This window comes from Lonchura striata, chromosome 2 (assembly GCF_050655825.1).
Source record: "Lonchura striata isolate lonStrDom1 chromosome 2, ASM5065582v1, whole genome shotgun sequence".
NCBI lineage: Eukaryota > Metazoa > Chordata > Aves > Passeriformes > Estrildidae > Lonchura > Lonchura striata.
The window spans coordinates 120,829,358-120,901,446 of record NC_140704.1 but is presented as its reverse complement, the minus strand read 5'-3'; the positions used below and the strand labels follow the sequence as shown (position 1 = coordinate 120,901,446).

At 38.2% G+C, this 72,089-nt stretch overlaps 1 protein-coding gene across 1 annotated transcript; it reads right to left on the bottom strand.

Annotated features, from left to right (window-relative positions):
• Window positions 1-38,190: 38,190 nt before the first annotated feature.
• On the bottom strand, window positions 38,191-67,799 carry LOC146768401 (uncharacterized). Its single transcript, XM_085561610.1, has 4 exons — window positions 67,737-67,799; window positions 44,878-45,932; window positions 43,929-43,955; window positions 38,191-43,149 (listed from the first exon to the last, which is right to left on the bottom strand). Exons 1-2 carry the CDS (start codon window positions 67,797-67,799, stop codon window positions 44,901-44,903), a joined length of 1,095 nt encoding a protein of 364 aa, XP_085417736.1. The 3' UTR covers window positions 38,191-43,149; window positions 43,929-43,955; window positions 44,878-44,900.
• Between the last annotated feature and the right edge of the window lie 4,290 nt (window positions 67,800-72,089).

Here is a 72,089-nt window from a genome sequence, read left to right as displayed (position 1 = left end):
TGCAATATAGGCAACCTTTCACTGCTTTTTAAACCAGTGAAAGGGAACATGTGCAAGTTTGGAAAAAAATAAGGGAAAGACAAGTAACTGAGAAGTTGTGTTTCCCTGGATTTTTCTTTTGTTGAGGCAGAGGTAAATGAAGTGTCCCCTCTCTGACATTCACACAGTCACTACTTGCACTGAGGGATTTTTATGAGTGTTTCTCTATACTTTACAACACAGGAAGAGAAAGTCAAACATGGGAACACCATGGAAACAGCAGGCACATATGGATGGATGGCTTCACTCCTATGCTCCAACATAAGTGTGTCAGTAGGTGCAGCTTCTCATTTCCCCTGGCGGGCATGTATGATATCTGTCTTCCCCTTCTTGTAAAAATCAGCACATGCAATGCCTAATGATTTTCAAAGCATAACCAGGTAAATCCAGTGGCCCAGTAATAGAGCCAAACTTGATTCTCATTTCTTCCATGTGTGGTCTGGCTAGTTCTGTGACACCAGGTTTGAATCCTGGTTCTGCTACATTGCTTCCAGGAGCCTTGTTAAAATTTATCTTCTGGTTTAAGCAAAATTACAGAAAGCAGCACAGCAGCAGCTATCAGAATTCATCTAAATTAATTCAGTTGTGTGATTGCAATTTTCTCAATCTCTCCTATCTGACTGGAATATTCCTTCTTTAACTATCTACAGTGATCCATTAACCCACTCTTGAAGCATCATCCCCACAATTTAACACATTGCTCCACTTCTCCATTAACAGAAACTTCTCTTTTAGCAGAAAGATGAAAATTTACATCAGAAAAGTCAATCATCATCTGATAAAGCAAGTCTCTTTCTGCTTGGAAATGTCAGCTAAAGCACAGGATGCTACAGAACCCACGAGGGTCGTGCTAGAAATGCGTGTGAGAACATGCACCAAGAGACAACAAGGAATGGCAATAAAATAAGGTGGAATTATATAAGAAAGAGGCTAATTTAGCATAAAGGGAATATTCACAAAGTTTCATAGCTCATCATTGTTAAATTCTGCCAGACTTTTACATTTGTCTTAGGAAATGCACATTTTTTGTACTACTGAAGTCTAACAATGCCTCACAAGTCTTTTTACATAAATCACACAAAACAGACACAGCTTATTTTTTCCTTCAGATACAGCATATAAAATTTGGGTTCCAGGTGCACTTCTCTACCTTAAAATACTAAGACCTAGAAACCTAGGTTTTTAACAGGTCTGAATGTATTTATTTTGTACTTTCTCAAAACAGCCAAATATGTCCACAGTGACCAAAGCTTTTGATAGAGAATTCTGGACAGAAAGATTGGAGTTCACACATCCCTGTAGAAAGTCTATCAGCAACTGTTGTTCTTCAATTTTTTATTTGAAGGAATATAAGTGGAAGACATTTCCTGTTTTAGTGAATACAGCTTTTTGTATCTACGAGATTCCCACTGGTGAGATCTAATTTTTCACCCTTGAGCTGTTAATAATTAATAATCATTCTCATTAAATTTCTGATATACAAGTCCTTGGGCACTCACTTTCCTAAGCATCTAGAAACTCTTGTTTTACAATACTGAATAAACCCACCACAATGCTAGCTAAGTGTCATTTCTGTTTCAATAACAAAACAGCTGAAAAACAGATTTTTTTTCTTAAATTTTCACAAGAAAAGTAAAGTTCCATGTTAAATGAGGATTATTCATTTATAAATCTCCAATTTGACTTCAATAAAGTGACTTGTCAGAGTGTTTTACTATATCACTGACACAATGTAAAAATTTTTGTTCAAAAATCAAAAGTTTACTAATGACCCATTTTACAAAGAAAAGTTCTCATCAGCAAACTGTACAGACATTGGAAGACCTCAGGATACTTCTTTATGTTTCTGCTCTAAGTTTCAAAATAAATACATTCAGTAGACATTTTATCATCCGTTGCAGCCTTTAGTCATGCAAAAAGTTCCTCAGTACTTTCAGATGGAACAGGCAATGCTCAGAAATGTAGTGAAGTTAAGTCAAGGGATGCTCTTAAAACAGTAAAAGTTGTTTAAACTTCTCTGAGTAGTGAAGCAGAACTTGTATTTTTATTCAGCGTGATGGACCAAGGTCAGAGTTTCTTGATCTGCATATGCTTGGTTGCTATTTAAAGTCCATTAAAAGGAAAACAGTGTATGTTTTCTAGGCAAGTTACAAATTACACCACAGGACAGCAAAAAAAGAATATGCTGACGTGCTAGGTGTTTCATGCCAAAAGTGTGTGAAGAAAATCTATTATGAAGATAGAAGTAGAAGTTTCTACTTTATTAAATACCAACAGTTTCAAGAGTGTTGCAAACTGCTTAAAACTGTCAATACAAAGATGACTATTGCATAAATAATTTCACAGATACTAGAGAATATGCTGCTCACTATTTAAAGTGATCTACAACTGCATCATTTAAAGTGCATAATGACAAAATAACCCTTTGATAATGACAAAAATACTTCATCTTCAAAGTAGAACACAATATACTGAAAAGAAAACTTGTCAAAAGTATCATTGCTTTACTACATTACATTAAAAAATACTGCTTTTTAGCTGCTTAAGAAAAAAATATTTATCCAATATATATTAAAGACAAAATTATACCAATCACCAAGTTCTTAAAAAGAATCTAACTGCAAATTGTCAGTGAAAGAGAAAATACATCTCTATCAACAGATATCTCTGTGTGAGTTATTCCCAGGTACACACAAAATTCAAAAAGAAATGCCAGCAGCTTAAAGTTGCAATGCCTTTGGAACTGTGTGGGGGTGTTTATTCATCTTCACTAGGTGCATGATAAAAGAAGGCTCCCAAACTGTGTCCCACCTGAACCTGCAGTAAATCCACTTTCCATAGAAGGTCTTATGGTAACACAGGCATAACAGAGTGAGAAGATGACAGAAGTTACAGATGGTGCAAGGAAGGATAGTTGAATTGCATGCTTAGCTAAGGAGAAGCTATGTGGGAAATGGCCAAACTTTGATAAGAAGCACCTCACTTTGAAATAACAGCACCTCTGAAGTGAAGAGTCATACAAGGCCAAGGGCACTGATGTGGCCATAGCAGTGATACCATTTAAGGCTGAGAAGACCTAGGTAACACTGTTGGTAACATCAAATTTGGTTATGGATGTGATAAAACTGAGACCAGCAGGGGAAAATAATTAGGGAAAGGTGTTTTGGTTTTTTTTATTATTATTTGGGAAGGAGACAAGTGTGTGGGGGAAAGGAATAAGCATGGAAAAATTGAGAGGAGATAAAAGGGCCCAGCCAAGTGTAACCAAGGTGCCAAGCCCAGCACTTGATCACCCCTTTTCCTTGTCTCACTAAACTGTTTCCTCTGTAACTGTGCTTAAGTGTGCCTTCCATTCTATGTATGAGATGTTTGCAAACTTCATGTTGGGCTAACCAACAAGTAGGGTAAAAAAGAAAAGTACATACAATAGCCAAAGGTGAGATAGATCTTCTTCAACACATCCCAGCTTGCTACCATCTCTTTTTTCATTTTCTTCCCACCTCTCAACCCCCAGTTCTAAAAACACCAGAAATGTCTTAGCCAAATACATACCTTACTCTGTGAGACAAAATTACTTATCTCCCATTTTTAGACTATCACTGAATCTAAAGGGAAAAGGTTATATTATTTTCAAAACCATATTCCTGTAATGTTGAACTTCTAGCTGACCTTCTCCTCTGAATACTTTGACCTCACACTCACCAACTCCCTCTTCTCATGGTGCCACACTCACCCCTTTTGGTGTCACTCATACTTTCCCAAATGGGAAGGTCATGCTTTTGTTTTCTCCTCCTTCTTTGTCTGTAATTCAATTCTCTTCCCCCTTCTCAGACACAAAAGCAATTTATCGCCTTAAATCACACCTTAAAGCCGTTTTGTCCCTGTTGTTTAAAAATAACTTCCTTCTGAGACATTTTGTGATACTTTGTATGAATGCCACTATATAATATAATTTATCTTGTTTTTGTATTCTGGAGCTCCATAGTAAGTTAAGAGATGCAAATAATCATGCAAACATGTATATCATTAAACATTCCCTTAAAAAATCATTTAATTAGAATATTCTCTTCCTCAAAATTGCAGCATTGAATCCACTGTTGTAACTGAGACAGAATGTAAAATTAAAGCATTTCCATCAATACAAAAAGATAAACACTAAGCTCCAGGCAATAGGGTAGACTATCATATTCTATCTATTATTACAAAGTCAGAGGGTTTTCTTTTTTCCTGTTTTGTGTAACTTTCCCTGAAGCTTAGTGTCTCTCAATTACCAGTTGCAGTCTTCTCCAAGTCAGGCATAAAGCTGCATGCACAATTTGTAGCATGCAAGTACATGAAGGAGAAAAAAATTACTCATTTGAATGTCATCAGCTGACAAAACTCTTTATTCAGAATTACTGATTTAAGCAAGAAGAAATAAAAAATGAACTGTAAGTGTCAATATTCCATCAAGTACTTTATGCTGGTTTATTCAAAATACTGCTTGTAAAAGTACATATACATTGCTGAGACATCAGTTATTGAACAAATGTTGCTGTATTCACCTTTTCTTTACAAACACTAATGCACTTTTGTCAAGCCAGCAATTGAACAGGGACAATGAAAGGAACTTTATGGGTCATGATGTCCAGCCTGTTGCTAGTGCACTTTTTCCCTAATGGCTTATAGACATCTTTTAGCAAATTATAAAATAATGGCTTTTTCTTCCTCAGCTATTTGCAACTAAGTGGCTCTATGTTAAGAGCAGTAAATCCCAATACCAGTCCCTAAATACAAGGTCTTGCACTTTGCACTGTTGACTTTCCGTCCATTTCTCTTCTTTCAGCCACCCTGCCTTTGATTTGACAATGCCTCCGGGCTTCATCAATCACCACATTTCACAAGTGCTACTTCTTATTCAAGGTCATCAACATGGATACTAAAATTGGCTCCAAAACCACCCTTCAAGGCACTAGAGCAGTATCCCTGCTCTAAGCCAACAATTCCACACTCAAAAAAAGCTGCAACCTCCTCTACCACACAATACTTAGACCTTTAAAAAACAAACAAATAAACATTTCCTATGCAGAATCGCTGGGGCTTTAACTGTAGAATTATTTCCAAAATTTTAAAAGAATAACATCTCACCTAAACTCACAGCCTATATTACATGATTTGGTGCTAATTTTTGTTTGTTCTGTCTAGTGAATATCCAAGCCTGAAGCAGCATAATGTACACAGGTAGATTATAGCTACATAGCCCAAAGTAGAATTCAGGTTTGAAAACTGGACATAAAGTCTATGGATTTTTCACTCTACCAAATATTCCAATCAGAACCCAATTAAAATTACACTATCAACACATTTTACAGTATTTTTTTCTTTTTTGTAAATAGTTGTTAAGTTTATATGCCATAAAGTTATTTATTTTAAAGAAGAAGCACCTAAAATAACAGGGGCTCCTGCACTGAAGTTATTACTGAAACAATCAGCAATGACATAATACTCGTTCCTACAACTTTACTAAGATAATGTACAATATCTATATATATACATGTATACATAACTGGTGAGAAAAGGAAGGTGTAAAAAGAAGTACTAAAGTCTTGAACACAGCTACAAGTCAGTGAAAATAATGTAGGTTTCAAATTGCCTGTTTTTACAGTGTATATGGAATATGTGAAACAGCATGGCATTAGTTTAGTTCCCAAGCAGAGTAGAGAGAATTAGTAACACATAAAAGCAAAAGCCATCCATTTGGTTTTACTCAGTTAGAGACTCATCCCTGCTGAACACATTAAACTGCAAATCCTGAAAAAGAGCCAGTTTTGCAGCAATGTTATCTGCAATTTAATTGCAAGATCCCTGCAAAAAGCCCACTTGGGTATTTTGAAATATAGTGACTTCCTTCCAAATACCTAATTTATTTTTTTGTACAAGCCATATTTAAAAAAACATGATGTAGGGGTTGAGTAAGCTGGAAATTAGACCCGCACAAATAGGCTATATTTCAAGACTCTTGTGATAACCTTAGCAAATTAGAAGGGAAAAGATCTACTCACATTGGTAAGCATGATATGGCCAGCTTTATTGTGCTGAGACAGAGATAATTCAGCACTTCTACACACTTCATTTTAATAGTCACAGAATTAGTCATCAAAGATTACAGCTGCTTTCAAAGGAAAAGTTAAATCAACAACTGGAAAAAATCTATTTGAATACATTTTCCCAACAAATGCTAATTCACTTTTATTACCAAGTTTTAGCCTGTGGCATCCTTAATATGCATCAAAACTATGACCACATAGAAATTAATCTAGTTCAAATCCTGATTGCTAGTTTATAACTTTGCTGCGAGGCTTTCCTCGCTTTCTGTGTCCTTCCCTTCCTCTGTCCCTGAAAGACCCATCAGCAACTGACTGAGCATGTCCTTGTACCAAGCACAATGGTGGCAGCACAACCAAGACCACCAGCCTAGGGCTATCAATTGCTTTTCTAGTGACTCTAACTCACTGAAGGTTGAAGGAAGGAAAAAATCAAGAAGAAAATGTCAGACTGCTACAGAACAGCAGGATCTGACTTTGACCATGAGCTGGGTAGGGGAGCATGGTCTGCTGAGGACACTGACAGCCACAAACATGCTGTCAGGAAGCCAAATGAGGAAGATTTTGTGGTAGACACCTATGATTTTTTAGTGTCTCTTGTGCTGTGTGCATGATAGAGTGCACACAGCCTAGACTGCCAGAAGACCCTTCAGGATGAAATAGCAATGCAGTACATCCACAAAGACAGAACTCTGGAAGGGTATTCATACCCTCCACAAAGAGAAACTGCAGCACCCCACGGGGAAGTGCAGTATTCTACAGACGTAAGGACAGGTTCTGAATATTCCTCAGCTTCAGTCATCTTGAGATGCAGCCCCACACACATCCACATATACACTTGTGGATGCCTGGTGAGCATCCACAAGAAGAAAACAAGCAGAGATACGACTGTAGCAAAGATTTTATAGCAGTCGTATGTAAATAACCTTATTTCAAATTCAAAGAGTTCTCTGAGAAAGTAAAATGCAGTGTAAGATTGACAGGTTGCAATGTACTCTTTAAAACTGAAGTACTACATGGCACCAGAGCGGAAACTAAAGTAAGACTATTACAAGCAAGACACATAATAAACACATTGGAAGAACAAAAGCAGCTTGACATATCTATCACCCTCTTTTACTTTATAGGTTTCTGTTCTAACAGACTCTGTGTATGCCATCCCTGTGAATCAAGTCCATAAATACTGCCATAATCTCTGACCTTGTCCATGCACACATGAAAAGCTCCACTAAATTGAAAAAACCCCAAGAAGTAAAGTCAACTCCTCTCTGCTTCCTTGTTGAATGGAACCACCCCTGGACCAGAAAATCATAGAAGACTCCTGTCAAGGAGCAAATTACAAAAACCTTGTCCCCAGATTCTGCTGGCATATGTGCATAAACACTGGGAGATTTCAAGCCCTTGGAGGTAACTGTCTTCTGTACAGCAGTGAAATGCTTCGGTCATGCCATGAGTGCTTGTGTCATTCTCCTGGCACATGCTGTGGGCCACATGACTGGAACTGAAACTGTGATACAGAAAGCAAAAGCACAATCAAAACCTCTTCAGGGATAGCCAGCCAAACAGACAATGATGAGTTCCAAAACATCACACTTAGGCAGGCAAAGGAAATAAATATAGAATGAGCTAAGCATAAACTGTAAAAGAATGATAGTACAGTTTGTCAGTTGACACCTGTATCTTCATTAGAATTATGTTTTTGTTTTTCCTAATTTCTATAATCTCCTATTCTTTTTGAAAAGAATGCATAAGAAAACTTGAAATAATTTTTTTTTTAAAAGCATCTCAGTCTACAGCATTTTTTCTCTCTTTTAGAAGCAAAGGTTCTATCAAAAATGTGACTGTTGTCTTAACTATGTGCTAATAGGTATATTTGTAGGGGTGGAAAAAGAATTTCAACCAAAATTAAAAGAATTACATCAGATTTTATGTAATCTTGGAGGAAAAGAACTGACTTCCTTATTTAACTCACAATGTTACATACATTTCAGGGAAATACCAGTGCTGGAGTACCAAATCACGGTTACTGTCAATTTAAAAAACAATATGCCACAGTGACAGTGTACCAACAAAATAGTCACAGGATAAGCAGCAAATTGCAAAAAGAACCATAGCACTGTACAACCAAGATGCTTGTTAAACGTTCAAACAATCTCTCCTCTGATCCCACCACCAAACAAAATCCTATGTCTTTCCTGCCCTTGCAGACTGTCATGTCTTCTCCACAGACTATACAGACTTCACCTGATAGGAATATAAAGGTAAAAACAGCAATACCCTAATGTGGAGCCACTGCATGTTGTGGTTTTAGAATGACTGGCTGTACTTCAGAAAACAACATTTCATTTTGGTTTTTTTTTTCACACAATCTTTGCCAATACTGGAATCAGGAGTGGATTTGAAGTGTTTACACCTGCTGTGAGTGACTTCTGAGCCTTCTAGACATGCAAGAGAGACAGAAAACTTCCTAATGTTCTTCAGTGATTTGTAGGTAATTTAGACAAAGAATGGCTTATTACAAGGTTGACTAGCTGATGAAAACACTTCTCAGATCTGATGAACTGAATGGATGAATGGACAGAAAGGACTTTCTCCCAAAGGAAAACTGGACACAAAGATTTTAAGACAACATTGGAAGACTAAATCATTAATAAAAGACTTTCAGTTGGAGAAAGTGTAAAAGGTATTCTGTATTCTTACATACACCTTTGTTGTCTACTCTAATTACTCAATGAAAGCCTAGAAGGAAGAGTTTCTGCAACGACATACATGTGATCCATGTGTTTGTGTTCATTCAAGACAACACACAGAGAGAACCTCTGGCTTCTCAGGAGACAGCACAAGACAACGAACAGGCTGCTCAGACTGAGGCTCATGAACACTGTTCTGTTACTTCTTCATTTGAAATATTTTCGAAGTATTAAAAAGGTAATTTTCACTACTTTTTTTTTAACTCCACCATAGGAATTTTGTCTAAGCCAGACTCTTTCTGTGAACAGTGTGCTTGTGGAGGTGCATCTGGCAAACCTACTTTTTCAGGCGAAATATTATACCAGAAAATGCCTCAGGATCCCCAAACATATAACACCACATTAAACTTGAGTAGTCTCATGAAGAAACAGGAAATAGTGATAGTGCCTTACCAGGAACTGTGCCTCAGAGTGCTGCCATCCCTCCTTAGGTTACCTGCTCCATGTATAGGACAACACCCATACAATTTTGGCACAGAGGATGTACTGTGCTTCCTACCTTTCTGTACCAACTAGGTACTGATTCCTTCAGGACATGCTAGAAAGAGTCACAAATGAAAAGTTGCAATGGACAAACAAAAGATGTCTAGATTTCTTTGCCCCCAGTGGACATGCCTGAAGATTGGTTGCAAGCAAATCAGACCGTATGGTATCTCACACTGCACAGCTCGCACAGTAGTAAATTTCCACTTCATTTAACTCAGACAGCACACATGAGCACACTTGTGGTTTATCTAGCTGTGCTTCTGTTAACATTAATATCATTTAGCTCACACAAGACCAGACTTTAGTTACTATATGCATTATAATGATACAGAATTAAAGATACAATTGTAGAACTGAAGTTTAAATATTGCCTCATGAGAAAAGAATACAGGGATTTCTAAAATAAAACCTATAGAAAATCTGTAACAGATTATTCCACATTTCATCAATTATCATCTTCTCATTAATAAACTCACAGAGGAATAATGAACTTATAGCTTATCCCTTGCTAGAGCAGACTGAGGTAACAAAGTAGGCTACTGTAAGGAAAGCTGCTTTAAGCTGACATGATACCAAATTGGTGGCTATGTCAGATAGCAAGTGTGAGCTCAGTTCTGAGTAAACATATCTTCCAAGAAAACAAAACAAAACAAAAACAAAACAAAACAAAACAAAAAAAAAAAAAACACACCAAAAAAACACCAAAAAAACACCTATCCAGCAAAATTATATTTTGGATAGGAGAGGGTTAGGAAGGCACAGTACAACTGGTTAGTTTTGGACATGTAAATCTAATAGAAAGCCATCACTATAATCTTAGTTTTATAATAATTACTGGGATTTCTTGATGGCAGATGAGTGAGAGGGAGAAAGAAAAAAAAAATTAGTGTGTGGCTTTAAAATTCCACTTTGTACACTGGATTTTAACTAAGGAGAACATCAGATCATCAGCCCTGAACTGCATTGCAGTTGTAAAAAATTGATTGACAAAGATAAACTGACTGACTTTCTTTACCATAGAATGGTTTAGGTTGGAAGGGCCTTTAAAGGCCATGTAGCATGTAGTCCAACCCTCCTCCAATGAGCAGGAACATCAACTAAGTCAGGCTGCTCAGAGCCTCATACAACCTGGCCTTGGATTTTTCCAGGGATGGCTCACTTACAATCTCTCTTGGCAACCTGTGTCAGTGTTTCACCACTCTCATTGTAAAAAATTTCTTCCTTATAACTAGTCTGAATTTACCCTATTTTTGTTAAAATCATAACCCTTACCCTACCACAATAGGCCCTTCTAAGAAATCTGTTCACTACTTCCTTACAAGGCTTCCTTTAAGTACTGAAAAGCCACATATCTCCCTGGAGCCTCCCCTTCTCCAGCCTGGGCTTCCTCAGCTCTCTCATTTTTCTCTCATAGGAAAGGGCCTCCATCTCTTGGACCATTTTTGTGACTCTCCTCTGGACCCACTCTAACAGGTTCATGTCTTTTTTGTACTTTCTCCGTGGTTTTGATGTATTATTGTCTAGACTGAAAACCAGAACCTTTAATAACAGGTAAACAAAAATTGCTTAGATCAAAACACATGGCTGTGCCAATTATTGACAAAGCAAACACCAGCATGAAAAATGGTAACCCTTAATTGCAGCCTCAAGTGTAGTGCCAGGCATTCTGCATTTTCTGTTTATCCAAAACAAACAGTAAGTAGCTTGCCACATGTTTCTCATATCTCCAAGGACTAATTAACACTGGCCATCCCTGTTTCCAACCACCTGAATATCGATTAAATCTCCCTGGGTAAACATTGCTTCCAGCCTTCTTTCACTGATGCTCTCTGTGACCCTTTGCTTCTTTTGTGTAGTAGCTCACTATTACATTTTCCCTGCTAATTCGGCAGAACTGTGTTGAACAGCAGCTGTCCCATTTATTTCAGTAAAGCAGTAACTTACTGAGCTACTGGAGTTAAACATAATGAGTCCTGTTGACAATTTCTCCAAACTCTCTGGTAGCAGCCTCAGCATGCTTTCACCTTTGGCTATCATTATCGACTGCACACCCAGTGTCCTGTGCAAAGATCATGGATTCCAAAATGTTTCCCAAAGGGCCATGGCTCAAGCTGGACCTCCCAAGATACCCTGTGATACTTTGTATTAATGTGACTATATAATATAATTTATCTAATTTTTATCTGCTGGATATAAACAAGAAGTTTTCATGCAGCAGGTAAAAACTGCTGGATAAAGTTTCTCCTTAGAAAGAAGCTGGCCCTAGAGAAGCCCCTCATTAGTAAGAAACCACCAGGGTACTGGAACCCATAAAATTACTGCTAAGTACCACAACTCTTCTAGTTGCAAAGACACATAAAATCATAGAGCCTCCCTGAGACTAAAAAATAAATAAATAAAAAAGAACAAGCCAGGTTGTTAGAACTACTCAATAGTGTGGACAGCAAGAATTTATATCCAAGGCATCTCAAATTATCCCTTCCAGTGCACATTGTTTTACATGTATTTATAACAAATCGCTGAGGCTTTCATGACACTGAATTCCATTCACTCTTTCTCAAGCCTGAATTAAAATGCCCAAATTATTTGTTGTCTGCAAATGTGCTGCAGATGACTGCTAGCCTCTCCCTTCTACCAGCCTACTGGCAAATACTTCCAGCAGCACCTCATCCAAAGGAGGAATTATGTTATCATATGGCTGTATCAAAAGGTCTTCAGATGCAACACAGTAACTCTTTCTATCTTAAATCAAGCAAATTAGACAAAAAGTATTACTAGGAACTATTTCCTCCTAACTGATTTTAATGCTATTGAACAAAAAACAGTGCAAAATCAGTACAAGGTATTTTAATAAGCCCAGACGAAGGCAAAAATCCTAAAAAAACCCCCTGTCAATTTAAATATCTTGTAGAAATATATGAATAACATATGACAAGTGGAAAATAAAAAGTTATTTTCACATACATATATACTTAATGTGCAGGATAAGGATGAAGTCCAAATCTTTCAGCATCCTGCAAAGAAGTTGGTTTTTTGAAGGACACTAAATTTGGACCATGATGAAAGTCTAACTAATTCCTTTGTATAACAGAAGACAAGGTATTACAGGTAGCACTGCAAGGCTTTTCTCCCCACCGAGATAGAATGCAGTGTTTCACACAAGTGATATGAGTTCTTCTTTCCAAGACTGTAACCAGTCCATTTAGTTCCTCCCATAGGGTGGCTAGCGCTGGCTTGAAACTCTTCATAAATGCTTTTCCTTCAGACTTTCATTAGCTAAATTTAACCACCATGTTTGAAAACCTGGAGGGTTTGATTGTTGGGGATTCACATAAAGGAAGATCTTCATATCATACCAAAAAACCTGACAGCTGTGAGTAGGCTTCTTCTTGAAAGGGGCTAGCATAGCGCCATGACTAATAAAATAACTTCTGCCCTAAAAGTAGACTCTCTAATTTCAGCAGTGAAACTTATGGAGAATTGTATCTAGACAGCCTAATTTTGGAAGTAGTAAAAATATTTTCTTTTTAGGAGAATAAATGAGTTAATGGAAGGTTGTCTTAGAGAGGAAGCTCCTTCCCCTTCCATATAAAAATGGAATGGGTGATAGGAAAGGGTGAAGCTCAAGAGACTGAAAAACTTCACTGTGAGGCATTGATAAGGAGGCCACAAAAAACAGAGACAGAATAGGAAAGCGTTTCTATATATACATCACAGTAACATCAAACCCAAAGTAATAATTATGTATTAATCTTCATTGAATATCATCCCATATTGAGATGATGTGGGCTTGTTACTTGATTTGTAATATATAACATTTATAATCTATTGTACCACTTATACATATTTAAATACAAACAATGACAAAATAATATGAAAAAAACACGAGATTTGCAATTAAATCACTTCATTACATGGTATTGGGCTCCTGTAAAATGATGTGAGGTTATTGTTCTTCTCACTATCACTACAGAAAAAAAAGTCCACAGTTAATGAACCACAAATTAGCATTACCAAACAGCTTTGCTGAATAAAAATGCACATGTATCAAAAGACAGTGATATCATTGAGATAGTAGAATTTGCCAGCAGTAAGCAAGTTCAGAGGAATATCAGTATCTGTCTACAGAGGAAACAAAGTTCTGAGATTCTGGTAACTTTATTTGCGAGGAGTAACGATAAAGTTCATTTGTGTGGAAATACATTGGAAATGGCATTCCAGTTCTGAATTCATGCCTTGAAGAGCACTGTACATTGATGGCATCCCAATCAATCTCCCTAAGATGCTGGTCTGTTTGCATGGTGGCAGAGAACTTCATGTCATCTGGGCCTGTCGCCTCTGGTAGGAGGCACATGGCTAATCCATCATGAATCCATTTGCTGTGAAACAACAGTCTGACAGCTTCCTCAGTCTCATTGCTCTATCACACTAAAAACCTCTGCTTGGCAGAAATACCCAGTCAATTAAGGGAGACGGCTGCTAGGAACCAAAATGTGATTGTATTTTTCTTCTACAGTTCTTTGCTGGGTCTAAAGAAAGAAATTTAAAATGTTCCAAAGTAGTTGACAGCGCTTGTACAACAGGGCTTCCGAGCAGCCACTTACTGCAGCGATTGCCAACATTTTCACATGTGAAAGATAATTGTCCATATAGATCATTTAGGAAACAATCTCGGTTCTCAGCTTCAAAGCTCCAAACAGTTAGTGTCTAACTTTACCTAGACATGAAATGCCTACTCTTGTATACTGAAGACAGTATATAAGTATACAACAGTAAACAAGCTCTTCTTTATGTTTAGATGGCAATTCATGCATATCAGCTTCTGCCTGTTGCCTCTTGTCCTGTTGGTTGGCACCACCAAGAAGAGCCAGGTCTGTCCTCTTGACACCTTCCTGTTAGATATTTATACACATGAATGAGGCAACCTTGCAGTCACCGCTTCTTGAGGCTGAACAGGCACAGCACCATCAGTTTTTCTTCATAAGAGAAATTTTACACACCTTTGGCCATCTCAGTAGATCTCTGCTGGACCTGCACCAGGAGTTCCATGTCTCTTTTGCCCTGAGGAACCCAGAACTAACACAGCATTCCAGATGTGGCGTCACCAGGGCTGAGGAGAGGGGCAGGATCATTTTCAGCCTGCTGGCAATGTCCTTCCTAATGCAGCCCAGGACACCTCTGGTCTTCTTGGCCACCAGGGCACTGCTGGCTCATGGACAGATGTTGTCCACCAGGACCCCCAGGTCCTCCTCTGCAGAGCTGCTTTCCAGCAGGTCAGTGCCCAGCCTGTGCTGGTGCATGCAGTTGTTCCTCCCCAAGTACAGGACCTTGCATTTGCCCTTGTTAAACTTTGGAAGGTTCTTCTCTCTGCCCACCGCCCCATGAACCTCTTTTCAGAAGACATTGTCCATATTATTTTTCAATGCTTGGAAAATGGCAGCAGGACCAATGTGAACACCAAAGACACTTTTCCTGGTTAGAATGATTTTGTTTTATAAGTATGGCAAAAAATAGATGGCCAGTTATAACCCTGAAAAATATCCTCCATATTATACAAATCATGCCCATTCAGTAATATTGGTTTTGCCTCTGCCCCAGCTCAGCTAAAACTATTAATTGGAGTGCTTAGACAAATATATAAATATGCATTCCATACACTTGAAACAATATATAATTGTTATGTTTATGTTTTTACACACCTAATATAGCTTCAACTTCTGATTTCTTTCAACCAGTGTGTGCAATGGAGAATAAAGGTATAGTTTCTTTGTATTTCAGGAAATTAAACTGCTGTCTTTTCTAACAATTACATGGACATCTGATATATAGAAAGTATTCTTCCAATTCTCTTCATGCATTTTAAACCCAACACATATTATTTAGTGACAATTTAAGATTAAATTTCTATTCGTAGACAAACTTCAGGACATAAAATGCCTGCTGACTTTCTAAAAAGCAAGAAAAATGCAAAGAGCTTATTTAATAGCTTCAAAACTGAAAGAATGAAAACTTGAAAAGTCAAACTATTTTCTTTATGGACTTCTTACATATTCCAAATAATCAATTTATGCTTGTAACAGGAACAAGTAAATTTTTTGCAAACTAAGGAAATCAATAGGACTCTTTTTAACCTAATTGTTTTCTCCCAAAGGGATAAACACATCTTGCGACAGGGTTTGCTCTAACAGTACCACTTAAATTTATTCTTTATGCATTTCAAATCCAAAGATCAAAAGACATAAAGATAGGGAAAAAACCTCTTAATCTGTGCCCCAAAGCTGCAAATGTGTTAATATTCTCACCTTTCATGTTTGCAAGGTAATTACAGTAAAGAGCTCCGTACTGTATATTTCAAGAAGAAACTTCACCTCTGATAATGGTGGACTTTCAAAGGAGACAGTATTCCCCATACTGCAGAAGAACTTGTTATATATTTCCTGGGTTTAAAATTAAAGTCTTTATACCCACTGTGTTTACAAACACTCAAAAATGTTTTATCTTTGGAAAACCAAAAAAGCACCTGCTGTTAATTGATTTTGCTACTTTTAGAGAATGTAGAGATAAATAATACTAAAACCTTATGCAATGTATTCTCTAACTCAATTTAACACAAAATTATTCTCAAACTTCTACAAATTCAAATCTGTAATAAAAATTCCATCCTTAAAAAATTAACTTCTCCCCAAACCCTTTTTCTAATGATAAATAAGAATTATTCCTTTTATACTTCAGAAACAAATTGTGATGATAAATAGGCAAAAACCTTTCTTTAGCTTTCTTCTGCGGATGGTTCCCATAAATACATACATGCATTATTATTGCAGATCAATATAAAAACTATTTTTTCCAATGTTTTATTGAATAAAAAAAAACCCAATAAGTTTCTTGTTCAGCAATTTTTATCTGTATTAACAAAAGCAAAGGCATTTTAAGGGCACAGAGCTGGATTAAGTGGCTTTAGACACCATTCACAGAGGATATTAATTAATAATGTCTCATGTAGTCCGTCTTAATAATTAGGATACTATATAAACCTAAAGAAAACTTGAATAAAAAAGTTTCCTTGGCCAGATATGGAGCTTTCATACATGAAAATTCTTTTCAAAGGGTGCCCTCCTATATAATTTACCATTATGCATGGGCCACTAACACTGAGGTACAGTATTTAAAACACATATATCATGTGCTACATGACCTGCTTCGTTTTTTTTTTCTATATTTTTTCTTATTTCATGTTAAACTATCCTGTGAATTTGACCAAATCTATGCATAGCAATCTGTGCTTAAAAAGAAAATTATCTGATTCATACTGCAAAAATTAATTTGCTAATATTTAGAAACTTCTGTAAAGATTTAAAATTTATCCTAAAATCTAAACAGCATCATTTCTGTAATCCATGTCATTAAGAAATTGACTTCTAAATTGTTTGAGTACACTTGAACATATTTCAGCAGCCACTGTGAATGTTTTGGATTCTTGTTTTGCTGACTTCTATATCTCTCAGTGAAAAAATAAATAGTTACAATTTACAGGGCATGTTTAACTGTACTCTCTTTGTTAGAACTTTCTAACAGCAGACTGTTTCTTCTTCCTACATTCTGGTTTTATATTTTCTTTGAGGGTCATTAATAGCTTCTCCAGATTTCTTTCTTCTCTGTTTTTGCATTTTTAAGTCTATGTTGAATATTAAAAAGCACAGAAACATGCATTTCAGCTCAATGAAAATTTGTTAATCAAAAAAGTGTGATGTCCCCTGTCACCTATAATCCTCTCATGGCTCCTCAGAGATCAAACAGATGACAATTTATCTAAACAGAAGTCAGTTCTCAAAAGGTTACAGCTACCTGTGCTAGAAAGACAGTAATGATTCCCTGAGAGCACCATAATAATCAATAAACCTTTGTCTTGAAAAACATCAGCAGCGTACTTCTGATAAACCACAGGCATGAAGCCAGACAATAACGCACACTTGGGATAGCTCAAGGCCCCCCACTAACTATTTAAAAAGCATGAAAAAATATTTCTTAATTTCTTTCAAATTTTCTTAAATGCTCTGAAATACATGGATATCCACATGTAAACATACTAAATTCTGTAACAATCAAGAAAAAAAAAAACAGCTTATACCCTGATGCACATTCTTACCTGACCCCATGTGTGGACCACATGGCTCTTATGAGTGATATGTTAAGAAATTTTGTGCTGCAGCTCTTGGACTATTTAATTCTTCTTGGATGTAAATCTGCTTTGATTTTTAGGCCTTATTTTCTGCAACCATAATTTTTCTAAGCTTAGAAGAGGAAACACAGCTGGAAAGGAGCAAATAATTGTGGATCCTGCTCTCTGTGTTCACACTGGTAAGCAAGTGACTTGACATGGAATTTACTTTTGTATATAAAGCATATAATTACATACATAAGTATACCACAAACTTCAGAAAAGCAGTTTATGTGGTGTTTGAAGGATTAAGAACTAGGCAGTGAGTGTGTTGTAGAAGTACGGCTAAGAAAGGAAAGGATACACCTTTATATACCTTACGGGTATATACACTACACCCTGGTGGACCGGAAGAAAATTATAGTTTTTGTTGGATTTTCTTAAGGCAAGGTGGGCTTTTGATGGAATGATGTGATGATTTGGGGTGTTATGAAAGAGCACCCCAGGAGAATCACGGGAGGAAAGCACATAGATAATACAGGACAGAAGTTCAGAGTAATGGAGAATCACAGAATCACAGAATGGGTCAGGCTGGAAAGAACCACAGTGTGTCATCTGGTCCAACCATCCTGCTCAAGTGGAGTCATCCCAGAGTACATGTCACAGGATTGTGTCCAGAAGGGTCTTGAATATGTCTAGTGAGGAAGACTCCACAAGTTCCATAGGTGATCTGTGCCAGTGCTTGTTCACATACACAGGAAAGAAGTTCTCCCTCATATCTGTAAAATTTTCTCTTCAAATCTTCTCGTATCATAGTCTTTATTTCTTGTGAGAGAATCCCAAGGTAAATCAGAGAAGCAAAACCACCCACAGTCCTCTCAGATTCTGAACTAGATTTCATTTCAGTCAAGTTTGCACTGCCTTTTCATTGCTGCTACGTCATTTCTATTGATTTCTATTGATTTTGTCCCATGAGCTCTGAGGAAATATTCAAGGGTAAAACTGATTTCACTAAACTAGTTTTATGAACTGCTAATTCTAATATAAGACCTATGATCCCCTGAAGATCCACTGTGTTTAAAGGAAACATCTTAAAAATAGGAAACGTACTAGATCAGCAGTTCTAAGATTATAGACTAAAAGTGCTGTGAACCTGTGTCAAACTCTGAACCTGATAAACTCTGCATTGTTGGGAATAATTAATGACTATTCCCAACTTCAGTTGCAGACACAGTTATGTCCTTAGGTCTTCCTTGGCACTTCAAAATGTAATTTTCTGCTTTATGCCATTTTTTTTTTTTTAAGAGGGAGGAAGTGTTTAATATCTAGATCATGCCTAAATCAATTTGAATCCACAAACCAAGGGGCTCTGAAATAGCCTAATTTGGACACTTCAGAGTTTTCACACTATTTAGCATCACATTTTTAGAGCACCATCCAGCACTAGGTTTTTTTAAAGCATCCTGTGGAGTACTTCCTCTCCAGAGCAGTAAGAGCACTTGCCTAGGTAATGGAAGACAAGTTCAATTCCTCCTTCAGTGTTCCAAAAGTCAAACCCATTACCATAAACACTAAGTTGTCAGCTAGTCTGACTCCAAAGTGAGTGTATGAATTGAGAAGAGAAAAAGGATTTGAAGAGGACAGGGAAGGAGGGGTATCTGTTTCACTGTTTGCTGGGGACAGAGAATAACATAAAACCATATTTCAGAGCTTATCAGACCACCTGGAGTTCGGGCACTGATTGCTGTATTTTGGCAATTACTGAAATATATAAGCAGACCTGAAAGGACATCCAGAACTCTTTTCAGTCTTAACAGACTCATTCATAGCTGACAGGATAATGTATCTATGCAATTCTTGGTATCCCCCCAGCACAGTGAATGCTTCAGTGAAAAGTGACCACTTCAGGAGGTGCAGTAAGATTCTCCCAAAAGAGCTTCTGGCAGTGCTGTCCTAGCCAGGGTCATTCTCTGTCTGAGAAAATCAGTAAGGTCAAACAGTGGTTAATGAGAAAAGGAAAGGTCACTGTAGTTCTCTGTTACATTGCTTTGTCACTCCTGCAGGCACAGTAAGGTTTGGTCATCATTGATAGGACACAAAGATAATCCCATGTGATCTAAGCAACTGATATGTAGTTCTGACACCTAGAACAATCACCAGGAGTGGTTTCCAAACAGACATGAGCCTGAAATACATCCACATAAATTGATTTACCACTTACTCTGACTAATGTATACATGTGTAGAAACTCGAATCTGTATGTGCAGAATTTGCCTCAACCAACTGGAAGAAAATATATCTAATGAGTAATGTTATCAGCTCTACTGCAAACAGCAGGCATCTTCCATGCTGCTTACATTAAACTCTCAGTGAGTAAGGTAAATTACATAACTTCTACTCTAAGTCAGCATTTCCCCATTACAAAAGAAAAAAGATCAAAACCTTGCCATTAATCACATCTTTGCTCGTAAGCAGCACCACACCATTACTCCAAGATAGATTTTCAGTAAGTAATAAAGTACTAACAGGATAATGGCAGTGGAATAGTAAATGAAATCTGTTCTTGCCCACATTTGTTCCACCTCTTTGCACTGATAGTAAAAATACATAAAATGGGATACTGAAGAAACCCATATGCAGTGCATTGAAATGAAGAAGAAAAAACACCCTAGTGGATACCACTCTCTCTCATGCATCATCAACTTCTTTCTGCCAAAGTCACACTAAGCTGCTAAGCAATAAAAAGCTGCAACTGGAGAACTACAGAAGATTCAGGGCATGTAAACATACACCAGCCTAAAAAAATAACAGTTCTCATCCATAAAGATGTTCCTATTATGCATCTTCTTTTATGTATTTTTCACATCCTCTTGAATGAGAATTTGTATTTAGTCAGTGATTGGATGTTCACCCCAAAACATTTCTAACTTCAGCAGCCTGTGAGTTTAGCAATACATTCCAGAGTCAAAACATTGCCCTGCCAGTCTACAACCCGCTCAGCATAAAGTCTTTCCAAAAGTTTTCCAGCAGACCAATGTGAAGGATGTATATGCCCTATGCTCACTTTGCATCCCCATATCCAAATCCATCTGCCTTACTAGGTTATAGGGAAGTGATCAGCTCAAGAGACCAGTTTGCTATTACTACAACAGGATGTGATTAATTGTGGAGACACTCCTCCAGGCAGAAATCTGTGCAGAATAAGAGGTCCATATTCACACTGGTTGTATGAACACTTCTATCCACTGCATCAAATCTTCAAGTACCCAATGCCAAAATTTAACCCCCCCTAAGGAAGTATATCCCACCCACACATGGGATGTGAAAACTACAGCAAGTCAGCAAAGCATGTCATACAGAGAGTAACCATGTGATTATACATTATATACTACAAACTAACAAGAAAAAATGAACACAAAATTATGCACATGCTAGCCAATACCTACATGACAGCAAATAATGGTATGAACCATAAAGTTAATCAGTGTGTATATTTGGCAGAAAAGAATAAGGAACTAAAGCGAAAAGAGCATATTTATCTTATTCACTTGACTAAAATCAATTTTGGTAAGAAATACAACTACATTGCTACTATTCATGAAAATATGTCTTTATGAAGTAATTCATAATACATCAGGACATTTTCATTAGATGCAGTGTTTTTTCTCAAAGAGAATACAGTACAATATCAAAATGATTGCCAGCTGCTAGCTCTGCTATCTTGACTTCAATTAAAAAACATTAAAATCAGCTTTTGATTTAAAGTGTTTTAAATATTTTCAAAAAAACTGACAGCAAAAGCAAGAACGTGAATTCCTTCTTAGCACTACTGGTACTGTATGCACAACTTTCAGTTGCCAAGAAATAGTTTCAAACAACTTGATTGCAACTTGTGGAACAGGAATGAAATAATTAATATGCAAATATTAAGTGCATATTAATGTAATTAGTACAAAGAGATAAAGACTACACATTTGAATTCTTTAGCGAGTGAGCAAATTTTAGCCATGTTTGGATGTCCATGCACAGATGCAGCACTGCTTCCTTGCCACAGCTATAGATCAGATGTAACACCAGCAACGACTGAATTCACACGCTGAAAAATATTACAAGATGAGATTACAGCCTTCAGCTCTTCTCATGTGTTTCACTCTTTATCTATTGCAGAGAATCTCTTCAATTAGATTTAATTATTGTATTTCTGAATCCTTCTGGCTTTATTACTTTGAAGCTGATTATCAAAGTACAATATGCTTCTTTCTCCATTCTTCAACTCAAGTGACTTGTGTGCTTGTCTTCAAGAAGGTACAAAAGAAGCACTATTTATACTAACAGAGTAGTCATGAATAAACCTGCCTTGGCATTTTATACTATCTGAAATGTTTCCTGAAGAATAGTTCCTGAAAAACAGCACTGAGAAAACAGTTTGAGAAATAGTATGCATGTCCTTAACCAAACCAGAAGAGCAGTGTATAAGCCCTCAGGTTTTGTAAGGTGCTTTAAAGACAGCTAGTTACAAAGAAATCGGGTCTCCAGTGCTAACCCATGTATTTTGTCTCTATGCTGTCCTTATGTTTGACCAATCCACACATAGATCACTCTAATTTTGTCTCACTAAAAAGGATATATGGTGCATTTGTACACCTTATCCTTTCACAATTTCCACAAATGATAATTCATGCTGGGAATCTGCTCCACATAGAGCAAGGAGAACACAATTTGTCTGCAATTTTATGAGTAGTTTCAGCTTCATAAATGTACTCAGCATACTATTTCCAGCTTTTGTTTTGACCTTATTCATAGTTCCAAGTTTATGGTCTTCTAATATTACTTTTCTCTCACACCTGGCTGCTCTGGAAACTTCACTAAAATACAATGTATAGCTAAAGTTAACTCTGTTGTGACATTTCTGTTGTTAATAAACCTCGTCATTATTTACAACATGAACACTTTTGCTCTGTTAGAACCATGTTAGCAATTGCACAGCTGGTGGTTCAAAAGGCAAAAGAAAATGGTTTTTAAAATAATTAGGATTATTTTTTTTCTTAATTTTATACACATAATCCTTACACATAAGTACACAAACAAGCAAAACTAGGGAAATGGTTTTCTCTTTTTACAGGGTACTTAGTGTTATTTTAAAACATGAAAATTGTGGTAATACTCTACATTTTCAAGCCTCTTCAGAGAAAAGATACAGTCCTTTGATTTAAAAAAAAAATTTAAAAAGGGAAACACTGGAGTACCTGGCAAGGTGAGGGGAAAAAAGGCCCAGGAAGTTTTGGTCAGGATAGATTTTTATGAGAAGAGGGAAGCTACTGTTATCACATATCTCAAATCTGTACCTTACTAGTAGGTACAGGTATATCCCCAATGATTAAATAATTATTGGTCCTGACCCCAGAAGGCACAAAACTTCAGATAAATCATTTCTATATCAGCACAGACAGCACCTGCAGCCAACCGATCCCTGAAAATATTTTCATGGGTTTCTGCCACATTTAAACATGCTTTCTGAACATCTATTGGGCAAGAGTTAGCACAAATTTTCTATTTAGTGAAAAGCAGTAGAGAGAACAGTCAAGTCAAAGGTTTATGGAAGGAAGACAAGCTATCTGTTTAAGCATGTAGCTGTCAGGAGTTATTTTATAGGATGTATGAAACCCAGCAAATCACATTCACATCAAAAAGAAACTACATCCAACACTGACTCAAATACATCCCATTGCTGTTGCTATAGCCTGAGAGTCTGACCTTCACATTACATTTAATAGGAGACAGAAAGAATAAGAGCCACACATAGGAGACAATAATCTATGAAACCTCTTAAAAAGAAATACTGAAAGTTCTAAGAAAAACAGTAAGAAATAAGAGGTGCATGAAAAATTGTTTATGGGCTCAAACATAAAGAAAGTGTGCTTTTTCATACACTTACAGATTAATTCCTTTGCAGAAAGAAGAGGAAGACTATGTAAGCATATATCAACAACACACAATTACTTATTTTTTATTTCCATCTATAAATATGAAAATGCAGTTGCCAGATATTCTGGTGCCTACTGTAATTTTCCTGCAGTCACTAGTCTCCAGACAATTTATGATAAGATTGATACATTAAGTATGAAGTGGTTTTTCTATTTGCCCTTTATGACACATCCAAAATTTACTTATCAATCCCTTTCAGTTAAAATAGGAGTTTATACTTTAAAAAAAAATAAAATAAAATTGGTAAACCACAATTATTGATAGGCTAGGGCCCAGTCTTAAATATACTCTTGAATACATTTAATGTCAGCTATATGAATCTCTTGAATTTTGTGCCTGTCAATCTAAACAAAACAAAAGAAAACACTAGTTTGTTCTTTAGTATGAGAACCTTTTGCCCATATACCTACATCATATTCTGAATCTACTCATAATTAAAAGTAACCTATCCATTGACAGCTGAAACTCACATTTTTTTCAGAGGAAGACTTTTTATCCAAAAACATTGATTCAACAGTAATAAAACTATTCTATGAAAATCCATTAACTGTTAGAATCATTTAACAACAAAATAGGTGGGTGTTCTACGAGTCCAGATCCTCAAATTCCTCATGCCACTGCTTTTCTGGATTGACTGGACAACTTCTCAAGGATTAATTTCTTCCTGAGAGTCAAATACACATGGAGGTAGGTAGCGGGAAGTAACAAAAACTGTGTTTGCACACAAACACACATGCATACACAGTACACACTAATTTATTTAGTTTTAGTAACATTCTTCTAAAATACTTTTATTCTCCTGTTCCACATGTATATGTGCTCATATTTTGTACAGGGATGGCTCAAGTTTGTCTGTAATAATAGTTGTATCACAGACAGACTTTTGAATAAATTAAAATTTTCACATTATGTGAAAATTCTACTTCTCAGTTTAAAATAGTTGTTTCCTGGGATATTCCCCTTCCCTTGAGTTCTGACAAATATTCTGCATAAAATTCAAACCAAATTAATTTGACAGTGTTGTTTAATGCTTCTTGGAAATTTTTGTGCAGCTTTGTCTTCCTTCTCCTAGGTGCTCTTCACCTGTACTGTATCTGTCTTATGCATTAAGACTAGAGATTCATATCATGTGGTAACAAAGAAAAGTATGTGACCTTAATCTAGACATCCACAGAGAAGACTGAAAGTACATCAACAGGTGTCAACTCTCAAAGAGGTACCACAATAGCATTTCTGAATAATGTTCTCTGTGAAAAATTTCCTGCTGAAGGGGGTTTTGCCTGTGAGAAAACCTCAACATTTTCTTTTGTTTCTTTACTAGTTCTCATTTTTTCAAGTAAGATTACACCATTATGTAGAAGAGGAATATGTAATATTTCACTCTGCATTGCAACAGCATCAATAGTTTTAGCTTACATTAAAAAGAAGATTAAAAAGACAAATATTGAGAGATCTGTTATCAGTAGTTCCCAAAAATCCTGCTGCTTTTCTAGCTGTAAAACATCTGGCTGAACAACGAATTTGTTTTTACTATATTTATACTCAGTGCCAATACTGAGGTCTCTCCCAGAGAACACATTTTATTTTCTAGCTAGGAATAGGTAACAAATAGTGTAGTCTCTTTTTAAACCAATGTATTAATGGTTGCATGCCACAATCAATAAGTTTTGATCTTTACACCATACCTTTCCTGATTTAGAACCTACCATTCTTTTGCATACCTTAGATTCTTATATAGTTCATAGACTCTAATCTACAGGAGGTAGAAAACATAATGAATTTGGTATGGATGTGCCTCAGTGTTCCCTTCTCTTGGTGCCAGATGTTGTTCAAACTAAGAGACTAAAACTGAAGTAGTAAATTGTCAGTTATCTGAAACTGCTCTCTTTGAAATCCACTGACTGAACAGAACGATCTAAATTACTGGGATGATAAAGAGCACATGCAGTCATTTATTTCTTTGACCACCTCATGGTTGTTTTTTCCACAGCCAGGAAAGCAACAGAATCATGTATGAACCTTGGATCCCAAAAAACCCATAGTTCCAAGTATATTTAACCTGGTGCTTGTGACAGTCCTTGAAACAGCATCACTGTTTGTTTTGCAAACCCACAGGGAGTGACATGATGCTGGCTGACAGGCTGACCTGAAAGTCATTAACAAGATGCTGTTCCTTTTCACTTCTTTCTAAAGAACAGAACACACCCTGAAAACAAGGAAATAATTATGATAATTGAAAATACACCCTTACATATTTTGAAACTCCAGTAAGCCTTGAGCATTCAAAGAACACCAAGTAGAAGGCAATATCAAAATGTTTTGATCAACACGCAGAAAAAAAAATCCTAGATCATCCAGCATATTTCCAAGCTTTGGATATATGATTTTCAAACAGAATAAACTGTGTGACTCCATTTCTCAAAATTTAGGACGAGGCATTAGTGGAAAAAATACCTATGAAAATGCTAAGTACCAAGATTTTCCTCTAGGAATTTACAGCAGATCTGTAAGTCTTGGCATGCTTGCCCCTGATGACAATATAGTATATTATCAGCAATATTCCCAGCTAAATTCCAGCCAAGAGGAAGATGTCTCTCCTGAAAATTCCTTTTGAACATAGTTCTATGAGGATTTACTAGTAGATATTCGGAAGCCACCAAAAGAAGACATTAATTATAAATTGTATGGTTTCAAAAATATTCAGCAGTCAAAGGTGAGAACAAAGAACAAGAATACACAATTCTCAAGATAATCAACGTCTAAACTGCCACTCAAACCACTCTTTTTCTCCACACGTGTGGGTTTTTCCAATAGCAATATTCACTTTAACCACTTCATTGGTCACTCACCAATTACAGTCTTGGGCAAAACAGACTTGACTTGGTGAAATTAATTCAATTTACTACAAGTCAAATCACGTAGGAAAAAGAGAAGCAGAACTTTTTCTCTCACATATCCTCCTGGATGCAATTACTTCTGCCCAATAAGTTTTCCCCCTTCTTAACTGTGTTATTACAGAGGCATTACAACTGCTGCTGACTTGGCCAGTGGCAGATCCATCTTGGGGCCAGCTGGAATTGGCTCTGTAAGGCATAGGGGAAGCTTCTGGCAGCTTCTCACTGAAGCCATTCTTGTGGCCTCCCTGCTACCAAAATCCTGCCATACATACCAATTATACACATTAAAAGGGAAAATAGCTAGAAATAATTGTCTTACACTGAAGCAAATGAGAATTAAAATGCACTAGGACTGGATCTAGCAGCAGTGTTAATGAGCAGCATCTCCATGCCATGCATCCAAAAGCTTTTCATCAGAGAAGGGGATACTTATCCCATCATTCCCAGGTAAATCCACATCTGCACATGGCACTGGAACATATTTTCTATTTTAAGAAAACTTAAACAACAGAAAGATAGGTTTCAACAACTAGATGTTTTTTATTAAGAAAGGTACACTGACTGGCACTTCCCAAGGCCTCAGGCTTGATTCAGTTTTGTTGGTTCCTCTAACTTGAGTTCTTACAGAATCATAAAATAGTTTATGTTGGAAAAGTTCTTTAAGATCATCAAGTCCAGCCACCAACCTAAAACTGCCAATGCCACCACTAAACCCTGTCCCTAAGTCCCACATCTCTATGCCTTTTAAATACCTTTGTGTATGGTGACTCAACCACTTCCCTGGGCAGTCTGTTCCAATGCCTGACAACCCCCACTCAGGGAAGACATTTTTCCAAATATCACTTGTTAGGAGAAGAGACTGATTCCCACCTCACTACAACCTTCTTTTGAGTAGTCATAAGAGAGCAATAAGGTTGCCCCTGGGCCTCCTTTTCTCCAGGCTAAACAGCCCCAGCTCCCTCAGCTGCTCCTCATAGGACTCTGTGCACCAGAACCTTCACCAGCTCTGTCTGCCCTTCTCTGGACACACTCCAGCCCCTTAATGTTCTTGTAGTGAGGGGCCCAAAATTGAACACAGGATTTGAGATTTGGCCTCACCAGTGCTGAGTACAGGGGGACAATCACTGCCCTGGTCCTGCTGGACACACAATTTCTGATACAAGCCAGGATGCCATAGGCTTGTTGGCCACCTGGGCACACCCTGGCTCATGTTCCACTGGCTGTTGACCAGCAGCTCCAGGTGCTTCTCTTCAGAGCAGCTTTCCAGCCACTCTGTCCCCAGTCTGTAGTGCTATATGGGATTGTTGTGACCCAAGGGCAGGACTGAGCCTTGCTGCCCTGTTGAATCTCTTAAAATTTGCCTTGGCCCATCAATCCAGCCCATCCAGATCCCTCTGCAGAGCCTTCTTGCTCTCTAGCAGATCAACACTCCTGCCAAACTTGGTGTCATCTGCAAACTGAAGGGGCCCTTGATTGCCTCACCCAGTTGATAAAGATATTTAGCAAGTCAGGCACCAAAACTGAGCCCTGGACAACACCACTTGTGTCCAGCTGCCAGGTGGATTTAAGTCCATTCACCACCACTCCCCAAACGTAGCCATCCAGACAAAAGTTTTTACCCAGCAAAAAGTGCACGTGTCCAAGGCACAAGCAGTCAATCTCTCTAGAAGAATGTGTGGGAAATGGTGTCAAAAGCTTTAATAAACTCCAGGTAAAAATCATCTACAGCCTTTCCCCTAGGTGAGTCACCTTATCATAGCAGAAGATCAAGTTGGTCAGCAGCATCTGCCTTTCACAGGTTCATGTTGACTGGAATGATCCAATATTAAATGTGTTTAAATATGATCCAAGATGAAAAATATCCACTCAGTAAATGGCTTTGGGCAGTCTAAGGCACAGTAACCCTTGTACATCCAATAAATAGCTACCAAAGAACATGTGTAGGGAAGGAAACTATTCCAAGATGGAAAAATTGCATTTCCAAGTCACCAGCTGTTATTCAGGGGACATGGGCATTTTGTCAAGTTTGTGAGAAACTGCAAGAGCTCCAGATCAACAACAAAGAAGCAGAGAAGTTTGGGCTTATGAAGAAGATGAGAAGTAAGCAGGCTTACTGGTTTTATTTAGAATCTGAGCAACAAGGAGTATCCTGGGGATCAATATGTTTATCAGAGGTCAGCTGATACTTGATAAGAGTAAGGCTGGAATGATACAGCAACAGAAACAAGATCCTCACGTGCAAAAACAGACACATATTCCTTTCCTCCTGCCATTTCTCTCCTTCCCATCCTTTCAACTGTGTATTTTCTGTCATTATTAGAACCCTTGACAACTACTTTTTAAAGTAACAAAACACATGCATAAAACAAACACACTTGGCCTAATTCTTAACTGTCAAAAGGTCTTTCTGATAATTAGTGTTCAAATGTTGTACACAATTTTCTGCTTGCCATTAATGAGATTTTCATTCTTCAAAACATACCAGTTAATTCACTATTTTTAAAGGCAAAAGAGCTGCCTCAAAACTCTGCATGTAATAGTAGCACAGGTAGTTTTCCCATTCAGTTGTTAGAATTAATAGCAGTTGAAATTATTCTCACTTTTGCATAAGCAAGTACTATCCACTTTATATCATAAAATTGTGCTATAATTACCCTGTACTTCTCTTAGCTCATATGAAAACTTTAACACCACAGCTATCTGCTCTAGGATGGCAAAGCCCCTGATAGGGACATGGCTACATCACTGGATAGATGCGAGCTGTCTTATTAGCCTAGTTTATACATTTAAAGAGGTGTCATAACAGCCTACAGAAAGAAAGACAACCCTGTTGACATATGTCACATCTAAACCAAAAGGCTCCTGTAATGAAGCTATGCCAATAGTGCTAAGACTACAACCCACAAATTAGAAAAAACAAAACTAAGCATTATGTAACACTACAAAGTTTTTGTTACATGATCTTTAGATCTGACTTCTATTGCAAGTCCTTTGTAGGTTTTAATTCAGCCTGTGCACTTTTCCTTTCAGCCATTTCTGAAATCAGGGTCAAAAGCAGCCACCAGAGATCGTCTGCCTCCAGACAGAATCAACTGTATAAACAATACATTCTTAATCAAACATCCCTGTAAAAGGACCCCTAATCCCTGGGAAATTTGTTGTTTTCATAGAAAAGTAAAGATGGAGAAGTGTTTAACCCACATAGTAGATATACTTTGCATGTGAAAATAATTCCTCAGTGAGAGAGAATGGGGTAAAATATGCACCATTCAAACCAGAATCATAACCCTTTTGCCACAAAATTCAGTGAGAATATTTCTTTTTTTTTCAAAGGGAATAAAACTAAGCCAAGGCTTTCTTCACCTGCATAAATGAAAAAATGCACCTATATCTGAAAACATCTTTAAAACAAGGGTTTGCCTTTCTTGCTGATACAGGCTGCCCAGGGAGGTCACAGTCTCCCCCTCTGGAGGGATTGAAAACCCACCCGAATGTGTTCCTGTGTAATCTGTCCTAGGTGGCCCTGCCTTGGCAGGTGGTTGAACGAGATGCTCTCCAGAGGTCCCCTCCAACTCAAAAAATTATGTGATTTTGTGATATTCCCACTGCCCCACTTCTTAACACTCCTTGAGAGAAGAATTCAAATTATATGTATTTCAAGAATCTTGTCTTCCATTATTAGAAAGGTGACCATTTATTACCATTTATTATATTTTCTTACTTTCTACCATTATTTTAGCATGATGGTGTGGAATGTATTGGTTCCAGCCCTGAGTTACAGCTTTTGCTCACAACTCTTCCTTTCTTCTGAAAGGTGAACAACAGTATTAGTAATGTGTCTCTTCTCATACCTCTGGAAAGGTCTTTAGACAACAATTTCATCCACAATAAAGTTTCTACCCTGTCAAATAAAAGTGCTAAATGTGAAGAATTCTGTTAATGCAATGTTATGATTGAGATTTTCAATAAACCACAGCAGGGTAGCCTAAATTTTGCCTCTTGCAGCAAATCTAATAAACCACAGTTAAGCATCTCAAAAAACAAAACAAACCAAAACAAAAAAACAAAACAAAACAAAACAAAAAAAAATCTAGAGGAAAACGCAAAAAAATTAAAGAAAACTGTGCATGGCTGAACATAAAACCTGAAACCAGTGTGAACACACTTGTCTGATTTCCAATAGGCTTTGCATCCCATCATTTTTGTGGTTTTATTTCATTCAATATTAAAGAAGGTAATATTATTTCCTGACCATACTTGTGTGTATGCTGGCCATTTTTCAACTTCCTTATCATCACCCCTCCATGCTACTTCCAAGGAGATATAAAAATATATTCTGGAAAGGTCAGAAGTTACAGACTGAGTCTTCCCTGTAACAATAGCCTTCTGCTAAAAACTGTGAGGACTTTTACACTTTCCAAAATAGGACAAAGATGAATGAAGACTGTGCGGACAGAGACACAAACCCCCTAAAGACATGGTGATGCCATGAGAAACTACTACTGACACCATTATAATCACAAACTCTACAAGGCATTTTATTGAAACATAGAGGTAAGAAATATTTTTAAATATACATTTAATAACAAAGCAATTCTTTCAAATATGTGAAGAACACTTAAGATCAAATATTCAGCTGTTATCTTTCAAAACTCATATTCAACAAGTAAAAATGACCAAATTTCCACTGATGTTAATAGATTTACAGAGGCTAGAGAGCCACAGACACTGAGTTTTGAGTGATCTAATAATAGAAAAAGCAAGGGATACTGACCTCATTTGTAGTATCACCATAAACCTTGCTGCTGGTAAACACACTAGTATGACACGAACAAAATTTCCAAGGAAAAATCTGTATTTGTGCTATGAAAAAGCATGAACACTTCAATTTCCAGGCAATCTTTTCTGAGAATTTGAAAGCATCCAACAAGAGAAGCTTATAAATGATGAATGGTTATCTTGTGCTTAAGACATGAGTCTGAGTTTTTTTCTCTGGCTTTTTCCCAAATTCTCTATGGCCTCAAGCAAGGTCTTCTAGCTTCAATGGCAGTAAAATGCTACAAACTCACTTGCAAGCATAGCCCTGAGAAATAGTTCAAAGCTCCCTAAAAATTAAAAATAACATGAAAAAAAGACAGAAATAGATTACCTAAGCAGGAGGAGTTATTGGTAAAATTAAATGTCTGTATTAGGATTATTACTGGTAAAGTAAAAATTAATCTGGAAATTAACAGAATAAAAATGATGCACTTAAAATTACATCTACATCAGCTAAATAATTAGGGGAAATTTTATTCTACACTAGGTCTTGTGTACAGTTTTAGGAAACAGAACTCCAGAAATCAAAATAGCAAGATTTGCAGGGGAACTCTAGAAAGTATGATGCAATTCCCACCACAGTTCTGAGAATGTGCTCCTGTGCTGAGCCTCAGTCATGGGGGAACAAAGGCAAAACCATTCCAGATGACCCTGGCCATTAGCAGCAGTTTATTAATGCAGCACTGAGACTTTGTTAGTGCACTTCTCTGCCATGAGAATTCTCTAACTCTCTCTGCTAACTAACTTCACAGTTCCTAGGTGCACACTGGCTTCCCTCTGGCCATCTCCAAGCAGAATAAACATGTCACTGCCTCCATCAACTTGTGTAAGCAAACACAATACTACTTCTCTAACTTAAGAGATCTTTGAATTCTTTATGCATGCCAAGTATAATAACCATTATAAGAGAAAGTCTCACACTGTCATGCAGCCAATATTTCTAATGCAAAATTGGAATTGTGTATGAATAGGCACTCACATTGCAAAAAGGGAAATATTTTATAAAAACAGTGTATGAGGCTTAAAGACATCATTATATGAAGAAAATGGCCTCCAAATCAGATGTATTTTCTTGCTTATTCAGATATCAGCATATATTAACTTCTGATATTTGAAAAGCTTTTGTTCACAACTAATAGAATGAGAGCAGAACAGACCTTAAAAGCATCTTAAAGTAATGGAAAATTTAATAAGAAAATAATATACTTTTAGTCTAGCAAAAAATGTGAGCATATTAATAATAGATGACCAGCACTACTCAGCACGATGTAGGGATCCATGCAATGTTACAAGGCTAAGTCTCATGCTGGTGAAATGCCAGCTGGTAACCCTGATAGAGCCACTATGTGTGAAAGAAATCCTCCCTTGAGGATGTACAGTGGGTATATTCTCAACCACAACACTTTTCAGGTTAGAAGAGGGTACTCATTTTTGCAGGCTTCCTAATGGTTCAGTGACTTCATCTAATGGCACCTTCTAATAGTGCTTGCACTCACCAAGCCCAGCCAGCAGCACAGCTGCCTCAGTTACAGCTCAATCCCTCTGAGCAGTGATGCCACTGAGTGAGGATGCCAGCACCTGTAGCTCCTGCTGCTCTCTGTGGGAGATGAGGTTACTCACTCAGATAGAGGAGGTGCTCAGCATTTAGCACAGTCAGACTGGTGTACCTCTGATACTTTATGTTCTTTAAAGTCACAGAGATTACCCCCTAAACACTAGAATAATTTATTGCTTCACTTTTAGGGGAAGAGAATTGAATGTAGCTGCCTTGGAAATTACTCTTCTGCCTAGACAGTTGGGATTAGATGTGCATTTGTCATTCAGAGAAAATGCAACAATTAAGGTTTGCCACCCAGGAGATTTGGATTTCTTCTTTCTATTGCAGTGAATATCCTGTAATTTTTTAACCAATTCCAGTCATCAAAAACTGGATTGAGTAAGTGAGTTGACAAAGTACCATAATAAGAAAACCATGAACTCACAGTCCTTTCAGTACAAGTTGAACAGTGCTTCTATCAGCAGAAGACTTAAAACTGTCCCTTCCCTGTATAAAGATGGCCAGTTCCAGTATTCTGAGGATACTTGTTTATTTTCCTGTTATCCAGAATGTCATTAAGAGACTGACTCTTTTCTTCCCCAAGTGCCTGTGGCCAGAGGTGACAACACAAGGGGGAATCCACAAAGAAGCATCCCATCAATGCAGACGGAGGTATTTGGAAGTCTCATTCTGCAGGAGAGCTAATTGTGTAGGGATCAACTCAAATCTGTCACCTCCTGAAAATAATCTTTCCAGAAGAGAATCCATGCTCACTATGTTCCTCCTGAAACAGAAAGAGATTTTGTCTTTGCAATATATTTTAGCATTCTAAACCACAGTGCAAAGAGTACAAATAAAAAGAGAAGCGTTCTTCAAATTATGAGCCCACTCAAATACAGCAAACTTGCATATCAAAGTGTTAATATGCTCATAGTCACATGTGGCCAATATAAAAAAAGAAAAAGAAAATCATAACTGTGCATAGAAACATGAAGAACCACCAAGCATAAAATCAGCCTGAACTACAACTCCAGCGACTTTTTGTAGAGCATAAAGAAAAATATTTGCATGACTCTTTTTCTGACTCCATGATTTGTTTTTGTTTGTAAGTACTCGAGGCAGACACACATCCTATTCCAGAACCAACCTCAGCTGGAGCGTGCTTCAAATGATCTCTTAAAGGGCAAACCCAGCCCTGAACTTGGGGCAGTATTTACTTCAGCTTCTCAAGAGATGAATGCACACAGTGAAACCCCAGCAGTACTGGAGCCCTCCAGCATGAGTGGCATGTGTACCAACTACAGTCCAGCCTAGAAATCTCATCAAAACCTAAGAATTTCACACAGCCAAGAATTTCATGGGTCAGATAGGCCAAGAGAACCAAATACATAATAAAGCTAAAAAATAGATCATTAAATTAATACAACTCCAATGAATACACCAGAATCTCAGTTCTGTGAGATCTTGGGCGAACCTGGGTACTCTTTTGGCCACAAGGCATTGCACAAAGAGTTCATCACCTTTCAGTGCAAGTAAGTATCACATACTGACTAAAACACCGAAAACTGGAACCTTTCATGGATACAAAATTGCAATGAAATTATGTGATGGGGTGTCAGTATCATCCTGGTGAGGCTGTTTCACACCCTGCATTACCGCTGTGCAAGGCAGCACACCACGTCTCAGCTGCACAGGCTACTCTTTGAAAGAGTCATCAGTGCATTCAATTGATTACAGTTGTACAGATCAACAAATGTAACTGGTTACAATTAAAATGTAAACACACATCTTCATGATGGCTAACTCACAAAAAAAAATTATGAGAGAAATGAGAGAAAGGAAGGGCTTCATAATTTAATCCAATTTAAATAAACTTTGGCACCTTGTGGTTACTTCTGGCACAACTCAGTCAGCTTTGGTTTTCATCAAACCACTATGACTAAATTATATATTAGTAATATATAACTTAAAGCCATTCATGGAACCTAATATATTTCATTAGATATTATTATTATATATATAACTCTCTTCTAACAGTTGAATCAAGTTTGGATATAGGGTACTGCCATTTTTATGTCTAATTTTTCACTGTAAATGCAGGCTTGGAAGCATTTTTTTAAGTCCCTCCTAACACACCCATTCCAAGTGCTCTAATAACTGCATTACAGTTGATGGCACTACTAGTTCATCTATCTGTTATCACCACATTTTGGTTCATATTCACTTCTTTTCTGAACTAACCAGACCTTTTCATAATGCTGTGCAACCAACATGTGAAGAAACACAAATAACTGTGGCAACTATACAACTAAAGAAAACTTATGTTGTATAGCTGCAAAACACAGATAAGAACACTGTACGGGGCACATTTACAGTCACAAGAGAATTTTAAGTCTTGACTGCTTTGGGAAACAGGGTCTGAATCTTACTATGATAAACAGATGAAGATCAGAATTTGGATGCTGTTCTGAAATAACTGGGAGGAGAATTGGGAGCAAATAATTTGGCTCCAGAAAAAAAAAAAAAGCGATGAATGTGAAAATGGAAATAGTGCATAATTTCACAGCTAGGCATTGGGGACAAGATTTTTTTGTTGATGTGAACAGAAATGGTTATCAGAAAAAGAATGAGGCTGAGCACAAATCTGTAACTAACTGACATAAGTCCTGGAAACAGAGATAGTTGAGAAAAATGTCTCCCAAATTCGGGCAATTTTTAGGCTTCCTGAATGCCCATGTTGGTGGGGACACTAAAAGAGATATTTTACAAATGACAGTAAACTCACTGACCGTAGCTCACTGACTATAGACTGATTAAAGCATCTTCAGCAGCTATAGGGATCTCCATGGGAAGACCATCTAAGGCAAATTATATATTGTTGTGATCTTATTCTTGTACTATAATGCACTACAGTTTCCAGCTTTAGAATTCTTTGGCTTTTTATTTGTTGATGGTGGAGACTAAACTTCCAGAGGAATGTTTTTCTATGCACTGCATTTTAACAGAATTCTGCTTCCAAAATGCATTTAGATATGAGCTTTTTCCAGTCCATCTGAGAAGCTGCACTTAATTGGGAGGTTTTTGGAGGGATTTTGGTTTTATTTGGTTTGTTTTCTAGGCTGATACAGATTTACATGTCTACTCATTTCTACTGTGGCTTGAGCTGAGCTTCACTTGCACACACCTAAGTTCCAGGAGCCCTTTGCTCACAGGAGATTCCAGGAACTGCCAACAGGGCAGTGAAGTTGCAGCATTCCCAGGACAACACAGAGTAGTCAAGGCTCAACCAAAGGCAAAAAACATGGATGAGAAACATGACAGTCATTCCAATCTCCCTGGAAAACATCATCATCATCATAAGATTTTGCTCCCCTGACATTTTTTATTCAAAGGGTTTGACACTAACACAGTAACTTCACAACAGAATAGTGAGAAACTGGCACAGCAGCAGCAGTATGTTGGAACAGATAAATAAAAATCTCCTCCTTAAGATCTTATTTTCAGTGAAACCTTAGGCAGGAATTCCTCCCACACACAGAGAAAACTTTTATCTTACCGATGAAAAGGGCTTCCTCATTCCACTTTTTTTACACTCATCTAAATACACCTTTCTATACTTTTCATCCCATGCTCCCACAATCTCCTTAACTATAAAAGCATTCCAGAATCCTCCTGCTCATGCTTCATCTCCTAAGTATTATTCTACTTTGCTATATCTGTAGTTTCTTTGGCATGTGTCAAAACCCTTCTCAGATAATTTCACTGGGCTCATTGAAAAGCATATACCCTTTATATGTATTTATACTCACTCTCAGCCAAAATGTCTGTACTGATAAAACTGAAAAAAAAAAAAAAATCTTAAAAAAAAAGAGACCTGTGGAAGAACCAAATGTGATTATTCAAGATTAACTCTCAACATAAATAATTATCTTCCTTCTGCATTTCATAAAGTTTTCAATTTTATTTCTTTGCAGCATTCATCTCTGTAAGGGATATTTTCTGGATAAAACTGACTGTTCTATTAAGTAGAAAAGTTTCCTTTTTCCTTTTCCTTTTACTGTACTACTGGCATTCACCAGGTGGAAGGGATTCACTGCCGCCTTTGCTTGAACCTACCATTATGAAGAGCCTATATGTAAAATAATGACTTTCAACAACTTTAATGAGAGATGTAGGGCATTCAGCAACTTGTAAGAACAAGTCCCAAATCACCACAGCATTAAAAAATCCATCTAAGTTGAGATTACATGCAAGATAGGGCTGTGTTTGAAGAAAGACATGGTAAGGAAGTATAGTAAAAAGTAAAAGGTCTAAAATAAAATATTTTACTACCATTTCATTACCAGGGTCTTAAGCACTCTGTCTTTTCCTGAGATCAGAGTACAGTGATAATGCCACCTACCACTGTCCTTTGGCAACCTACCAAAGGCACAGATCCATAGAAAGACTACAAAGATTTCCCTGGTCACACACAGAAACAAAGAAAAAAAAAAAGATAACCCATGGCTCAGTAAAACCTGCCATAATGCTGCTGGCATAGCTGTGTCATGGAATTGCAAGTCTCACTCAGCATAGGAGTGTCTGATCCAAAACCTGCTGGCATACCCTTCAGGAAGGTATGCCTAATTGCTCATGAGAGATGAGAAGAAAACTATTTCATCTTGGACAAAACTGAGCTGCTTCAAGATTTGAAGTGAGACACTTTCCATTTGCTACTGCCCAAATTTTGTTTTCAAGACAAATTGTACTAAATAAAAAGCAGTAAGTGCTTTCTGACCAATAAAAAAAATATTAAATTGACGCAAAAACAATGCAATTAACATTATTTTTCATTTTAATTAGATATCAGTTATAAAGCTTACAAAGATATCATATCTAGTATGAACTAAGGTAGTATGGCAAATTCCATTGCACTACCATGCTAGCACCCCTCATAAGCTGATTTGAAGGAAACTTTGGCAAAACTGTCATTCACATTACCATGCCCAACAACCTTCACCCTTCTTGTACAATGTAAAAGGTGGAAATTAGGACCAATCTCTATATTAAGATGACATTTTTATACTGAGGCTATAGCAAGACCAGTATAATTTAATATAAACATTTCATAATGACATTTGCCCTCATCTAACCTGCAGTGAATTTCAAAATGTGACCTAGAGGTGAAAAACTCTGTATCATGCTATCAGTTTCCTGAACTACACAGTCACTTATTTCTGCTCCTTTACATTAATCATCTAGAACCAAAAATGTGCAGATCATTTCCCTTTACAGACAGAAGTAACAGGCTTTTTGCCCCAAAATGACTGCTTAGCAATTAATTACAAGACTGACTGAATGAAATTTATTTTGCTTCAATATTAAGAAGTTCAAAAGATCTGATATACTACTTCATATCACAGCATTGTTACTTATGAAATAATAAATCTCAAGGCAATCAGAGGTACTTTTTGTTTTATTTAAACAAAGTTTGACATCAAGAGATACAACAGAATACTAGAATTGTTATTGCCATATCAAGCCTATTTACATTGCATTAAAAACACAACAAATTACAAAAGTAATTACTTCAAAATACCTCAAATTACTGTGTATTTTAAACTCTCGTCACAAAGAATTGAAGACCATTATTCCTTATGCTCTGGTAAGATCATATAATCACAGGATAACCTAAGTTACAAGAAGTCTTTAGAGGTCATCTGGTAAAACCTTTATTCATAGCAGGGCCAATCTTGACATCAGATAAATTTCAGTTAGATCAGGTTTTTGAGAGCTGGGATTAGCTCAATTTGAATTTATTCAAGGGTGAAATTTCCAAAACTTCTTTCAAAAATATGATCCAATAAATCCACTATGACTTTTTTCTAGTATTCAAGCAGAATTTCCCCCGTTGCATCCTGAATCCTTTGCCTCTCGTCTTCACCAAGAACATCCAATAAGTGATCATCTTAGCAAGTATGAAAAACATTCATTTACTCCAGTTCTAACAAAGTGAAGTGCAAAACTTCCATTCACTTTTCTTGTACAATATCAGGGCCAATGATTGGTATGACTAGTTTGACTTTTTTTTCTTTGGTCATCTATTCAATTAAATTCATATCAAAGAGGAGCCAAAATGCAACATTTTACCTGAAAAATTAAGGTATTGTGATTTTATTACTTATTTGACAATTTAGCAAATTGGTCCTAAAACTAAAAAGGCCTCTTTGTACCTGTAAGTTCCAAATAAGATACAGATTGAAAAAATGAGCTAAGATTAACTAGTCCTACAAGTTTTTATTTCAGATCTAAACCTCAAAAAATTGGCAATATTTAAATACCATCTAAACAACTGCAAGTGCAATCAATCCCATATGATCTCAAAAAATAAACCTACGAAGTATTCAAGTTCTGCAAGTCCTACCCAAATTCCATTTAGATCCAACAATATTATCCTGAATTCCAATGACTTTCCAAACCACAATATTTGTTTCTTAGTCCCAAGAATGAGGTCTAGGTAGAATGTAGGAGATCCTGAAATAGAAGCAGATCAGCAGCATAACTGAATGTTCTTAAAATAACTATGTACAAAACTTTCTGGTCTTATAGACAAGAAGAACAGCATATAATTCACAATTTTCAGCGTATTAATTGTCATTATTCTCATTGAAATCTTAATTCTTTAACTTCATCACTATAAATATATTCATTAAATATTTATATTACAATTTACCATCCCTCAGCCATAGAGCAGCCAGGAATTGTAGAAAAATAGCCTGCTGTGGTGGATGGAGTCTAAAACTAAGCAAGAGCTCCATGATTCTTTTCACAAATTTAACCAGTTCAGAAATTTCAGAAGGCTCTGAAAGTTCATGTTTCCTCAAGTTTTGAGTTTCTAACTTTGGAACACTGCACAGAGGAAGTCTTACTTGAAGCTTTGACAGGAGGGGATTTCACTTCTGAAGCTGAATTTCTGGTGCATGGAGAGGTCAAATCCTAAAGTGTTGAGTTCAGAGTGTGTGTTTTAGTAACAGATAATTCCCAGCAATTTTGAAAATAAAACAAAACCACAACGTAGAAAACCGTGTTAGTTTTTACTCTCTTGCTCCTGATGAGAGAGAGCCTAAAACATATATAATACCATATACATTTTTTGGATTGTAAATATTTAACTAAAGTAGTTCTACTGGATGCAGCATATTAGTTCCAATGTTAAAGTTAAATGCACCTATGCACCCACATTACAAGTGTATCAGCATCTTAGGTATAGCCACCAGCAATGGTTACATGTTTTGGAAATGTCATATGAGTTATCAGAGGAAAACACCATTCTCACCTCATCTGTTATAACAGAAAGTGCAACATCCTGCAACCAGGATATTGTTCAGGGCTAAAACCCCAAGCTTTCTCCATCCTTGCTAGTACAATAGGCACTCCCTCAACTTCCTCTTTTTTTATCAGTGGACAGATGCTTCATCTCCAGATCAATGGGCTGGTGATCCTTTTATCAACACAAAAAGTGAAGCAATTTATTGGTTCAAAGATTTTACTTTCTCAAATTTATCAATTCCCTTGAATCCCTGAGCTGTTAACTGAATAACTGGTATCTGTCAGTTCTAACATACAAGCATCAAGAGTCAAAGTTATAGAGTATCCAGCTCTATAAAGTATTTAAAAATGAGATGAAAATCTATCCATGATATATATATATATCACTTCCCCACATAACTGCTGAAATTCTAAGATGTTCAGTAACAAATGATGAAACAGTATTGTTCATTCTAATGGATACAGTCTCATCTCCAAATGTAAGGATTTACATACATCAATATAATTCATGTTAATGGCAATCATAAATATAAATCTACCAAATATTGAAAGGGATTAGGCTGTTAAAATGACCAACTGCACTTCCCAAACAAACACTAGTCAAAACATTAATACATAGAAGTTGTGTTTCCACAGGAATAACTTTTCAGTGTGCCTGCTGACACTTTCATTCTTTGGAAAATAACAGGTTAAGTAGGGAACAGCCTATTTTACACTAGCTATAACTGGATAAACCATACAGTTCTAAATCAGGACCTACAGACTGAACACAATGCAGAGGAGCCCAAGCATAAACACATGAAACGAGACTGTCAAAAGTCATGAAGGGACTTAGTCACACTTTCCATCAACCATCCCTTTACCACTTTAAAAATCCCATTCACCATCCCTGTATTTAGAGTTCTTTGTGTTTGTTTATCTATATACTTCTACGTTCCAAAAACTTCCATTTATTGTAAGTGTTGAAACAACATTATCCTGTAAAGGTAGTTTCTCAGAAACACATTTTCAAACCAGCATGAAGGTTTTCACTATGTGACATTTATTAACACCAATTGGATTCACACAGCTAAATCTTGCCACAATTGATTGTCGATTTACCCCTTCCAGAATTTCATATTTTTGGAATTTGTTTTATTAGCCAAACATTTTCATCTTTCAGTGTTTTATCGCCTGGTGTCTGCAATAGCACAGGCACAATCTCTGCCAGCTGGTTTAATTTTCTAGTACAGACAAAGCCAATGTCTCAAGATTTCTAGTGGCATCAGTAAGAATTATGGCTGTAATCCAAGGGATTCATAAAAAGGGTTTCATATATTCTTATGATATATTTTCCCAATGTATACATAGCTCCTAATAATCTTAATTACATATTTATGCACAAAAAGATACACATAGACTTCATTGTTCTTTGCTCAGACATCTTTGTTAATGGCATATGACAATGCCTCAGTCAGGAAGAGCAAAACAGTGAAAGGTTAAGGAGGGGCAGTGGGGCAAGATACAGCCCTCCTTACACAAAATTTCCTTGGTTTTCAGAAGCAGAATCCACCTGAAGGGGTACAATAAAACACTGAAAGTGACTAATAGCTTTTCCTGAACTTGTGCCATCTACATTTCTATCTCGATGATTTTTTCCATTATTATTTTCTATATTACACATAATTATATGGATTCCCTTTTTCAAATAAAGTTATATATTATAAAAAAGTAAAAGGCGTCAGCCAAAAACCTCCACTTTTGTGGATTAACGCATAATTGAAAATCGCTATTATTGCCATTTTATGTCAAAAATCCCCTGACAAACAGCACTGAAAATTACAAGCAAATCTTCTTGCAGTTAACACACATAATGGGTTAACATTCGAGAAATGGTGTTTTATTCACAGTAATGCAATAGGTTTTCCTCTTCACTTTTGCCTCGACTGTTTATATGTTGCTGGGATAAAGAAGGCAAAAGTTAAAGACTAAAGTTTTAAAGAATGAAGAAACTGTGCCTTAAGGACATTGAACAGTGCACTCTTCTTTAGAACAAGAAGCTAATCTTGTTTATGAACATGTCTCCAGGGATCTGGCTTTTTTACTTTCCATCTTATACAGAAGAGGATCTACATAGTACACACATGCTATGAAAGGTGTTGCCAGCTGTATTTAAATAGATACTTCTTTCTCAGGTAATATCTAAAGGTTAATCCTAAAGCTAAGCCTGAGCTGTTGCCTTCTCAGACATGACCAGAACACAGCTAATGTAAACAACTTCTTTTTTAAAATTATGTGGCCATATGTTTCCTTTTTAAAATTTTTCCTCAAGTCATATAAATCATCAGTATTTCTGAAATTCTACAAGTTAGCACTACAAGTGCTTGGACTTTGCAAGATTTAATCTAAATGTTGCCTACAATCGCCCCTCCATAAGTGGATGCAAAGTAAAATAAATCTCAATGAGAGTAATGTCCAGGGATGCTTTTGCTGCATATGTTTTATATTCATCACCTCTAAGATATAATAAAAATATTAAACTCGATGTGGTGTTAACTTCTATGTACATAAACTGAACAATACCACCACTGAGATCATGGACAGCATCTGAGCTTTAAGTTCATGTGTCATGGCTCAGGAATGATACTCCCCAGCTCAGTTCTCCCACTGAGACTCCCCAGATCATGCTGCCACTCTGTCCTCCCTCACCCCCTCTCCCTTCCCCCTACAGGTGCTTGGAGAGGAGAACTAGAGGCACAAAAAGCAAAGATCATGGGTTGAGATAAGAACAATTTACTGGAAACAGCAATGAGATAAGAAAAGGAACAGTAACATCAACAATATTGATATTAAAAGCGTGCTGAAGAGAGAGTGATTCACATGCAAAATGCTTGATCCAGCCCCACAAGACCCACAGCCATGCATCCAAGCTCCCCCTGGCTTGGAACCAGGGCCACCCCACCTCTCTCTGCAGTTTGGGACTGGTGCCACACTACCCCAAATGGAAGGAGCTCATTTTCCCTGGAAGAGAGTCCTTTTCCTCCACCCCTGGCAACAATGTGAGGTAGTACAGGATAACCTCCAGGTCCTAGCTATGTCCTCCAGGCTACTGCAAAAAAAAAAAAATAATCCTATCTTGGTTGGAACCAGGACATAATATCTACTAGGTTACTTCTTGAATATAAAGAAAGACTTCTACTTTTAAAGGAAAATAAATTTAAATTACAGCATTTTGCCATACAGACATTTATCAGCACCTGAAAGACATAGATAAGACAGTGGAACATCACTGTAAAACATGTAAGAACAGCAGAAAAAACTATGCATTGAAGTAATTTTTGAGAGTTGTTATATCCTCTGATGGTCTTTTATAAAACATGACTCTTTTCCTGAAATACTTTTTATGCATTTCTCTACAGATGATGGTGGCCATTCACACTTTACTTCAATTTTTATAGACTCCCAGTAATCCCACAGAATAGTAAATACAGTTATTATAACCCTCATAACTGGCAAAGAGATATATTTGAAGAAATAGGGTTTGTTTCCCCTCCCACATGCTCCTGATGTAAATCAGGAGCAGTTCTGCTGCAGTGGTTAGCACAAAACTGACACAAAACAAAAAATAAAAGCAATGTATACAAAATACTTTCGTTACACTATGTGCAAATCATATGCCTCGCCTGTTTCTGGGCAAGGTTCTGACGTTGAGTTACTTATACCGCACTAAGTCCACCGCTCTATTCACATGTGAATAAGGTCCAGGCTCACACTGGAAACAATGGAAACACACCAGTTTACACAGGCTAAGAACCTGGCACAAAGCCTTGAAAATGAAAGGGGATTTTCAAACAAATGCAATATGTACAATTACTTCTGGAGTATTACCTCTGAAACAGAAGCGATTTCAAAGTGCTGTAAGAGAAAAATAGAAAGATCGCAAAGGATTACAAATATAAACAAACAACCCCCTCACACTAAAAGCATCCCACTTTTCTTCTTTACAGACACACACACGAGGAACTCCACTCATTTTAAGAGAGATCATGTGGCAAAATGATGACACTGAGTCACTAGAAAAGAGAAAAATCTTTTAAAATACTCTTGGGACCAGGGACTACCGTTAAGGGAAGAGCATTATTTTATCATCCTGCTAATGAGCTAGATGAAGGATTATTGTTGTTTGGCGGTGATTTATCTCACAACTCTTTTCTCTAAGATAAATATGCTAAGTCCACTAAACAAAGAGAAGAAGGGGCACCGCTCTGTTGTTTCAATTGCACGCTGAGGAATACTTAAGCCGAGCAAAAGAGCCCCCAAAAAAGTCAAGGGAGAGGACCGGCACACGCCGCTTTTACATAGGTTTAAGAAAAATAGAAAAAGAAAGATGCGACAATCCCGGTCCCCGCATCTTCCCAACGCGGGGACAGCGCCCAGCAGCGTCCGGCCCCGCCGCCGCCCCGCGGGCACTGACCGGGGCACCGTCACCTAATTCTTGCCCTCGGCCTCTACTGTGAGCAGACGGGGAGAGCCCCTGCCCGGAACCAGCGGGGAGTGACACCTTCTCCGAGCGCCACCAGGGCGAGGGAGCCGCTCCCCGCAGGCAGGGAGCGCTGGCAGCCGCCCGGGCCGGGGCGCCGCGGCACCCGCCTCGCTGGCCGGCCCGCGGGTCGGGGCGCGGGGCCGCGGTGCGGGCGCGCCGTCGGGGCGGCGGGCGCGGACAGCTCCGCGGCCGGGCCAGCGCCGCTCCGCGCCCCCGGCGGCCGGGCCCGGGCCGGGGAGGCAGCGGCCGTCCCTGCCCACCCCCAGCACAGCCGAAGCGCGCCCCGGCACTCACCAGCTGCAGCGAGCAGAGGAAGATCAGCGTGCAGCGCCCCGTGCAGCAGCCCATGGTGGCAGCCGGAGAGACGCCGCCGCTCCTCCGCTTCTTCCCTCCCGCACTGGCGCGGCCCCGGAGGCGAGCGGGGGGCTCACCGCATCCGGACGGAGCGGCCGGGCGTGCGTGTATCCCCCGCCTCCTGCTGCCTCGCTCCTTTGTGGAGGGGCTCCGCTCGGGCGGCGGGAAGTAGCGCGGGGAGATCGGCGCGGCCCCGGGGCGGGGAGCCGGCGGCAGCGGAGGGCTCTGCCCGGGTCTGGCTCTGGGGAAGGGGCAGCGGCCGGGGGTGGGCGTTCGCGGACCAGGGCGGGGTGGGCAGAGGGAACGCGGGTGGGGAGGCGGGGGGCGCGGGTGGGCGGGAGCTGTGCGAGGTGTGAACGGGAGGGGAGCGGGGGCGGCGGCGGGCTTTTCTCAGGCGCCGTGCCGGGCATCCCGGGCGGGCAGTTCGCAGGGATTTTGGAGGCTTCGAGGGCAGGCTGTGCTTGAGGAGAACTTGGCGGAAGGGGCAGGGGGCTGTGCGAACAGCGGCGGCCGCGGCAGCCCGGCGTGGGCCGCTTGTTGCGAGAGCCCGGGGAAAGTTCAAGGGACGCGGGCGGCCGAGGCGGGAGGGGCGGGGAGCGGCGGCCGCCGAGCGGCGGGGCGGGCCCGCGGCAGCCGGCCGGGGCAGCCCGGGGGCGGGCGCGGGCATTGTTCGCCGCCCGCGCTGTGCTGGGTCGGAGCGGGCTGCGGGGGCAGGGCAAGCAGCCAGGACCCCGATCCGCAGGGAGTCCCGCTGGCAGCGGCCGGGTGCCCTCTGCCAGCGGTGCCCCGTGAGCCCGTTCCCGGCCCGCCACCCCAGCCCGGGCGGAGAGTGTCTCGGTGCTTGAGGCTGCCGCTCGGGCTCTGCCACCCCCTCCTTGTCCGCGCACCAGCGGCGCTGGGGGAAGGGGTTTCCCTTCCTGGCAGCGCCATTGTGCCAGCTCCTGCTGTCCCCCACGGGTGTGAACTGGGAACGGGCTCCGGGGAGAGGGACTCGGCTCCGGCAGTCACCGCTCCTGGCAATGGTAAATCGTAGAGTGGTTTAGGTTAGAAAAGATCTACGATCGTCAAGTTCAAGCGTTAATCCAGCACTGCCAAGTCCATAGCGTACAAAGAGATGGATGAACAAACAGTGCTCTCCAGGGGCCTCTCCAGGGGCAGTTGGAGGAAACAGGATCGGTGGAGATACTGCGGTCCCTACATGGTATATATGTAGTTTGATCACAGACAAGTAATCTTCTGGGGCGGGATAATAAAGCCAAATACACTCACCGTCTCTTAAAAGTATGGCGTGGGGATGATGTGTGGATGAAGTGTTGGCTATCTTCCTTTTTCTCCTCTCCAACAAAGTATAGATAAATTAGATTATTCTTTTACAAGCATGAAAGCATGTTCCACTTAAAAGACAGTACTTTCCTACAGCCTGTTACCAGCTGCTGTTCCACAATACAGAGACTTCTGCCACAAAACACTGAAGCTTGCCTTGGGGGAGAAAAAAAAGACAAAACACAAACCCAAAAGCAAAACTCTATCTTCTACAAGGCATCTTAGTGAGTTATCTGATTAATGTGTCTGTGAAAAACACAGTATTGTATCCCCCAAATACATACAGCTCTTTATTTGTATATTAAATAGTAGTGACAATATTCAAATAATTACAAGACTACTGTAAAACAGTATTGTGTTAGAATATATTTGGAAAGCTGCTTTTTGTATCCTTTTCTTTCACCGTTTAAAGTAGGAAAACATTAAGACAGTTTTAAATACCAAACTGAAGGAGCAAAAAGAAGACAAGTAAGAAGCAGATTTTGTTCATCCAGGATGTGTATTTGACTATGTATGTATTTGAGGAGCATAAAATATAATCTACATTGCACGGTATACAAAATTTAACCCACATTGCACAGTGTACAAAACTTTAATAAAACTGCCTGAGATGTATATTTCTATGTATGGCTTTTAAGACAAAATTCTACCTGGGGCTAAAGTTTACTAAAGTTACATGCTCTAAGAACATATATATTTTGAAGGATGAATAGGTGAAGATATGAAAGTAAACTGAAAATGTGATAGTTGCCAAAAATACAATGTGCCAGGCTCTGTGGGCTGGTAAATTTTATGGATAATTGGTTTTTTTAAAGAGAAGACTTAGAGGAAGCATCATCTTTCTGGCCTTCACTGAAGTATTTAGTAGGCTACAAAATCTTTTTAGTAAAATCAAATAATGCAGAGATTAATAATAAGAATGGCAGGATGGGTAAGGAACTAGATCAATGAAATGCCAAGAGCTAGTGCTGAAAAGATTTTACTTGTACTCACCATATTCAGGCTCTGCTTTTACATCAATGGCATGAGGTCCATAACTTTCCTCTATTTCTCCCCAAGAACAGTGCTCTTCTGAGAAGCAGCTAAATCCTATGGAATAAGGAGTGGAGAATGTGATCATTTTGGCTACAGTAGAGTTGATTTTCTTCACAGTAGCTACTATGTGACTGTGTTCTGAATTTGCACTGATACAGGGTTGATAATTCAGGGATGTCTTAGTCGCCTCAGAGCAGGGCTCACAGACCCTCAAGGCCTTTTTGTTCTCACTCCTCATCACCACCAAGGGGGCTGGTGGTGCACAAGGCATTGGGAGGGGACACAGCTGGGACAGCTGACCCCAGCTGACCACAGTGATGTTCCATACCATATGGCATCATGCTCAGCATATAGTGCTAGGGGGAAAAGGAAGAGGAGGACATTTGGGGTGATATAATTTTTCTTTATCCCAAGTCACTGTTACACATGACAAGGCTCGGCTTTCCTGGGGATGGCTCATGGGATATAGTCAATGAACTCCTTGTCTTGCTTTGCTTGTATGCATGACTTTTGCTTTCCCTATTAAACCCATTTGCTTTCCCTATTTCAACCCATGAGTTTTCTCACTTTTACTCTCTGAATTTCTCCCCTGTCACATCAGGGGAGGGCGGGGGAAGAGTGAGTACCTGCATGAGGCTGCGTTTTCAGCTGAGGTTAAACCATGACAAATGAGAGTAAGTTTCTTAGAGGTTTATGAATCTCTAATATTTTTCTCTTTGTATTCCCATGTTCCTGAAGCATTTCACCATTTATGTCCTCTAGCTAGTCAAAATTGATTCCTCCCCCCCAAAAAAAAGGATAGTTGTAATAAGAATTATCCCTGAGTATAAGGTTTCACAATGGAAAATATTACAAAACAGAATGCTGTAGAACATGACATCCACAGGAGCACAAGGAAGTAAAATAATAGAATAACCTTGCACTGCAGCTAGAAGCACTGGACAGAAGTACATAAGAACCTGGATCAGAAGGAGGCTAAAAATGAAGTATAGTTATAAGAAGGCATAGAATTTCTAGAACATATCAGAGAATGCAATATAAGAATAAAATCATATGCAAAGCAAATGGAAGGACTGCATTTTACAGATTTTTTTCTACCCATGAATTTGGTATAGAAGCTGATAGTCAAGTAGCCGTAGAAAGTAATTTCTAGCTGTATAATGAAGACAGCCCTAATTCAGCACCATGCATGCCAAGTAGGTGAAAAAATAGTTTGAGTTCTAAAGAGCCCTGTGAACTCTCTGAATGCCCAACAAGATGTGCTGTATGGATGCAAATTCAGTGCTCTTGAAAAGAAAGCATGTCCTTAAAGAGCTTTATGATATGTCTGTATATGTCTGTATGTACATATGGCCATACCCTCACATAAGTGTATGATTTCCTATGCTAAAGTTTTAATCGTAGGACATCAAAACTTGTGCTTCTTGTCTGATTGCATTCAAAGCAGAAAACCAATTTAAAGGAATACAGCATCACACTTAGCAATAAAACAGATTACAAGTATGTCTTAGAGACTTCTCATTCCTATAGGTCTATGCCTTGTTAGGTTATAATCTTCAGAATCAAAGATAAAAAAATTTTCAGGTTGAAGTACTCAAACCATCAGTAAAAGATCTCATATCAAGAGGACAAAGTGAAATTAATAATATTTGACTGTCCTTGTAGCTCTTCAATGGCATATACTATCTGTCTAATAAGCATTTACTTGTCTGTCTCTCCTGAAGATTTCCTCAGCCTGCACCAAATTATCCTGTCATGGACCTGGCCTTAAGGAAGTGCATTTTGTTAACTATGCCCATTAGACTAAGTAGTAATCACAGATTATTACTATTACACAGAAACACTTCCTTCAAAGTCTGACTTTTCCATTCTTCATTATGGATATAAATGAGAGGAAATTAGTTATGAAAATAAGCAACAGTGTCAAAGGATAATCTTAATCCTTGAAAGATTTGCTTAATTTTTAACACCAAGCATAGCCCTTTATGCTGTGCAGAGATTAGGTAAATACATTTAGGGTCTGCAGAATCAGAATTTAAGAGCAGATTCTTGTGGCCTCAGATTTCACCTTTAATTTTGGCATTTACTTCAGAAAGATTGAGAATCAGAAGCTTTATAATTACTTTTCAAGATTTCTCAGAATGAAGGAGGATAGAGGGATCCAAACACACCTCCATAAAGCTATCAACAAGTCACACTTCAGGCAGACTTACAGTTATTACAGCTTAGATAAACATTCCACTCTGTATTCCTCAAGCAGTCTTGAAACACCTCAAGCAAACTAGAAACCCCATGAAATGTAATATACCTTTAAAGACAAATGAGGGTTTCAAGATATTATCAGTGTTTTTAGTAAATCCTATTTTCAATTTATCCTTCTGAAAGCAGATACACAATATAATGATCTAATTTCTCATTTCAATGTTAACACCTGCTGCTAGGAAACTGCATTCTTCATTAAAATGCAAGTACATTATGGGATGAAAATATGTGTTCATTGTGAATTACTTTGTTTTTTTTTTTTTTAATTTTAAAGTGTTTTAAATGATCAGGCTCAGTGTGGTGAACCATGGTGGGGCACAGCCTCTCAGTGGCTAGGCAGGTCCATGGGGAAAGGAATGGGGACTGGGCAGTGTCAGAGATACAAAACATCAGCCCAGGCTGGGCTTGTGCCTGGGGAAAGGCACAAGGGAAATCTGTGGAGAGCTATAGATCAGCCTGCTGATCTACAGGACAGGGACTGATGGCCCTTTTAGGGCTGAGATGGGGTCCTGGGGAGGGCTGGGGGAGCCCAGGGGGTGGGCAGGAACAGGCAGGGTTGGTGGTACCTCTGGGGCCATGAGAGCATGAAAGCAGTTTTAAAAATGAGTTTAAGTCCCTATAACTCATTCTGGTTTGTCAACAGTAGACTCCAGCTCAGCTTTGGTTTGATTTTTTCTGTCTTTAGCTCTTCTTATCTTTTTACAATTCTTTTTCAGTTTTGGTACAATGCATAATGCATGTCTCCATAGCCAGGAACAGCAGAACTGGAATAAAGCACAAGTTCTTTGCAACTGTCTCCCATATTAATTGCAGGAACCAAAAAGATGGTAAATGATACAGATCTAAATATTAATCTTATATATAAATATAAAGATATAAATGTTCAGATCTATTCACTCTCAGTGACAGGACTTGAGAAAATGTCATGAAGCTGAGTCAGGGGAGGTTTAGGGTAGATATCTGTGTAAAAAGATTTTGCACACGGAGGATGAGTAGTGGAACAGGCTCCTCAGAGAAGTAGTCACAGCACCAAGCCTTACAGAGTTCAAGAACTGTTTGGACAATTACTCAGGTGTGACTCTTGGGGTGTCTTATGCAGGGCCAGGATTTGGACTTCAGGATCCTGATACTCCAGATCAGTATTAATTTTGAACCATTCCTTGTACATAAACATTGGTACAAGCTTCAGTTTTGATATGGAAAAACTTGACAAGAAAACTGACATACATATTTATATAGAAAAGTCCTTCAAAATACAAAGCTGAATTTATAGAATCTGAAATGGAGTATAGAATGGATTGTTTTTCTTTGCTTACTGAGGATTTTGCATTAGACTTGAAAAGATGGCACCATAAAGATACCAGCTGTGTTATTCACAACCAAGTATCTTAGATTAGTAGGCTGATCTGAAATACTTGTGACATTTGCTGCACTCAGGCTCTGCTCAGCTTTTGTGACCTGGTGAATGAGATTTTGGATCTGGGGATCAGTGATAAACCATTACAAGTCACAGCAGAGGTTTTGCCACAGTGGGAAATATGGGCAGTACTTCCTGTTCTGGGTCTGTTCAGAACTCCCATGAAAGTCAGTGGGGGTTTGGGACGCAATGAACACATTGCTAAGGCCTGAATAGGGCTGGGAAGGTAGGCTGAGAGGTTGTTCCATGCAATTGTTCTGAAGTTTCTGTTGTCAGCAGCATTTTTCTCTGAGTAATTCACACTCATTTCCCATCTATTTTCAGGCATTAAATGTCAGCTTTCAATAAGAAAGGCAAAGCTGACTTGCCCACTACATTCTAAATAACAAAATTTACCTGAATTACGGTTATTATATTTGTAGTTAAAAAACCCTTCTTTTGTTGTGATTATGAAGCAGGAATATTTTGCCTGAAGTTTTCTTTTTACATGAAGTGCAAGGCTGTTATTTGAATCAAGCCTCTGAACAGCGTCCAACTGAGGAGATACACTCGGGGAATTTTGGTTCAAGGAAATTGTACATTGACTGACTGTCAATGGAAAAGAGACTGGAAAAGGTAATCTGTTTCACAACATCTTAGGATGCTTGGCATGCATGGTAGGGGGTGGGTCAGACCTTGCTCTGGTGAGGTGCTGCCCTGCCCCCCATCTCCCCCACCCACACAGTGTCAATCATGGCACACTGGAGGCAGCCCCAGTTTTGCCTAACCCAGTCCATGAGTGGCCAAGAGACTGAAGTCCCTCCTGGGAGGAAGGCCCAAGATGGGCCAAGAAGGTTTAAGAAGGGTCACTACAAGGCAAGCACATTGTCCTTTAACCCTACCTTCATCTTGGAGTTTCACATCACTGGAAGCAAGGCGTTCGTAGCTATATGCCTGCTTCTTCTATATCTTTTCCAGTTTTCTCCATTTCTTCTTCATCTCACTTTCATCTCACAGAATGTAACATCAAATGGATTATTAGGTTTTCTGTGTTCAATGGGATAAGTCTATGCTGTGGAAAGTGATGTTATTGTAGTACTTACTCTCTTGCCCATGTTTTTTTAACTGTCTATAGTTTGCCAATAAGCTTTTATGTATTTTTACCTCAAGAATATTGGGTTGGAATTTTCTCCTTTGCATCTACCCAAAGCAAAATAACCTTGGTTTAGCCCTAGGTTTGAATGACTGGGGTGTAACACTGACAGAATTTTTAACCCTCTGGAGCCAGCTGTATTCCTCAAAAAAAGGAACTACATACACATCTGATGTAAATTTCTCTGACTACATTACTGCCAAGTGAAATGCAGTGATAGACCCAAGTGGAAGATATGGCTGCATAAAGCTGCCTTACCATTATACAATCAATACTCAGGGTAAACAACTCATCTTTTTGTGGAAAGCCATCAGACTAGGTACTGGTAACAATGAATTCCTGTGTATATGACTTAATTGGTGTTTTTTTTCTAGAAGTCTTTTCTTCTATGTTATTTTTTTTCCTTTCAGTGAGCTCACAGTACAAATAATAACTTTCTAGGATATAATTGTTTCTCCTTTCAGTTTTTCATCAGAACAAATTTTGTTTGTTAAATCAGCCTGATTAACATCTAGATCTTATGTACACACTATGCACACACACAATAATACCACAATTATATTAGCTTTTTAAGGGCTCATCTAATTTTTCTCTGTACATAATCCTTGAAACTTAGATTTGCATAAAGTAATTTAAAATAGACAGGGCAAACTAGAAGTATATAATTATGTGTAGCTCTGAAATAAATACATTTTCAGTTTTCAATTTCCATAGCTGAGTTCACAATTTAGCCCCTGAATATATGAATTAATAATAAAATGACAGTATTCCCTGTCATACATGTACTTACACAGAATTTACAGACAGAGTCTCCTTTGTTATACTTAGTGGATTACCTATGGGGTGAGTAAAGCTTGATCCTCCTCTAGTAGCTGGAGGAAAGGGAGAAGCTGAGAGGTACTCTCCACTCTAGTCTGTTAAACAACTAAAGAGACTTTATCCTACCAAGATTTCTACTGCTTCCAATGTGCAGAATTTAGCCTCCTAAACTTGGTTCTCTATATTGCATTGAAATGTGATGCTCATAATAACCTTAAACCTACAACAAAAGTATCCACCTACCTTTCAAAGCAAACCTTTTCTTCAGACTCACTGTTTGTCTGAGACCAGCCTGTGAAATTACTTTTAGAGATTTTAACAATTCTTCACAGAGAGTTCATAATGATGGATTAGTATGATAATGATCTATGAGGAACAATGAGGTAAATGTGCTCCTTCTTGATTTTATCTTTCAAATTTCTATACATTGCAGATATATTTCTGTAACCTACTAGTTCTGTTGTAGACTTTGAATTGCCAGTACATAAGCATGCTGTTCAATGTCCATACATACTGGCAATACATGCTACCACTTAAGATGATGATTTTGCCATCTTTATTAATATTTGTTAGTTGTATAAGGCTACCTCCAGAAGTCAAGTGATTATACAGGAAACTTAGTTTGCATAAAGAAAAATAAACTGAGACTTCTCCATGACAAAGCAAAGCTGTAAACTGTGTGAGGATAACAATGGCACATTGGCTAAATGGGAGCTGAAGCAGTTCCAGAATTTGATAGCACACACTCTTACTGTTAGATGTAATCATGTATCTATACACTGATCAAGAAGGTGATGCTGATGAATTTTTAGCTTGGATGACCAGTACTGTCTGAGAAGCTGGGTACCAGTTAATTATTTTAACACACATAATGTAGTCTTATAGTTTTGCATTCATTTGACTTTTGTTAAAGTTACGGTCCTATGCTTAAAGCCAAATATATTGTTGGAACTTCTTATGACTTCATCAAGCTCTGCACTTGCTTTTAAAGGTCTTTTAAGGAAAAGAAACCCATAGTCCCAGGATTCAAAGAAGAATATGGGAGGCAGTATTATGACAATGACTCTATGCTTGGAATTAGAAGGACTCCAGCCAACAAAGGAATGAGATTCTAGAACAACTTTTCCAAAACTATTTGGAGAAACAAATTAAGTCAATAAGTTTTTAGACTGAGTTGACAAATTAATGAAGGGAAGTGTAGGACACATAGATATTCGCAATATCAGGACCCTATAGAATACCAGGAAGTCCCCTTGAATTATAGAAAGCTGTCAAAAATTCTAAGACAAAGACAGCATGAGTAGCAAAGGGAAAGAAATGTGTCAGAGATAGAGAGCCATCATGTGAGCCAGGATAGTTTGTCAGGACTCTGGACACATGGATGCCCCTAGGCAACAGATCCTGCCCTAAGTTAAGCAGTCCTCCAGGTTGCTCAAAAGTAAATGAAGGCAACATTTAGATATTTACTTGAATCATCCCCTGAACAAAGCAAATTATGGCTGGCTCATACTTGAGAAAAATGGCCAGAGTGAGAAGTTCAGGAGCAGCGTGTAAACTCTAATACAGCTGCATAAAGAACTCAATGAATAACTCTGAATAATAGGGCAGCACATAAAAATTAGACTGTTTGTGGATAAATTTCAATAGGAAAAAGAAAAAAATACAAGGTTACATTCTCTGAATAAATGCTTTGCTGCAAATACTTTTCCCAGTTCTAATGAGGAGCGTTTGTTCTAACAGAAGAGAGAATAGGGCTGTGATGATATATGATCAGCTACTCATTTAAAGCTGCAAGGATATTCTCTTCCATACCTGATTTTTTATCCATTGCTAACTGAAAGGGACATCCTTAAGTCATTTAATACTACATGGAATGTGAAGTCCAAACAAATCAAGCAGATCTTCAATTAACACTCAGGGAAGACATGGTCAGCCAACAGTGCAACCTCTTCTTCAGGAGAGGGAGTGGTGCAAGCCCCCCTTTCCCTGCTCCCATTGTCACTGCAGCTGCAGCTCAGCTTAAGCCCTGAAGAGTAATTCCAGTTTGACAGCTTGCATGGATGTGAATATATTTAAGTAAAAAGAAACCCTGCCAACTTTAGATGAATTAAACAACTGTGGTACACACTGGGCCAGATTCTCTAATGCACCACAACAAATTTACAACTGTGACTGTTAACTGGAGCCCCAGTTCATTTTTAATGCTGTAGTTAACAAAGCTGTATACAGATGCAGTGATTGCTATAGAGGTTAGAATGTTTCAGTGTTTCTGTCTGAGACTGCCTTTTGAAGTGGATTTTCATATCATATTTTAAAAATGGTAATCTGGATTGAGGGCCATATTTGCATGTCTAGTATCAGAGTCTGCTATCTATCCTTTCAAAAATTTTCTGATATGTTGTGATACACACATACAACACTTCTAGGTAGAGACTTTGTTCCACAAACTAATCTCTCTGGCTCTTAATTAACATCTCAAAGAATGTTTCTATGGTAAACATAAAAAACTAAACTTCAGAGAAGTTTTTGTGGTGTTACTCTAAACAGCTCATGCTTCTTTGGTTTATCCACTTACCTAAGTAAGTAAAAAGGTGTTAAAACTTAGGTGCAAATAAGGATTTGCATTATGTTTCTGCAAATGCTGATGAAATCTAAAATATGTGTCTGTCGTTTGTTCACTGAGTCAAATATTTCAGAGGAAATGTACTCTGTTAGCTTTAAATTTTCAAATGTCAATGTTCAATAGAAAATGTCATATTTCCAGCAAGAACATGGAACTTAACAATAGCATAATACAACTGCAGTGAACTTCTGGATATGAATTTGACCTACCCAAGGTTCATTCTTCAAACCTGTGAAGGGTTCTGGTAGCCTTGAGGAACACAAGGGTAATGTGAGCCAGGCTGGAGACACACAGGGACTCAACACATGCAGCTCCATTGGAATCCAGCTGTGAGGGTACTCTTGTAGTCCAAATATTAAATATTGACATCTAAGAGAAATCTCTAAATTAAAATGAAGTGTTTTGCTGCCATGTACAGATGTTATCAGCTTTGATCAGCTCCTTTCAGGCAGAAAAAGAATTATTAAGAAAGTGGTAACAGTGAGGCAGCTGCTTAAAGATGGCATTTTTTTATTCAGTAGATTCTCCTCCTCTAGGTGAGGGACTATGCTCATTAATCTTTCTTTTGGAACAGGATTTGAAGGGTAGTATCTAAAATCTGAGTGGTAGAACTGTGCAACCTTTTTTATGTCCACACATCTGCATTCTTCCTGATTCCAGTAATGCCATGCTCTTTTAGACTAGGTACATCTCTGGAAGGTAAAAATAAAGGAATGATCCTTGCTTTTTGGTTAAGTAGGTACTTACCAGGAAACCAATATCTCTGAACATGCAAGAGATGGTCTGTTCATATTTGTCCATTCAGGAACTTACACTAAGTTTGTTCCTCTGAAAAGAAAGTTCCATGCAAAGTACATTTTCTATCTTATGTATTGTCAATAAAAATGTTTCCGTTATTGAACATCAAACCAGAAAGAAAAGCATTTTGTACTCCAAATTAAACTTCAGATAACAAGGGCCAATAAAAACAGCTTAATGAATGCTTTTAAAAATACCTCAAGTGAGGACTGAGAGAAGTAGAGTAATAAGAACAGAATAATAGTGTCATTTTAAGGACATTTGAGAACATTTATACCATATTTCTGAGAAGTGTAAGCCAAGAACAGCAGCCCTGCCCTTCATCTGCCTCTAAATACAAACTGTTGCCCTCTCAGTTGCCATATGCTTAAGGCTGACAAAGGCATTCTCATTACTGAGCAGCAAAAGAGTTTGAATTAATCTGGATTAAAAGTAATCATGACTATTTTTTCTTTCAAACAAACTTTGAAGTGGACCCATTCTCCCATTTCGCTCATTGCTTGACAATGCAAATACTTATACTGGCAGCAGGCAGCGAGCAACAAAAGGACAAGAGCAAGCATTTGGGAATTGAGCAAGGGCAGGGCTGTTCTCTGTGGCACCAGTGCTATACTGCTTGCAGAATTGCAATGTTGAAGCATCCCATCCTAACTCTGTCAGGTTATTTCTGCTTATGCTAACAGAACCAAAGAAGAGCAAGTTATGCTGGGTGGGAGGTTTGAACAAGACAATCAAACCCCACACTGTTACAGTGGCCAGGGTGTTCACTGGTAATTAGGGCTCAAGTAGTAAATAGTTTAAAAGCCAACAGTGGAGCAATCAGTCATGTAGCTTTTGTGAAGTGTGATGTGGAGACCAAATTCAGATTTGTGCTACAGCTGGTTAGCACTGTGCTGCCGACACAAAGCAGCTCTAAAGCCAAGGTAGCAAATTAATGCAGGCTACTGGCACAGAATTTCTTATACCATTGCTCTCCTGGCAGCTGGTTACTTCTCTGCCTGAAAAGGGAGTGTAGGCAGATCATCCGTGATCTGAAACTCTCTTATCTGTCCCAGGAACCTTTAATTGTTGGTACAGTCCTGAGCCTATATAGCTCATCTAAATTTGCTGTAAGAATGGCATAGGAGTGAATGTTTACACCTTCAGGCTCCTTCTGCTCTGAGCAAGGTGTGGGGTCCTTGCACAACTTTACTTATTCCAAAAATATGCCTTCTAACAAAGAAAACTAGGAAAAGTAAATACCTTCCAGTAAGAGAAAAATATTCTCTTTATTGTTTATGCATATTGGAACACTTGCTAACTAATAGCTTAAAACATATATTTGATGGAAATGAGAAATTACTTGTGACTTGGAATACACAAAGCACTTAATAGCTATCTAATCATGTAACTGCATAGAAAGTTCACTTCCTAGGGCTCTCTGGGCAAGCCACATAGCTTGTTAAGGAGGTTCTTAAAGCATGTAATTACCTCATCATTTTCCATGAACATGAAGTATCTTTCATATGACCAAAAAGCCACCTCCATTATGCAACTGATGCTTTTTCACTCAAGAGTACAGGAATCCCATGTTTGATGGTTCCCAGTGTGATTAGTGGTGGGATGAGATTTGTGCTCACCTTGAGCCAGTGTCTGGCGAGTAGCCCACCATGCTGAGAGAAATTCTGCTGTGGTGGCACAGGACTGCTACAGGATTCAACAAAGAACTTCTGGGAGGGCACACTGACCCGTAGTCTGCTCACATCACTGTGGTTCCAAGAACGTGGAAAACAGGGAGAAGGCCTGAGACTGGGAACTGTTCTCACTGCTTCTGCAAGTGACCAGCACCAGGGAAAAGTAAGAATTCATAATGCAGGATGACCTTATTGTCTTAATTACCATTGTGTGATATTAAGAAGACATTTTTCTGAGGCAACTGTAGATCATAGGGACGCAGCATGTTATCAATCCATGGACCTGAGCAGCATTCCTTACACTTGTAAAATCATGTTGTTGGATTGTCACATCTGGCTAAAAGAATTTACTGACAAGAACTGATGAAGACGTGTTCCCTGTGTATCCCATCATACTGATGGTGATTCTGGGTTTATGAAATACATAGTTCAAGGTGCTCTTTCTGCAATCTGCATGCTGTGGGAAACAATGAAACCGAAAAATTTCTGCTCATTCCCCATTCCATCCCTAGAACTGTATCTTGCACTCAAGAAGAAAAATGTGCAGTTTCCTTTGTTTGTGCATATTTTAATCATATCTGTATATTACAAAATTATTACAAACTTCTATCTCTTGATTACCTCAAGTCTGTATTGCATGAGAGGATTTTTTTATGGCAATGGACCCACATTTCTAGCAAAAGTCTTTGTATTTAAAATCTACCAATGGCCTCATATAGCATTCTTTTTACACTTTGCTATCCCTTCAGCTTTTCTACTCATCTGTTACAAACAATTAAATCACTGGATTTTTCATTGTTTGAAATAACTGGTTGCATTACCATCTGGAAACAATACATTTTAAGTGCATAATTACGGAGGTATGAAATCCCAGGAACACAACTTTATGTGCACAGGACTAGGAGGCAGCACACTCAGAAATGGGAAATGTATTGTCAGCTGTGTGATGAACAGTTAAGAGGAAAGAAGGAGCAACTCTCTTCATGCTACAAGCCTGAGAAAGCTAAACCTGACTGCAGAGCAAAAGGGAGTGTTTTAGGCTGCTCACACTTGCACTGAATTTTAATGATTGCAGTGGCACAAGGGGGCCCTAGTTGAGCTGTAGCCTCTAAATCCTTACCCTTCTTATTAGGAGGCTGGTAACTTGACTTTGCACTAGTTTGCAGGGAGTGCAGAGATGAAGCACATTACATGACAGGATGGTGGAAAATGGTTCATTATTCTGAAACAGAAGCTGCAATATAGGATATTGAATGTCTGCAAAACAAGCATATCTCAAAGATACAACAGTTAGTTGAAACTTAGCTAAAGCACTGGCTATTAGCTAAATTTTTACTAGTCTAAGTGACTGACTCTGTCCCCTTTCCTGCCTCTCCTTTCCCTACATATGACCTATTCCCCAATGTATTCATTTGCCACAATGTATTCCAACTGAAAATAGTCAGACAGGTCCTCCAGCTTCACCAATGTCAGCTGTGGGCCCAGCTCAACCTCAGGAATCACATCAGAGCAAGTACTTCATACTGCTGGAAAAAAAAAAACAACAGTTCATTACATACAGGCCCAAACTCACCATCAAATGTAAATTCAATTTACCTTTCATTTCATAGTGTCTTCATTCCCACTTCTGTATTCTCTTTCTGATTTTTTTTTCCATAGGATTACTTTGCTCTGAAATACATTTAGCTTCTAGTTCTTTCAAGTTTCTGTCTGACAGGGCAAAACCCTCCATTCCCCTACTATCAAACTTCAGTACTAGTTGGCTGAGAAGAAAACCTCAAACCTCTGATCTGTATAAATATCTCCTTGATTAAAAGTACTCCTCCTAAATCAATAAGTTAAACTACACACAACCAAGTTTGCTTCTGTGAAATTTACTTCTCTATTTCCAAATCAGTTTATTTCAGGGCAATAAATCATGCCTCTTCTGTTCACTTTTGAAAATGTACATATAATTTTTATTTGAATTAATGTATAAAATGCAATAATCAATATATCACATTTCCTAAAACCCACATGTGGAATTAGCTTTTCACACCAGTAATCCACACATACACCCCAGCTTTGCTTTACCAGCAGTTTGGTACAGGCATGTAAAACTATGCAAGAGTACAGTTCACTGAAAGATAGCATAAAACACATGACACAGTGAATGGAAAGGGACTAATGTATTGCATTAGAAAGAGAACAAGGCCTATTTCAAAATAGAAGTCAAAAGAAATTCCTATTTCAGTTGAAAAAAAACCCAAACCAAACATACCCGAGCATCTCATAGAAGGACTAACAAGTTTTACACCCTTGAGTATTGAGAAAGAGACTTTCCAACTCCCTCAGACTGTTTAAACTCCTTTTATTGCATAAAAATAGATGTCCTGCACTGCACTAAGCCTACTTATACATTGCTAAAAGTTGTACATAATGCCAGAGTTTCCAAACATTTTTAAATCTTTATAGATTTTTTTAAATTAAAAAAGATTATAAGAAAATCAAAATAGGAAAAACAATCAAACTGAATATAGGCATTCCTTTTTCTCTTTGGAATAAAATAAATGGCATCTATTGACTCATGATATACTGACAGACACACATAAGAAAGAATGTGATTAAAAAGCATTCATTTGGTGCATTGTTTATGTATTCAGCTCTGATTATAATGTTCCAAAGACAATCAATCATTGATTTTAATTTACTTTATTGTGCTAAAGAAATGAGTAAATTAAATGTAGAACTTATTTAGCCTTTCTCTTGTATTCTGTAATAATCCAGATGGAGCATATACATTTTCTATTTAATTGCACTAGCATAATTAAGCATTAATACTTAATGAGTAGTGCATTTTTTATGGTTCATTAATAAAAGTTAGAGATAGAAAAGATGTATTGGTCATCAGCTTTATCTCTTTACTGTGTTTGTACATTTATTAAACAGTCAGTAAATTTGTTTATATATGATTTTGTGAGAGGGACCTTCACTGACTTGAAACTGCATGAGATGTTTCTATCCTTAAATGGCTCAAAATCTAAGATGTGTAAGTCCTCCAAGACATGGAGGAGACCTGGTGCAGATAAATGAAGGAAGATGACAGTCAAGAAGAGCAATGCAGAAATAATTTATGGAAGAAACAGAAGAAAGAATTATATGTAAAAAAGGCAAAAGATAATGCTGCAACAAGAACTAGTAGACTGATTTTAAAACGAAACAATATATAAGAGAATGCATATAGAGAAGGCGGGGGGGGGGGGGTCTGGGAGAGGACTTGTAATGATTCAACTGGTTTATTAACTTGTTTCAATGCAAGGATGATAAATTACACCAAGCTTTTGATTTGAACATTGTCTAGCTACAACCAGACAATGGCTACATTACGGTTGTAAGACAAGTACAAGCATTTTCTCATTTTGAAATTAAAAAATACCCCAAAACTAATAGGTGGTTTATGTCTCTTAAAACTACTTTGAATAGAGAAGAGTATCATATGAGAAAGGGGGATATTCAGAAAAGCCCACATACATAATTTGATTGCAAAGGGCAATTCATTAGGTCTGTAGGTACTCCATATGTTTTCTCTCCTTAAGACAAAAAAAATCATATTCAGAAACATCATCTAGAGGCATAATAAAGTAGTGAATGGTAACACAAAAAAATAAAAGAAGCAGCAATCAAAGGCTTTAAACTAAATAAGTTCTGATAATATGGTTCTGGTTTAAATTATTAAATGAATTTAAATTATATGTTTTTACATATTTCTATCTTTACCCCTTAGCACTCATACACTCTCAAGTCTCCTAAGTGTCCATCATTTTGGACTGTTGTAATTTGGTACAATATTTGTCCTATTTTAAAGACAATCTTGAGTAATGATGAGTAACAATGAGAGTATGAGATTTTATAGCTAAGAAAATGGAGTCTTGAAATTAGAAATTTTTACATCCCATGTAGCTTTGGATTTACCTGCAAGAACTGGCTGCTTGACATATTTCAGTGAGCTTCATCATACTGCCTCCTCCTAAACAGAAGTAAGTATGTTTAGTTCTACAGTTGCCCCTCTTTATAGTGCTTCCAGAACTTGTTAGGAGACAGAAATACAGCCTACATTTTCAAGTCTAGACACGCAAAGCAGGAGTATGGCAAGGAACAGGCTATGGTGCGCTCTACCAATTGTTACACTGTATTTTCTGAAATCAGTAAACCATTTCAAATATTCCAGAGTTTATTACAGGAGTACCAAGGGGCCCCAATCATGTAAAGAGGTCCATTATGAAAGTTGATATACAAACACATTTAATTAAAAGTTGTCAAGACTTGTATGGACAAACAAGGGGGAATTTTTACACTCACAGCTGTTCAAATTTGCCAAGGCACATTCTGACAGAAACCGAGTCAGTGTGAGAATACAACTGAGAACTAAAAAATATTTCCTGATTAAAAAATAAGATTAAATAGAAAAATTTCCTCAATAGGGAAGGGAAGGGAAGGGAAGGGAAGGGAAGGGAAGGGAAGGGAAGGGAAGGGAAGGGAAAAAAGAAGAAGTCTATGGTCACATAAATTTAAAAAACTCAAAACACTTCTGAATGATCTCTGAAAAAATCATGTCTATGTCATTTATATGCAGATTAACTAATTCAATCTTTGCATAATTATTTTCTTACCTTCTCCCCTTGAAAACTATTTTTAGTTTCAGGAATATTATTTCCCATACAATATTCTAAATTCTTTTGTTTTCTGTTTTCAGCAGCTTCCTTAAAAGACAGTTATTTACTTATTCAATTTCCTTTCCCTTTAGCACATGCAGCATCTTGAGTAATGACTTGCCGTTTTCTCATGGGCAGGTAACAAAACCCTTCTATAGATTATGGGAGCAATGAAAATCATGACAAGCTGCAGTAAATGTATGATAGTTATTGTTCATGTTTGATGGTAGAATTTCAGTACATATGGGCTCATTCCTTCCATTTAGGTAAATGTTCCAGCATTTAACTAGCAAAAAATTGTGTTGATGGGGGACTCTCTTCTCCAGCAGTAAGGAGGACCATTTCTCACTCCTATCCCCTGCTATTTATCAGAAAAATAAGCAGGTTCAGAGAAGAAAAATCAAATCAGGCTATACTTTAGTGCACAGTAGTGTTATGGGAATGCAGAAGACTTAGGAGATCAGAACATGGATTTTTGTTGCCAGTGGCAGCAGCTGTAACAGTGCTCATCTATTAGTATTACCACTGCCAGTTTAGAGAGCTGTTAGCATTTTCCATATATAATCCTTGGGGCCTTTCAAGGTGAATTGAAAGGTGAGTGAAGAGAGATGGGAGAGGGAGAGAAATGTTACAGCCAGTGGCAAAACAGTCAGGGTGAGAGGCTATAGAGTACTCTCACTTATTATCCTTAGCTTGTAAACAAGGCTTCACTCTTACTGTTCTTTGTAGTTATCACAGTTACAAGCGTGGGAAATTATACAAGCAGTTGTCAATGCCCCCTGCCATAGTTTCTGCTACAGTAAATTATTTATCCCGTTATTCAGCCTACAACAGTGCCTAACAGTATCAGCCATAAATCAGGAACCTACTATGTTAGCTGCTGTACACACACACAGTAAAAGTAAATCCCTCTGCCAGTGCCTTTGCACCTCAGGTAAAATAGCACAAGTTTGTTGCCAAGCTGCTTCCTGCAAAGCAGATACACATTTTGAGCAGTGTCTAGAAAGATGAATTGGCTTTCATCTCATTTGGCCAGCTTTCAGGTGTGAGGTAGGCACATAAGTAACTGCACATTAGCATCATGGATCCTGGCTTGACTGGGAAACTGAAGAAGCAGCTCAGACATCTGGCACAGCTTGGAAAATTGTCACAACACTACAGGACACCACCACCATAGAGAAAGCAAGATATTGCACTGGCTTCCAAAAAGGACTTTCACTCCCAGAAGTCCTGGGAAATTTTTAGGCTGTCTCCTGATCAATTGAATCCTGAAGTGGAAACTTTAAATGGCATTATTTACATAATATCCACTAGTGGAGATGAGAGCTAAAACCCTAGCACATGCTGAGAAAGTCCAGTATTTTTTTTTCCCTCTTTGATAATAATATGCATTCTAAATATTGCTTAATGATGCCACCAAAATGATGCCACAAAATCAATTCTGCACTCTTAAAGCAGTAAGTATGAAGCATAAAACCCCTTCAGCTAAAACCTTCCTTCCTCCTTTTCTTTCCCCTCAAATGCCCAGGAAAAGTTAGTAAGATTAAACAAGGAAATCTATTAGATTGAGATGTCTTTCTTGAAAAGAGCTGACACTATTTCCAAACAAGGAAAATAGAAAATAAAAAAATCTGACAAATTAAATGTAAAAATTCCTTAAGGCAGGCCAATAAAAATATCACAAACATTTCTCAAAAAGCTTTGAAAATAAAAATAAGTCTTGTTCAAACACACAAGAGGAGGCTGACCAGATTGTTTGTAGGGATAATAGGAGATGAAGAAATAATGGAGCACATGAATTAAGGCCACAGCAAAAATTTAGGTTAGTATTTCACACTCCTCTTTGGCATGCAGGACTTTTTTCAATATCCAGGCAGAGTTCCACACTAAAACATGACAGCAGATGAACCACAGTCCTGTCTCAAATTGTAGTGTGAGCTGAAAACATTTTTGGCCAGATTGACATAATGGATGGACAAAACTCAAGGACCATGGCTAAAGGAACTTTGCTATGTAACAGCTGAAATAAACATTGTAGGATGCAACATCTCACTTAAAATTGCCTCAGAAATTGCTTTCAGGAAGTCTCCAGGAAACATCAGAGTAATAACACTAAACTGCACAAAACACTGCAGCAGTGAACAGAATCAGTGGACATCTGGAGAAACCCTGCTAAACTTTCAGTGGTATCTAGAAACTCGGCTCAAAGGCCATGACCCCATTATGCCACACACTGCAAAAGCACAGAGCAGATTGCTTCTAGGCCAAACAACAAGCAGAAAAAATACACAAAGACTGATAAAGGAGGTGCAGTAACACAGATTGACTTTGGACACCTTTTAGATGCATTTCTGAATGCTTGTATTAGAGTTTCTAAGTTAAGTGTTTAACATACAGAGGCTAAAATAGAAAGTAGAAGAATCTAAGGGGATGGACATGGGCAAAAAGAGAAGCTAATCATAAAACATTTCATCTGCTTGTCTTATTTGTATTAAAGAACTCTTACACTGGTGATGAGATGCCCCAGTTAACATCCCTATGGCACCAACTTCTACTGAGACTTGCAAATGTGACAGCCTCACAAGTCACAACTTAAACTCTGCTTTTTGAATAATATTTAGCACCTACCATGTCAGGGTTTGTTAAAATTTTAAAACATGTAAAAAATTTAATATCACAATTTATTGCCTTCTGTTAAGTTTAAAAACATTTCATTAATTATATAGTACCATGATATTATTATTACTTTATTTTCTTTGGAGTGCTTGGGACCTGGTTTACTGCATATGGTTGGGAGTCAATACTACAAAACATTTAAGAAGACCTGATACAAAGTAATGTTTCACATATCTGTGCCAGTTCTGTGAAGGACTCAAGGAGAGGTATGTGAATCTTTTGAATATAACTGCTTAAATCTCTAGAAAAAGCATCACGAAGACCTCTTGAGGACCTCCTAAAGGAAAAAAAAAAAAAAAAAAGCTGCTTTGGAATAAACTGGCTGACTAATGGGAACAACAAATGGTTAAATTTCACAAAGAAAGGAGTCACCAATGGAGTCTCTGTATAGGACTCCATTTTTTCATATTCATAAATTATCATGAATATCAAAGTGACAGTTTAAATCACTCACAGAAGTAAAAATGAAGACTGATTAAGAAGAGTTGCAGCAGTACTTCACAATACTGTGCAATAAAATACCAAATGAAATTCAATAAAGACAAATGTGAAGAAATGTCATGAAAAAAATTACAATTCTAACTTTATAAAGTGAATGTGAACCCCTCATCTGGCTAATACCACTCCGAAACAGAATCTCAAGATTATAGTAAACAGCTATATAAAAATGTCAACTCAGTACCTCGCAATAGTAAAAACAAAGATAAGCAAAAATTACCAATAATTTGGTGATAAATAGGAAAGAAACCAAAAAGATGTAGTGATGCATAATATGGTGGCACCATAAAGATGGCTGTCAGGCAAGGAGGAATTAAGCCAAACTAAATGCCTTAAACTGGAAAGATGATAACTGAGAGGACTATGACAAAGATGTGTAAAATCACTAAAGGTGTAGAGAAGGTGCAAAACACCTACCCAAACCCAGAGAAGAGACTTCAGAACATTATGTACATTCAACATTCTTGTTTTAGGATATCATAGATACCAACAATTTCCAGGGTCTCAAAAAGATTAGTTTGTGAAAGACAAATACATGAAGTAAAGATATAACTCTGAATAAGAAAATCCCCATGATTCATTTCAAAGCCCGGGAGACCACATCCACAACAAATTCACCAGTTGCTAACAGAATTAAAACTTCTGAAGTTGCTCCTGACACAATTCTGTGTTAGAGCAAAATTATAGATTTAAATCAACAAACTAATTGAAGAATCAATGGAGCATATTTAGGCATTCAAAGGTATGAAAACAAAAATCAGTCATAATTATTCTCTAATTGCACTAGATCCAAAATGTCAATCTAAGTAGGAAAAATTATTTTCATTGGAAACTTAAGCATCCAGGATCATTCAAAATAAAAACCGGTTAAGCTGACATTGGTGAATTGCATGTAAACATACCTACAGGCAACTGCCTAAGAGCTGGACATGCATTCAGTTTTGCTTCACCTGTGACAACATCCATTGCTTCTGTACCAGACACAGATTACACCTGACTAAGCAGTGGAAAAGCAGAAAATTGCATTGTGCCAAACTGTTGGTACTTGCAAAGACACTGTGAATAAAATGCTCTATCAAGACTAGAGATGGTCCCTCCAACTGTAGAACATTTCATCCACTGTAAGAATACAAGTTCATATTTCCCCCATTTGCCAAATAAATACTGAATTTCAATCTTTATGTCTTCCAATAACTAAACTCATACATAAGTATGCTCGGGCTCAAAAATGAAGTATTGTTGAATGACTTTGAAAGTGCAGATGAGAACAAAGGCTTACATTGTTTTAGAAAGCCAAACTTCTGAAAAAGCACTGATTTGGTGCAGGTTCATGAATGAAATGAATCTTGCTTTTTAGCAAGAGTTTAAGGTAGGATTGTTCTAAGGGACAAAGAAAAATTCTGCTTCCTGGCACACTGTTTCTGTGTTGCTGTTCAGTCAATCTAACATGGAAAGAAGCTATGTACTCTAACTCATATAATGGAAGAAGAGATGCACTGGCACTGTCTTTGCCCTGCTTCCTTCCAAGGAGGTTCTGGCTACTCCTCCTCAGGTGCAGGACTCATTTCCTTGCTCCAGTGTGGTGTCCCTCTCACAGGACACAGTCCTCCACAAATCTCTCCAATGTGAGTCCTTCCCACAGGCTACAGCTCTTCCAGAACTGCTCCACCATAGACCCTTTCTACAGGTGCAGTCCTTTAGGAACCCACACTACTCCAGGGTGTGTTCCCCAAGGGGTCACAAGTCCTGCCAGCAAACCCGCACTAGCCTGAGCTCCTATTTCCACAGGTTTTTCCAGGAGCCTGCTCCAGCAAGGGCTTCCCAAGTGGTCACAGCTCCTTTGGGCACCCACCTGCTCCAGTGCGTGGCTCCTCCACAGGTGCAGGTGTCTATCTGCTCCTCCATGGACCTCCATGGGCTACAGGGGCACAGCTGCCTCACCACTGGCTGCACCATGGACTGCAGGTGAATCTCTGCTGCGGTGCCTGGAGCACCTCCTCCTTTCTCACTGACCCTGCAAGGTCAGGTCTGCAGAGTTGTTTCTCTCATGTATTCTCTCTCCTCTCTCTGGCTGCAATTGCTTCTGTGCAGTAGTTTCTTTTCTTAAATATGTTACCCCAGAGCTGTTCTCACAATTGCTGAGGGGTTCCCCTTACTTAGTGGGAGGTCTGTCTTGGAGCCTTCTGGAATTAGCTGTGTCAGATGTGGGGAAATCTTCTGGAAGTTTCTCACAGAAACTGCTCCTAAAGCCCCACCACTACCAAAACCTTACAACAGTATCCCAGTACAGCATTCCAGATGTGGAAAGATCAGAAAAGGTGGCCTTATGACGACAAAGTGGATGTGCTTACAGGGCAATGCAGGTGCAACTATTCAAAATCTTAGGTTTGAAATAAACATTATAGTGTTGCTACCTCCCAAACCTTTCTCCTCCTTTATTTCAGAAACATAATTATTACAATATTCCAACAGCACATAATACTAAGTCATGTATTTCTTTGAAATGCCAGTGTTTATGTTACCTATGCTGTAGAATTGGTTTGTGAAAGTCTTGTCACAGCAGGAACTGGACAAAAAATTTGGAGGAGTCATCCACAGATTCCTATGATTAGGTGGAGAAATTGCATCTGGAAGTCTCTAAAATGCCAGACTTCAAGGTCAAAGCAAGAGAACAATTATGCACAATATAGAGTGCCAGTAAGGAAACAACCAATAAGTAACAGGTACAGACATGATCAGTATACATCCTAAGCAAAGTTAATGGAAGCATCTGTGGAAAAATTATAAACAGAGAAAAATTAAATCCAAAAGTGAGAATGTTATCTTTTAAATAAATAAGTCTTATCTAGAAGTAAGGCAGTGCCAAAATGATCAGTCAGAGAGGATGAGTGAGGGGCAGGAGGTGGCAGTTTGCCATTCAGCAGTAGGGCTACATAAAAGTGCTGCTCTGGGCTTTCTACAAGGTTTTTATGGGCACTTATGTGCCTAATTAAAAAAGACTGCAAAAGACACCAAAATGGGCACCTTGTTCCAGGCACACTTGAGTAAGCTAAAAGAAATAGTAAAAAAGCCAAGAAAAAAGGCTTATGTCTTCTTAAGCTACAGTCCTCAAATTCTAAAATTAATGCAATCTGTCCTCCTGTTTCTACACTTTCTTTTCATTCATGGCGACTCTGCCAAATCACATGAGAAAATTAATGACAAAAAAAGATCATCTGTTTCTTCCAACTGGTTTGTTGAGTATTTTAAAAATTGGCAGCCTGGAAATGTTTCAAGCCAGAAGGGGAAGTATTCACCCACACATCAAAGTGTTTCTAAAGACTGAGCATACATAGTTCTGAACATATCTCAGGTGATCAAAACAAATGCATTTCTAAGATGCTGCTGCTTGAAATACAAAAGTCAGTAGGTCAGGGACCACAAAACTGGTTGATCAAACTGAAGCTTTGACTTTACAGCTAAATAAGAAGTAAAAAGTGTTCTCTGAAGGGCTGATAGCAGGAGGAAATATCAATTGGGGAAATTAATGGTACTATAAAGAGCACAAGGGTAATCTTGCTGAAAGAGATGAGTTATAGTAAGAAACAGAGCTATAGAGCTTAAAAAACCCAGAAAAATATTTAGGAAGGATTAAATAACCAGCTGTATGAGATAATTTTTGTTGTTTTAAACTCAAGGCATTGCAATATATGTGCAGATGGAATTAACTGAAATTCTGAAATAGATGTTTACATTAGGATGGTTTGTCCCACTTTTCATCCTTACAAAATTGAAGTCACAAATTAATTTGAATGAAAACTGAGGCCCAAATTAATCTGAACATTTATTTTAAAACAAGGTTGCAAAACTGCTAGCTATCTAATTGTCATGTATTCAGAATACTGTGCTTTGTCTTTTGCATACTGCTTGCTATGTTCTTCACTGAGGGAAGTTTCACCCAAATATATTAGGGAGACAACAGCTTCAAAGCTGGCAGTGAATTAAAATTTCATAGGTTATGAGAAGATTCCCTTAGCTCTCTCCTTTCTCTAACTTTCATTTCTATTGTAAAGCTGTAAGTTACAATCCCACAGTGATATCCAGCGTCCTGTATACACAGATGTTCTTTTGGAATCCTCCGCATAGTGGAATAAGGTGCCAGCATGCAAAGCCACCACATGCTCTTCAGGACTTTACAAACATTTTATAAGATATGAGACAGGTAGAACAATTCACACGTGCTAACTTTGCCTAACAATCCTGCACTTACTAGTGCAGCTCAGCCTGTAGTGAAATAATACAGCATTATGATAGAAAATACTTACAGATATGTCCTATGCAGCCATCCAAGGAAGCAGACATGATAGGATTGCTTTTATTATCAGATTATTCTCCTTTCTTCTTATCATGGAAATACCCTGGGAGTGTGATAGAAGACAGAACCTTGATTGACTCAATCTCCTATATGAGAGCCATGTAAGTAGATTTGCCTTGGCCCCGAGTGTTCTTTGGAGACACTCTAATTCATGAGTTTAAATGTTTTCACAATGCATATGTTGAGCTCCAAAATGAGCAAACTGAAACATGCAACAAGGACCTGCAGTGTCTTTCTCCATGCAAGACACATAATGAACACATGCACAGGCTTATCTGTGTCACTGACACTTAATCTACCAACACAGTTGTATTGGTAGATTAACACAAAGAGAAACAAGAGTTGAGTCAACTTTGCTGAGAACCACATGAGAGCAATACCTTGTTAACTCTCATGTGATGCACTGATGATTTAAATTGTTGGCAAAAATTGTTTTCAGAAATCAGATTTGGTCCCAGACACTGCGCCATAGATAGCATTTAATTTTCCTGCATGTTTGATGTCAGGAGAATTTAATGCCTCAGAAAACAGTCTAAAAGTGGTCAGAATGGATCAGCAGAAACAAGCTGATTGGCTTAGTTTGTCTCTCCATTTTTCACTGGGGGCAGCAATGGTGCTCTGAGTATCATTCAATATTTTAGTGCTTTTGTACAGGTGAGAGTAGGTACCATAAGCAGCACAACAAAATATTATATGTAGTGTGCTAGTAGTGAAGAAGAAGGGCTCTAGAGTGAAATACAGAAATGGATCCAAGCCAAACATTTTGTATCCAAATTGCTCCAAATGTTGTAGAGTTTTTGTTCAGACTCAATGGTTTGAGAAGCATTTGCCTCTAGACAGCTATTAAAAGGAAACCAAATCATCAAAAAGAAACTAGTCTGTGATGAATTTTATGCAGCTGCCTGGGGGTAGATGGTGCTCATACATATAAAAGAAACAGATTGAACAAGGCAGGAAGATCTCGAGATCTTGGACACATGCAAAAAATTGTTTTCTTTAAGGAGGTTCTTCTTTTTCCAAAGGCAAGTGTGTAATTGTGATTCTCCCCATAGTAGAACTTCAGTGGATTTCAGAAGATTATAAACCTGGGACAATATAAATAATTTTGATGGTCAGTAAAGTCATAGTAGGCACAACAGGCATATTAGAGTTTGGTACCTGGTCAGCAATGATGTTCTTCAGAGCTCAGTATTGGGCATGGTCCGGTTTAACATCTTGATCAATTATCTGGACAAGGAGATGCGGTGTACCCTCAGTAAGTTCACAGATGATGCCAAGCTGAGTGGGAGTATGGTTCTGCTGGAGGGTAGAAAGGCTCTGCAGAGATATCTGGACAGGCTGAATGAATAAATTGAGGTCAACTACATGGTGTTCAACAAGGTGAATGTCCAGATCCTGCTCCTGGGTCACAGCAATTCCAAGCAGCTCTACAGGCTTGGGGAAGAGTAATTTGAGAGCTCAGTGGAGAGGAACTTGGGGGCTTTTGTTGACCTTTGACTGGATATGAACCAGGTGGCCAAGAATGGGATCTTGGAATGGCATCTTGGCCTATATAAAGAATAGTGTGGCCAGCAGGACCAGGGCAGTGATTGTTCCCCTATAATCAGCACTGGTGAGGCTATGCTACAAATCCTGTGTTCAGCTTTAAGTCCCTCACTACAAGAACATTGAGGGGCTGGAGCGTGTCCAGAGAAGGGGAGTGGATCTGGTGAAGGGTCTGGAGAACAAGTCTTATGAGAAGCAGATGAGGGAGCTGGGGGTGTTTAACTTGGAGATGAGGAGGCTTAGGAAGACTTCACTACTCTCTCCATTCCCTGAAAGGAGGCTGTAGTCAAGTGGGAGTTGGTCTCT

What these genes read in the sequence shown, in the direction of transcription:
- LOC146768401 (XM_085561610.1), bottom strand. Translation starts at nt 67,799, where the DNA reads ATGGAGGTCCATGGAGGAGCAGATAGACACCTGCACCTGTGGAGGAGC. An exon ending in GGAGCCACGCACTGGAGCAG is followed by an intron (nt 45,933 to 67,736) that starts GTGGGTGCCCAA and finishes TGACTGCCGGAG; the next exon opens with CCGAGTCCCTCTCCCCGGAG.